The sequence below is a fragment of the Crotalus tigris genome, unplaced genomic scaffold (genome assembly GCF_016545835.1).
Source record: "Crotalus tigris isolate CLP2741 ecotype Arizona unplaced genomic scaffold, ASM1654583v1 scf7180000020745.601501, whole genome shotgun sequence".
In the NCBI taxonomy this organism is placed as follows: Eukaryota; Metazoa; Chordata; class Lepidosauria; order Squamata; family Viperidae; genus Crotalus; species Crotalus tigris.
This window is the reverse complement of record NW_024098162.1, coordinates 146,578-218,666: the sequence shown is the minus strand read 5'-3', so window position 1 is coordinate 218,666 and position 72,089 is coordinate 146,578. Positions and strand designations below refer to the sequence as shown.

The 72,089-nt window shown below is 42.1% G+C and overlaps 1 protein-coding gene and 1 long non-coding RNA gene across 2 annotated transcripts in view; both read right to left on the bottom strand.

The window, feature by feature from the left end:
• LOC120319463 overlaps positions 1–6,494 on the bottom strand; it is a 14,756-nt gene extending 8,262 nt beyond the window's left edge. The window contains exons 1-2 of the long non-coding RNA XR_005559766.1: positions 2,484–6,494; positions 833–949 (exon numbers count right to left, since the gene is read on the bottom strand). This is a non-coding gene — a long non-coding RNA (uncharacterized LOC120319463). The remainder of the gene's footprint in view (positions 1–832; positions 950–2,483) is intronic.
• Positions 6,495–32,855: 26,361 nt separating this feature from the next.
• Positions 32,856–65,652, bottom strand: ZSWIM4 (zinc finger SWIM-type containing 4). The gene is made up of 14 exons (XM_039368339.1): positions 64,958–65,652; positions 57,303–57,504; positions 45,148–45,504; positions 43,682–43,830; positions 42,852–43,002; positions 40,960–41,139; positions 39,946–40,260; positions 39,384–39,521; positions 38,774–39,028; positions 37,944–38,079; positions 37,437–37,594; positions 37,099–37,262; positions 36,148–36,229; positions 32,856–35,949 (listed from the first exon to the last, which is right to left on the bottom strand). The coding sequence occupies exons 1-14, from the start codon at positions 65,126–65,128 to the stop codon at positions 35,063–35,065; spliced, it is 3,345 nt and encodes a 1,114-aa protein (XP_039224273.1). The 5' UTR covers positions 65,129–65,652; the 3' UTR covers positions 32,856–35,062.
• Between the last annotated feature and the right edge of the window lie 6,437 nt (positions 65,653–72,089).

The following is a 72,089-nucleotide window of genomic DNA, read 5'->3' as shown; positions in this document are numbered from 1 at the left end:
TCAAATGCCTTACTGAAATTCAAATAAATTATATCCACAGCATTCCTCTGGTCCACTAATTTTGTCACCTGGTCAAAGAATGCAATAAGATTTGTCTGGCATGATCTGTTTTTGACAAACCCATGTTGGCTTTTAGTAATGACTTTGTTTGACTCTAGGCGTCCGCTGATTCGTTGTTTGTTTATCTTTTCCAGAATCCTCCCAGGTATTGAGGTCAGGCTGATAGGTCTGTAATTTCCTGGATCCATATTAGCCAGAATTCTTTGGGAGGGGTTGATAGATAAAATTTCTTAACCTGGTGCCACCAAAGTTGTAGTGTGGGGTTTATAGGCCAACACACCTAAAAGCTTCAGAATTAGAATTCAGTACCCTCAGAATAGAATTATCACATAGCTTTGCAAGGCAGATTTCACCTGAAAGAAAGTGGCTGGCTTGAAATTCCTACAGGATTGAATCTAAAGCCTTTTAAATATGCTTGTTTGTGTCTTAAATGTGTATCCACTAAATCCGTACATATGCACCTTAGCCTACAATAAAAAAAAATCTATGCACAATTGAAATGCCCAAGAGAAATTAATCACATAATACAAATTTTAAAAATCACAAATAATTGTGACAATTTTGCTTTCAGAGATGACAATCAACCAAAACTTTTCAGAATAACTCTTTACCTGTTTCAAAGATAGCCATCACCCAGGAAGTCAGCCTTACTTCCAAATGGAGGCCAATCCATCATATTCCATTAAGTTCCCATTCACATCTCTACCCACCTCCACTACACTGACTCTCCAGAAACTCCAGACATATTAACAAAAGCAAGGATTTAGCATACCTCCCATAATGAAACGTCTGATGGAAGCTGTAGTACACAACACCTGGAAAGCAGCTGTTTGGAGAAGATGGCAGCCAATTTTTTTGCTTTCCTTTGCAAGCTGATCTCAGGAGCAGTCTGAAGTGTGAAAGAATACTATTTCAATGTGTGGTATATGTAGTCTCCCACCAGTTTCTCCTCTGGTTTCACCTTGACCCGCTGAACAAACAGCAGACAGCCAGTGGCTCAGCTGAACAGTTACTGGGGTATTTCTATGCCACATCTGTCCACATGAAACTTCCAGCTCTTATTCACATGTATCACAAACCATTATTACTCCTGCTGTACACAAAGCTCCCAGAGTTACATCTCAAGACCTCTTCCACTTGAAATCCTCTAAGGCATATCTCTGAGTTGTCCCATTATTCAAGGGTATACAATATTACCTTCTCCATCGCAAATTTTATCCTAGCCAGAAATATAAGGAAAATGTAATAGGCGTGTCCTGGATTTGCACTACTGAAACTGCACCCGAAGCTGGCTGTGCATCAATATTTGAACAACCTTGCAAGTCACCTCCAGCTCCTAGCCACTGGGTGGGGTTTAGGACAGGGGGGACAGTAAAGAAAAATCACTTGTTCTTACTGCAGTTCTTACTGCAGTTCGTAGCCACTGATCATAACAGGTGCAGGTGCCAATTCCTCCCTTAAGGTTTACGTTGTAGTTGACCAAGCTGTCAGAGCCCCACCCAGTGGCAAGATTTATACCTGCAGAGGAGATGGCATTTGTTAAATGCCATGTACTGTAGTTCAATTCGATGTAATCTGTGGAAGGTAAATAAAATCATCCTGAAGTCCAGCTTGACTTCTGGTGACTTTATGGACACTTCTTTATGACAACAGCAATTACAGTCTCCAGGGATGTTTCAATCGAGCCACAACCCTGGAATTTACTGGCGATCTCCCATCCAATATTAACCAGCCCTCACCCTGCTTGGCTTTCCAAGATCAGTCAGGATAAATAATATAAATATGAGGGAAGAGAAGATAATAGGTGAAACTATTGATCTGATCATGAATTTGGAAGAGTCATGTAAACTTATAGACTTATCAGTGTTTTTCCAGGTAGGTTGTCTCATCAAGTGCTTCTTGAACCTTGCAAAAATGCAAAAAACTAACCTGTAACTTGCAATGTTTGGGGCAGAGGCCAGAAGGAAGCCCCTCCCCCCCCCTCTCTCTCTCTCTCTCACACACACATACATACTGAAGTCACCATCTACCAATCTGATCAGCCTAAATGAGTTTTAGCAAAACACTTTTGAGAATGGAGAATGGAAGCCACTTTGAGAAGGCAAGGGTTAACCCGAACAGTGTGTGCAATTAATTAAAAATATACAATATCCCTTCTACTGTTCAAGTCTGTTCCCTTTTTTAAATATGCTAATGAAGGAAGGGCTGCAGGACAATAGCCAGTTTGATGTCATGCTTGATTAGATAGGGCTAAGCCTAGTCCATGTGCCAAGATCTGAAAGAACCCTGAATGTATTTCCTGAGCTGCATGCATGATGCCACCAGCTGCAGCTTATTTTATTCAGACCACTCCATTATCAGCATACAAAAAGTCATAGGCACAAAGGCTCCTATAATCTAAGCAGAGCAGGGCCGTATCTTACCTAGACTTAGCTAAGGCTGCTCTTGAAACTCCATCCAAATAGGTGAAGTTGCCCGATATTGAATCAGATCATGCATACTGACAGGTAACATGTTCTGTAGGATCAGAATCCAGTCTTACTCTTCATTAACCATGTGTGATTTTTAACCTGGACTTTTCCAAACACAATGTGATCCGAGTTTCTCCATATTGCAGACGTAGTAGGCTATTTCCCAGTTTGAACCGACCCTGGAACTGGGACAGTAACCAGACCTCAAAACTATCCTGCCAAAGAAAAACAAGTCTTCTTAATCATTATTTCTGTCAAACATGGGAAGGAAATTGGGTCTAATGCATAATTTCTATTTGGGACACATGAATCCAAGAAATCTTGACACACTGGGAACAGTTTGCTGGCACAAGATCAGAAAAGATGGAGGAGATCATGACCGATGGAAGGGCAGGGAGGGTGAGGATGGGTCTGAAAACCCTACTTAGCTAAGCTTCCATCTCTGGGAATTCCTCTGTTCCCAAGTCTTTGGGAACTCTTGCTAGTTCCCAGGTCCAGAAAGGAAAAATAATGGTTTTCAGGAGCACATTAGAAACTCTTGAAATCTCACAAACTGCCTATCTCGGAGACAGGATCTTGGCCAATACTGTGACTGAGAGCAGGTTCTTTGCTCCAGATTATTAGAATAAAGCATGAAACCTTGGCGACTAGATGACTTGTTGATATCAACTCCCAGAATTCCCCAGCCAATATGGTTGGCTGGGGAATTCTGGGAGTGGAAGTCCACAAGTCTTCAAGTTGCCAACTTTGGATACCCCTGCATCAAAACCAAACTGTGCTGCAGAAGAAAATGTGCCAACTGAATTGGTTGGCAAAGGAAAAGGTCCTTTCAGCATGCTGGAGGCATGATGAAAGAATAATTATTTCTGATTGTGTGCTTTGAATTCTCCAGTTAAACAGGTTTTGCAGGTTTCTGAAGCACAGCAAAAACACTTGCAGTATCACAGTGGGCAAAGTCTCCATAGGCCTAAAAATGGCATCTCCCCTCAGGACCTGGGCATAAAGAAAATGTGCCTCAAGAGTCAGGTTTCCTTCGACGGTTATCCGAGGGGTGGGGTGTTTGCCTTCCCCATCCAGGCTTTCTTTTCTCTAACAATCGCAGTTTTAGCAGGGTTTGGCCGCCTTTGATCTGGCGCACGCCACCCAGCACGGTTTCCTCCGCCTTCCTTCGAACCAGCCCCGCAGAGATGTCAGGAGCAGAGAGGTAAGTCTGCATCTGAGCACCGCTTCTTTAGGCAAGGCCGTAAAGGCTTGTGGCTCGGGCCCAGCATCCTGAATTGAGAAGGCGACGAGACTGGACGGGGAAGGAAGGGGAGGGGAGAAACGAGCCGATTCTTCAAGAGAGAGAGCTAGAAGTCTCTGCTCGCTCAAACCCCCGTCTCTCCCCCCCTTTCTTTCCCGGATGGATGCAGCTTCCCTATTTATCCACAATGACTCAGTCCTCCACCCTCGTGATTCTACTCTCGTCCGTAACCTTCAGCAAACAGAAGCCAAGCGGCCGGAGAAGCTGCCGTTCTGATCTGCCAGCTCTTTGTGTGCGGCCCGGGCAGGTGGCGAGGCAGAGAGCTTCCCTTTCGGCTCCCTGTTGCCGCCTTCGTCGATTCAGTAGACTCTTCGGCCTATCCCGGCGTGGCTGGGCTGGCGATGTGACAGTTTAAAAGTAGAGATGGTGGCCAATCGTGGTTACTTAGTGGGTTGCACCCGTTTCTCACCTTTGCCTTGTCCATAGAGGGCCAGCATTAGTTGATCCCTTCCTTAAAACTACCGGGCCCATGCTATTCTCAAGCATTTCCAAAGGATTTAACCCGTGCAAATTTCTAGGCGTTACTTAAGATTTGCCATTGGCCTTTGCTAGGTAGAAGTAAATGCTGCTCTTTGCTCAGAAAGCAGGATAAAAGCTACCCAAGGAAGTTGAATCAGCCCTCGGTTCTTCTTTTTAGAAAACAGGTCCTGTGCACATTGGAGTTTGTTACAACTGCTTGCAGGTAGCTGTACAGGCTGGGTTTCCCTTTTTTGTTGTTTGTATATACATAACCATTTCAGGCCTATTCAAGGTGGCTTGGCCCATCGTGCTTGTGTGTGTGTGTGTGCACGCGTGCAGGGTGTTGTGCTGATTTTTCAAAAGGGTAAGCAGGTAAGATAACAAATCCTTCCCAATACTATCTTCCCTCTGTCAACTTACCTTGGTGTGGGGGAAAAGGCAATGGGCAAGCAGGGAGACCATCCAGCATAACTGACAAGAATGTATGGTCAGAACTTCCTTCTTGGCAGAGGAAATAAATAGGACCCCAAACCTCAAAATTGGGAACTTGTCTTTTTTGCTAGTAGTGAAGCAGCAGGGGGGAGGGGGTACTTTGGGCTAGAAAAGTAACATCTGATGTTTCCTTCAAATCTGTTTCCCAGGTCACATCTTCTTTTCTCATTCCACATCAGCACTTGTCCTATCAGGCTGCTGAGAGGTCCTGACTTTCTACCTGATAATATCCTGGAACAGTGATAGCCACCAATAGTAGCGCATTGCAATATAAAGTGAATTTGCTGACCTGCTCCATTCAACACTCCAGTTGCCTTGAAGGAGAAAATCACAATGTCTCCATGCTTTCATTGAAGGCAATCTAATTTAGCAGGATCAGTAATCGTAGCATTCTTGTGATATAAAAATACTTGGAGACACCTGGGAATAAATGTCCCATCTCAAGGGAATCCCTGCTTTTGGTCCTTTGTTGTAGGATGTGGAGCAGCACAATAGCTGGAAACCCTGCAGCATCCGAGAGGAGGAAAGGTAGCCTCATTTAACTAAGTCTAAAGCCTCCTCTGAGTCCATTTTAACACTTGTTGACCTTGTAGTTTTTTTGGAAGCAGTTTGGCATTGTCTTTTTTTCAAGTTCCCTCTGTAGCCTACAGGAAGCCTTTTATCTAAGTTATGATCAAGTCTAATTCTGCTTAATTCGTGAGTCACAATACCGAGGGAAAATTGCAGGTCAGCTACTCCTATAATTCCTGATTTTTTTAAAACACACACGCGCACACACACACACACACACAAACCAGAATTAGCAATATTTTTAGACCTTTATTATTTGATTGCTAATTCTGGGCTTTGGGGTTAGATTCTCTCCAGACCTTCTGGTCAGGAGAAAAGATGCTTTCAAGGTGAAAGGGCTATTGTCAAAATATAAAGAGCTCTTGAATTGAACTCAGTTCATGACCAACCAACACCTGTAACAGCCCCCAGGGCCCTGTTAAGGAGACCATTTGCTGTTGTCTTCTGTTAGTCAACAACTATAGAATTCCTACATGGTCCCCATCCAAGTAGTGATCAGGGGCACCCCTGCTTAACTTCTGAAATGTACTAATCAAATACTAAATGCTTTTCCTCCAATGATACTCATTATGAGAGATAATGAGAAGACACTGAAGAGCTTTGCAATGATATTTTGCAGACAATAGAGATAAATTTGAGAGTGCTTTCTATTTATTCTTTTGTCTAAAGGATATTTCTTTAGCAACGCTGCCCTCAATATTGGCTTCAGGCAGTTTTATATTCAGCCCCTTCAGCTATGGAATTTTGGTTGGGATTGAGCGAGATGAAGGGGCAAAAAACAGTATTCCATAGCTGCTCAGAGAAAAATTTAATAGAGTTAGGCTTTCTTCATCTAGAAACTCCCTAGGACACAATGGCCCTGCTTTGAAATGCAACAGGGAATAGCTCCCAGCTACTTTGGTTGTTGTTTTCTGAGTTCCTTTAATCTGCAGAGTTGTCCATGACCTTCCTCATCTTTTGCCATTATTGCAACTCCAAACTAACCAGCATTAGGAAAAGCAAAACTGTATTTTTATCCTTCAAAAGGAGATTTCTAGGACTGAATGCTATTTCTCTGCTGCCTCCCTTAAAATGAAGCCAGGGGACCCACGCTGGCAACTCAGAACTCCATGAGCCTGGCTTGGATATCTTCTGTTGCACATGGGATTATTCCAGCACTTTCAGTCCATCACCAATCGCCTCCTGGCTGCATCTGCACTACTGTGTACTTGGGTTTACAAATCATCATATTTGGGGGGGGGGTTGGTTTCACTTACTACAAAGCATATCTCCAAGCCATTTATGAACTCTTTTATGGCTCAGGATCACATATGAGCCAGCCACTGTGAGTTAATCGGTAACGGTAGTTTGACAAGCCATCTTTTAATTTGTAATTATAAAGTTGCTTATAATAAGAAATGCTATAATAATACATTGCACAAAATAGCTTCTTCATCATAACACATTACATAAAATAGTGTCTATATTTCACAATCCTATAATAAGCTGATTCAGTTTTTTATACATCCTGAATATTCAAAATGAATATTCATTTTGTCATTTATAAAAGAGAAAAAATCTTGCAAATCACAGTTTAATTTTGATTTCTTACTTTTGTTTTTAAACATAATTTTTATCAGAGACTTTTCCAAGCAGCATAATTGGTGAAATCTTACTAAACCATTTTTTAATGCAAAAGATAATAATTTCCAACAAGGGGTATTCCTTCCACCAAATATACGTAATAATTCTAAAGTTGGTGAGATTTCAGTCCTTTCTTTAGTTATTGGTATCATTGACGGGTTCCCTTTATTCCTACCAAAGATAGAAGAAAGTTTTTTTTTTCTTATTACAACCTTTAGCATCTGGTAGAACAGTTATATGGGAGATTCTTACATATAAAATGCCTGTGATGTAACAGCTTAAAATATAATTCTTGATTAGGAATTGCCACATTGCATCATCCCACTGCTTCCCTAAATCTGACTACCTCTGTCTATTTCCTTGCAAAACGTAGCACTGGTTTTTGATGTCATATCTTTGGGTTATACAAAATAATTAATTTCTTGAAATTGGACTGCTTTCTCTCAAATCAACCCTTCCCAGTTTGAATTATCCCAATATGTTGGATATCTAACTCTCATATTTTAGATCAGGATGCCTAGTGGTAATGTTAACTGGAGCTTCTGAAAACTGAATCCAGGAGAGAGAAAGATTGGGGAAGTCTTCCTGGGATCCAGTAGTCGTAAGATTGAGTCAGGATGCCAACAAATCAACTCACTCAACCTTAAAAGGAAAACAATATTTTTCAAGCTATCTAATCCCTGATCCTCAGACTAAGTAGCAGTTTACAGGGACAATTTTAACTGGGGGGAAAAAAGTTTAAAAGAAAAAAACCCTAACCATATGGAATTTTATATTGGATCAGCTATGGCTTTGCATACCGCTTTTGGCAGTATCATTTCAAATTGTGAGAACCAATGTGACTGAAATGAATGTGATTATATTTTACTTTATTGTGATATTCTCAGTTGTCAGTCCTGATTTTCTTATATTTGCTCTGCATAAATCATTCCTCCATCTTGAATTGGCAGAAGACTTGGGGACTGCTTTATTCTTCCCACTTTTGCTACATTCCCGAAGCATGGCTTTTACAAAGAAATTGTACCATATTTAGAAAAAGCATGCATTTTAGTCAATATTCCTCAGGCTTAGCCCTTCCGATGGTATAGAATTTCAGAATTCCTCAGAAAAATATCTGAAAGCCAAGAGAATGTGCAGCTCTTCCAGAAAATAGCAATGCTTATCCTTTAGCAACTGTGTATAAGTTTTTTAAAAATTAAATATGGGGTGGAGGAAAGAGAAATTGAGGTTTCATATTTTGCTCCCTTAGCAGTCCAGATCTGGATTCCACTCCTCCTCCCACTCTGTCTGCTGATTCCTTTTAACAAGCCATTTGCACAAATGCTCTTTGTGAGAAAGGTATTTTATTAGCTTGGTGCAGCTCATTCCCAGGGTCTAGAGCAACATGAAATCAATTCTCAAATAACATAAAATAAAATATATAAGCATTGAAGTATGCACAATTTAAGCCAAGAGGGAGACTGGAACTCCAGATCAAAGTCCTACACATTTATGGCTGCCCTTGTGATTTTTTTGATACTCCCCTCCTCAGCAATCCTCCCATCCTTCTCTATTTTTTTCCCTAAAACTTAGAGATGATACATAATTGTTCAACTAAGAAAACATTCAAATTTATTTGGGGGTGTCTGTAGTCTTATTCACCCAACCTGAACAGCATTTGCTATTCAAAAATGAGCCTTTTATTTTAGAAGTCTTTGGAAAAAGGAATGGCTCGATATCACATTATAATGTTCCAGACTGCCCCACACTTTCAGTGCTTTTCAAACATAAATAATACATTTTAGACGGAGAATGTGCCCTGTGATGGAATAGCTTCCATTGCCGTAGAAAAGGGTGGGGAGAAGAAAAAAAGCACTTGGAAAAGATTGTATTATTTATGGGCAGCTCTTCCTGTCTTCAGACCTATCCCAGAGGCCTTGTCAAAGGCCATTGTGCACAAAAGAAGAATAATCTTTTCCTTTATAGGATATTCCCTCACACAATTAGATGGTGCTACTTTTTCCCCTTGTAATGTTTGAGGTATTCAGATATTTGCCTTGCCTTAGCTACTCATCCTGGCAGTTTTGCAAATTTGAGTGTTGACAGATCACAAAGCTGCAGCGGGCTTTCAGCTTTCTGCATGTTTGGAAGAAACATATAACGCAAGGCCCTGTTAACTAGGATCAGTCCAGTTTGGATTGCAGACCAAAATAGGCAGTCAACAAAAGAATCTTTCATCAACTTGGACCTCTTCCAATTGAGTGGATCCTCCATCCAGCAGATGGGGATAATAGGGCTTGTAGTTCAGTGGATACCTCTTAAGCCTACCATGTGTGGAGAAGGCTGAGCTATCTGGACATTGAATCAAATGCAGGGTGCCCATTCAGTTGTTCACAAGGGATGGAAAATTAAATAGAATTCTGCAGGAGCGCAAGGTATCAGAGAAAGGGACAACACCCACACGTGTGACATTACTCCAACCCATAAAAATGTTTTGAACTCCAGCAAAATTAAGGGGTTGCCCATTTTTGGTTTTGAGTGAAGGACTTTTTGCCTTTCAACTGAATCTGTCCCCTCTGCAAAAGGTGCTTTTGAAAAAGAATCATAGCAATATGAAATACTTGAGATGGAAACCGTATAGCTGTAGGACTGCCAGGCCTGAAGGTCCATGTTTTGCTCTTTTAAAATATCCATGAAAAAGATGGAAAGCAGCTTCTGCTTCTGTCTATATTTCCCCCCAGACTTGAGGTCTGACTGCTACATGGCATGTCTGCACTTGACTGAGGTGAGTTGGAGAAGTTGTTCACGCTGCAAGGGGTTATTTAAAATACAACAAGCTACAACACAGACTATAGCACTTTTTGATGTTAAGACTCCTTGCAGAGGCTCTGAGAAGGGCTTAGGTAAGCCTGCATCCTAAGTCTGTGCCAGGCGTATCCTAAATTAGCAGCCATTATGTCATAGCATTGTAGTCCTCACTCTAAAATCTGGTGCATTGGGTTGTGTTTGCAGATCTGCCTTTATGAACAGCCATTATTTACCTGAGCATCAATTGATCTCTGTGCTAGCATTCTCCAAACTGGTGTCTTTCAGATGTATCAGTCATGCTAGTTCAACATATTTGGAGGGCAATAATTGAAAATGGTGATCTAGTGCTTGTTGCTGTAGTTACTACTCTCATAAAGTAGATTCTAATTAAAAACTTTGGAAGAAGACACTGCATCAGAATGCTCCCCCCCCCTCCACACACACATACACATTCCATCTGCCCACAGCAGGATGCAATCCTAATATCTGCAGACCGGATTAGAGATTGAGGTCCTAACTATGGAATTCTCTTGACGCAAAGCCAAAATGCCCGAGAACTGGAAAATAAATTATGAGTGTGATCCTGGGCTCCATTAGAGGCAAGCAGCTCTGCTTCGGAAGTGGGGGCAGCAGGCACTGCCTGCTCATTCCATAGAGTGCACCGTGTATTTTCAGTTGATTGTGCCCTGTCTTAAATCAGAGGGTGCAATTGGTAATAGAATCAATAAAGAGGAAGTCACAGGCAGGGATATGATGGGAAATTATACTGGAACGAGAACATTGTGTAACTTTGAAGAGGCTGTGGTTTTGCAACCTTCTTTGCGCTCCTGGCCTCATCTAGCTCAAATATCACAGAGGTTTTGGTTCAGAAAGTTTCTAGTTTAGCTGAATCAGTGAAAGCAAACCCAGTGCCTGCTCCAGCATTGCTCCCATTGATAGCCACACCTGGAGCACTTCAGAAATAGTGACATTCCCACAATGCATGGCACCCTGTTCAACAGACTGCTATCCCGGTATACACAATCTTTGCTTAACCCAGTTGGGGAGGCAGTTGAGAAAACATTTTTCTCTCTCGGGTCGGCCAGGCCTGGGCTGATGCTACAGGAGGACGCACCTCTGTACAGACCGAACTAGAAGCAAGCAGCAGCTGCAGGGAGAGAGAAAGAGGCCTTGGAGGAAACATTCAAGCTGGTGAATGCGCTGAACCCTCAGCCCCACCCAGCTAGGAAGCGAGTTTCCGGAGCTGCCACACAGTCTTGGTGCTTTTGAAGCCTCTATTTTTAGGGTTGCTTTTAACTGATCAGGAATATGCTGCTTGCCCTTGACCCACTATCCGGTTAGGCTGGAGTGGTGGGTCCAGAGAGAGAGAGAGAGAGAGAGAGAGAGAGGCAGGGCCACCTCCCCAATTCCTGTGCTAGCCTCCCACAGCCTTGGAGACAAATTCGCAAGGGAAGAAGGGACGGAGCAAATGCTCACCTTCCCTCTTCTGTGGAGGAACTGGGCATAGGAGCAATACTGGGCACAATATCTCAAAGCCTGAACCTGTCCCACTTTGGGTGAGTCTCATTTCACTTGTTAACCTCTCCTGCTGTGTTAATTAGCATTACTGCTAAGGAACAAGGAGGGTTGAGGAAGCCCTCTGGGAGACCTTCCCCCCCTCATCTTTTTTGATGGTTCTCTCCTGCGGACCACCACCCCCCTCTGCTACTTTCTGTATTTCCGAGGGGGCTTTACTGCAGGCAGTTGGCTCAGCAGTGATGCTCCCCCGAGAACAGCAAGGAGACATTAATTTCCTTGCAGTTGTTCCCTCCCGCAGTGTTGAACTGCATCAGGAGTTTTGTGGAACATGACAATGTGGACCATCTTATCTTAAGTGCATGGATATAACAATGATGTCAAGCTTGCTAAAATATTTGTATGTCCCATTGAATTCATCAGGATTTACAACACTGTATTTAGAGAGAGGTGCAGGATGTGCTAGGTGCAAAACTTTCCTCCCTCGAAGTTTGGGAATTAGAAAAAAAAAGTAATTTCCAAACTATGCTGCACACAGATGAAGTGGTCTTTCTAATACTTAAAATTGTCATGTTGCAGTTGATATTACCCTTCTTAAATATCATGCTGAAGTATCGTGAAGAGGGTGGTCTTGTGTCATTCATTCATCCATCCATCCATCCATCCATCCATCCATCCATTCATTCATTCTCTCTTTCTCTCCCACCTGTATGTTAGCATTTTAATATTAATCAGCGAGCAGAAAAGGGGACAGATATGCAGAAAATGCTAAAGATTTACATTTAGAAATTATCAGAAGTGGAATTGTGTGGGTTTGATCCTAGTGTGCAGATAACATTATCTACATGAGCTGGGTGCCTACACAGCCTGGTGCTTTCACTTTAAATATTTCTGTAAAAGCAGGCAAGCTTTATATAATACCAGGTAATCTTCAACTTACAATAGTTTGTTTAGTGACCATTCAAAGTTACAGCGGCAGTGAAAAAAAGGACTCATGAACATTGTTCACACTTATGACTGTTGCAGCTTTCCCATGGTCACGTGATCAAAATTCAAACGCTTGGCAATTGGTTCCTATTTATGACAGTCGCAGTGTCCCAGGGTCATGTGATCACCTTTTGCGAACTTCTGACAAGCAAAGTCAACAGGGAAGCCAGATTCACTTCACAACTGCAGTGATTCATTGAACAACGGTGGCAAGAGAGGTCATAAAATGGGGCAAATTTACTTAACTGTCTCACTTAGCAACAGAAATTTTGGGGGTCAACAGTGGTCATCAGTCAAGGACTACCTGTACAGCTCCAGGGCATCTACCTCTCCTTTCCCTATAACAAAGAAATCCATCTTCATATGCATGTCCAAAATAATGGCTGAAAGGATATCCAGATTGAGGATTCACCTAATAGAGACAACTGCCTTCTAGGCTCTGAGAAAGCAGAAAGAGCTTCCGGAGACACAGTGGCCTGGAATTCGGAAGTATCCAGTTAATATTCTTATTTTATAGGTCAGGAATTAGGTCTGTGGAATGCTCCAGATTCAGTTTAGGAAAAGGTGTTTTAGAGAGGCTGAGAAGGTGAGCACCACCTTTGCATGCAGCTTGTTTAAGCAGCCCTCTCTTCTGAAGTACTTCCTCCAAATTGGATTGCACAGGCCTATTAAAAGCACCAAAGCTGAGAGAAAAGCATAAATGTAAATTAATTACCTTACTGTTCCAATCATTGAAATTTCTGGAACTCTACTGCAAGCTATGCCAATAAAGTATAATCTACTTTCTGATTACTCCTGAAATAGAGAACACATAGTTTAATAGGACACATAACCATTCTCATATTTAGAGTGGGCAATATATTGACTGTTCGAATGCAATTCCCATAGACTTAATTGTTGACTATTCTGGAAGGGACAGGTGCTGGCCAAAATAAAGAGGGCTGATTGGAAAATCCTATTTATATTATTTTTTATTAAAAACTGAACTGGTCCCCAATCTAGGAAAAACTACTCTGAGATCAACAGTCTTAGAAATGTTATAACTAAGTTTTAAAAAGACTGCTTACCATCCCTCTTTCCTAGGTGTAAAAGTCTGATGATTCTCTGCTGAAAACATGGACTGCCTCCATCCAAATAATTGTATTTTGAGCTTGCGTCAGGGATAACATAGTTCTCTTTCTGATGGGTTTGTCAGATTGCCTAAACCAATAGCGATTCTTTTCTAAGCAAGAGCCTCAGAGCAAGCAAACCCAGTAGCAAACAAATCTTGTAGCAAGACACATTGAGGTGAAAGGGATGGAGCTAAAAGAATGTCAACAACGGAACCATTTCCATTTTGAACCAGTGCATCCCTCTGTACCTCAGGGTGGAGACCCTTTGATGTTATTTTTAACAGCTGCCCAGGATCCAGGGACAAGGCAGGTCTCCGCACTAATCATGGGGAAGCATGTTTACATAATGGTTGCCAGGACTTTAATCAGGCTGGGAACCAACTCCTGAAGATCTGTCACGCATGCAAATCAAAGAGTTGATCAATTTGAATGTGACTTTCTACTGTTATCATTGTTCCACCTTTTCCTAGAAAGAGATAGAAAACTGGGCCAAGGTGGAGGCTGTTTTGCTGAGAGCACTTCGTTTTCAGGGATGGCCTAAGTCTCCTGAGGAAGCTCTCCTTGCAAGTTTTATGAGCACAACTGCTTTTTCCACAGTTGGCCTGTGGGCTCACTATTGGGCTTTGGGAAACAGAGAACCTATCTCCTCTCTTCTCTTGTTACCCAATATGTAATTTAGTCTCCCTCCAAGAAGTCCATACTGCTCTGACAGTAACTTTCTTAGCCATTCTAAGGTGAATCAGCCCATGTTTACCCACATATGCGTACGCACCTTTTCTCTCTTAGGTTAGTATGACTTCGGGGGGGGGGAGGGTTGTTTCATGAGGTGCGTCCCAGGTCACGGTCTATCAGCGTCTGCTACTAGTATGGCTTGTACCTTTGTGGCCTTCTTGAATTTAGTGCTGTCCAACAGCAACCGATCAGACCAGGATAGGATAGGTAGTTGTTTCTTAAACAAGAACTAGCCCATGTGCATCAGAATCCAAGGAATATGAACAGGAAAGAGACAGAACCCTTTCCTGCTATGTGGTGGTTTGGGTTAAAACTTTCCCATCACATCTCATTAATGGCAGTCCCCGCAGTCCACCCCTCTATTGGTTTAAATAACAGCAGGACATTGTTGTCTAGATTGCTGTATAGAGTGCTGAATTCCCTTCTAACCACCTGATGCTTATCCTGATTCCCTGACCACCAACTGTATTAGCTGTACAAATTTTTGTTTTAAAAGAAAACCCAGCCACAGGAACACTTTTAATGTAATCTGGAAATTAAGTCTATATAGCTGCCTTGTTGTTGTTGTTAATTGCAAAGTCGTGTCCGACCCACCGTGACCCCATGGACAACATTCCTCCAGGTCTTCCTGTCCTCTACCATCTTCTGGAGTCCATTTAAGTTCTCACCTACTGCTTCAGTGACTCCATCCAGCCATCTCATTCTCTGTCGTCCCCATATAGCTGCCTAAAAGGACCCAAATTTCTTGCAGGAGACTGGTAGATGTAAAGCGATTTTCAAATGTGTATCCTGATAGGAATGTTGTTGAAGAAACCTTGGGGGTCTGCAAAATGGTCTTTCCTGTTTGTTGGTGCCCCAGACTGGACTGGATTGGTGGATTCTTTTGAATGACAGATAGCCAGTCAGTCTGGGCATCTAAGATCCCTTTCCTTTTTACAGGTGGCAGACTGTTTTGCAACAGACATCCATCCTACCTTAATCTCCTTTTCTTTTTTCTTTCTACAGTGGTGCCAATGGGGTTCCCCAGCTTCTCCTTCCTCCTCCTGCTGCTGCCTGCTGGGGTTCCTGGTGATGTGATTTTACCTTGATGTTCAGAATCACATTGCCAGGGATTTCCAACTGTTGGCAAGCTCCTCCGCCTGGATGGAAATTCCATAAACTGAGGCTCTGGAAGTCACTTGCCGAGGGGAGTCTGCTGGAGAGGGCAAGGAGACTCGGCAAGCCATCAGCTGCAGAGACAAGCCTACGTGTGTACAGGAGAATTATTGGGCAGGGAGGAGGGAATTCCTCAGACTGCATAGGGTAGGGCTTAGCTCACTTGTGAACAGCGTTTGGTTCAGCCATGTTCACAGTGGCTAAGTTCCGCCACTTGGAGTCCATTCTCTCCTCTGCTCATTCAGTCCTACCTCAATAAGAGAGGATCCCAGGAGAACCAACTGAGCAGAAAGGAAAACACAGATATAGTCCTTCTAAGAAGATTCAAAATGGCCCAGAGTTCCTGCTTGATAATAACAAAGAGAGAGACTGGGCCCAGGACCTCTAGGTCCTGCTTCCTCCATAGGGCCCAAGCCTCCCGTGCCTACTGAGCTGATACTCAGTTGTTTTAGAAAAACTGGCTCAGTTCAGCAGGAACAGGAGTCCTGCCCAAGTTTCGCCAGGAGCCCAACACTGGGCCCAGCACAGGTCTTTCTCCCCCTCTGCCCTTCAGGCCTTTCCATGCAACTGGGACTGGCAGGGGGGTTTCTCCACACTTAACAATTCAAGAGACGGCCCTGTCTTCCACAGCCTATATTGGACTGGATTGCCTGTGTTTTTCCTCTACTACAGCCTGGCAAGAGGGGCGGGGAGGGGAGGGGGCAGAGAATGGAGGCTTTTCTCCAAACCTCTAGAAGAAAGTTGGGGGGGGGGGAAATACGGAGCTGGAAAAATTCCACACCTTCCCTTGCACATCCTGACTTCTGTGCTTTCTTCAGGTAATTCAAAACTTATGTAAAGTATTGTAAATAAAGAATAGTGGACAAATCTTGCTGTGAGCTTTTCACTTCTATCTGTGAAATAAAAAGAAGAGGTTTGCCTGGAGATGAAAGCAGAGGATCCAGAAAGTGTGAACCTGATGTTTTAATATAATTTGTAAGGGGTGGATTTGATTCGAATCTAAACTCATGCAATGGTTCTGCTGGGCATATCTATACAGCAGTCTGCCACAGCTGTGGTGTCTTGAAGGTTTGGCTGCAAGAAAGGAATGCATAGTTGCTTTCCAGCATATGGAATGATAAATAGTTGGAAATCATGTTTGAGTGGGAGCTTTGGAGAAAAAGTTAAATTTAGAAAATTCAGAGTCCACTGGGAATTTTTCTGCTGTGTTAAATGCACAGGAACAAAACAAGTAAAAAGTGGGCATCTGTAAATGTTGCCACGTTTAGGTTTGCTGTGCCATTTAAACAGAGCTGTCGATAATGGCTGTGATCCCTTTTCTGTGAAAAGTATCACCTGTCACTTTCTCCAAGCTAGACTACAGTTCATAGCAGGCAACAGCTGACCTTTACTGGATTTCCACAAAGTTAAGCAGGGCTGGACCTTCTTGGGTCTTGGTTGGGACACCACCAAGACATCCTAAAAGAACTGCTTTTTTGTTGCCAAGAAAAGAAGACACAGATGTCCATGGAGTTAACATTAAGTTCCACCCAACTCAAAGGTTTCAGCTTTTTATAGGAGGTGACCGGGCTCCTTTATTTTCTCACTGGGGAAGCAAAAGCCATTATTCAGGAGAAAGCAAAATCTCCTTCCCAGACACCCAGAGTGATCTGCAGGGCCCAGGGCGAAAAATCCCCTTTCCACCCCACAGCCACCCCCTACTCTTCCACTGCAAGTCCAGGCTTCTTCGGCAATTAAAGGATTAGCAGGGAGGAGTCATGCCAAAGATCCCACCCCTCTGAGTCATATCAGAGTCAGCACTCTACCCATGAGGCCCTGGATCCACACCCCTGCCTGTAGGTGTGAATGGCAGCGATGCTGGAATGGGAATGCAGAAATGGATCTGCTGGGAAGCCAAGTGCCCTTTCCTCCTCCACTCACGCACATACATTTAGTCCAAAGCATTAAGTAGCAGGCCAGCACCGAAAGGTGGTGGGCTGGGGGACTTTAAAAATAAAAACACAGTGGGAGGAGGTTGGCCTGCTATTGAGATCAAGGACAGGCACTTCAGCTTTCAGCCAGCCCAAACATTGACAAGAAAAGTGATCTTTCCTGCCCTGTGGGTCAAGTCCACTCCTGGGGGTGAAGCTCAGAAACTCCACTCCCTCTGCCTTTTCCTCCACCCAGGAATTCAGGCAAGAGGCCTGACACAAGGTGGGAGATGATGAGGAGTTATTTTTCTTGTTGAAATCACAAGGCAAGGGAATCTTCTGTTTTATTCAACTATCATGATTCTTTACCCCCGTTCCCTCCTATCATGCCTTCTGGTATTTTGGGAATGAATGAAAACTGGCTATTTCCTGCTCACAAGGGGGATCCCAGGGAAACAGATTGGGAGAAGTTTTAAATCCGTGTAGGTGGGTGGGTGTGGGGGGAGTCCATGTGCGCTCATGTGTGTGCACAGACATGCTTTCAAATCAGGCTTGACTGCTGGTGACTGTCTGGGCCAGTCCCTGCAGCAGTATTCTTGACAAGATTTCGTTAAGTGGCTTGCCATTGCCTCCTTCCCAGGGCTGAGAGAAAGTGAAAGGCCCAAGTCACCCAGTTGGCTTAGAATGCAGGGTTTCCCAGTTTCTAGCCTGGTGCCTTCCCCACTACTCCAAACTGGCTCTCCCAATTCAGAAATCAGAGGCTCCCAGACCATCTCCCTGGAATTTTGCAGGAGTTTCAGACAAAACTTCTTTTACTTGGAATGCTCCTGTGCCGTCCTTTGTTGTTCACCCAACCAAAAAAAAAAAAAAATCTGCTGAAGTGGAAAAGAAACCCAAGCACATCAGGATGACTTCCATGGCATATTAACCCCTTGATCCTGAAAAGGGGTGTGTGAAAAATTTCTCTGCAGGAGAAACCAGGGTGGAAACGTTTTAAGATGCCTTGCCCCTAGGGTCCAACTTTAAGATGGCCTTTCCTCACCAGAGGTGTTGTGAATACAAACTCCCAGACCTTTTATCAATGCATCCTGGGCTCCCGGCCACATACTTGTCTCTCATGATGTGGACAGCAGGCTGACCGTGTTTAGCAGTTGTAATTCCATGGGGGGGGGAAGGTGGGGAAGGACAGGCATCCGCCCAGCAGCTGATACAATAGCCCCCCCTCCAGAATTCTTGTCTGTTCTGGAGTCCTTTGATGTATGCCTTGTCTATAAATAGGCCTGCAGAAAATGGAGCTATCCTGTAAGCAGTTCCCCCTCCCCTCCAAACTGAATCTATCTGCTCTCACTACAGCAACCCGAGCAGAAATCTAGCAGAACGTGGGGAGGTGGGGGGAAGAAAAAATGAGGCTTTTGACAGAAGCGGCTGAAGATCAGGGCAGAACAACAGGATCTGGAACCTTGAGGAATTTCACAGCTTCAGGAAGGAAATCTCTCCTCGAAAGGCTGTCCTTTCTTCAGGACGGATGACTGTAATGAAGTCCATCGAGATACAGGGGTCCTCAACCTTGGCAACTTTAAGACTTGTGGACTTCAACTCCCAGAATTCCTCAGCCAGCTGGCTGAGGAATTCTGGGAGTTGAAGTCCACAAGTCTTAAAGTTGCCAAGGTTGAGGACCCCTGATCCAGAAGTATTACATTAAACTCCTAATGATACTGTACTGCCAAACAGCCAGAGGGAAACCAGGCACTTTGCATACTGCTTGGAGCACTCTTTCCTTCCATGCAAATTTTTAGGCTAACCCAAACACCTCATGATCAAAATAGGTCCTGGGATGATGCCCGGCATTCAAATAAAATGCTGGCTTGGACAGTTCAGCCATACGTCAAGGGCCTGGTCCAGGAAGACAGGCCAGAAAAGAGCAAGTTTGTGGGCATGCAGCTTTGAAGACAGATATTCAGGGGGCTTCCAGAGCGACCCCATATATTGTGCAGCAATTCTGCCCTTTCTCTTAGCCAGCTGTTGTTAACAAAAGGGAAAGATGAAAAAGGAGGTTAACAATTGGAAGATAAGGTCATCTAGAGTAGTAGCACCAGGAGCCCGTTCCATGGAGAGAGGTTTTTCGGAGGCGTGGTTTTGCTTACTATCTGCATCCCACGGATGGGGCTTCTTGTTTGCATGGCCCGGTTTCTGGCATGCCATGCTGCAGACCGGGGCCAGTCCATTGACCAGGGGTTAAGGACCCTGCTCTAGAGACCTGATAGAATTCCATGAACAAGGAAGGGTAATTTCACAATAAAAACTTGGATGAGTATACATTTTTCTGGGAAATGTGAAACACTGGGGAACACAGACAGACTTGGAGAATCTTTCAGCACCCTCTTCCCCACTATTAATCCTTCTGTAGAATCTGTATTTATCAATCAGTGATCAGGTTATTAATCAATTGCTTACAAGGTCTCCAGGGTGGTATACATGAGGCTACGCTATTTTAACCTACTTTGCTGACACTGCTGAGCAAGAATTGACTCCAGGTCCATTCCATTCCAACATACAAAGCTCAATACTTCTCCATACGTTAAAAATAGTTAACAAAACTGATCAGATGATTAGCTTGACCCTTTTCTCATCAACAATGTATAAACTGTGTACATTCGTGTTGACTTCATACCAAGTGAATCCTCCTGGTTTTCTCCCAGGATGGTGGAAACTGTCTTTGGTCAGGAATGATGGAAATGATTTCTTAGGAAATTCCCTCTCCCCATGCAAATACAATTGCCGAGAATGATATTTTGCAGAGATGGATTGAGAGCAAAATTTTAGAGCTCAAAGGGCAAGACAGGCTTCAAAGATAAACAGCGGGCCTTTTTAGGAATGATTAGTTCCCTGCTAACACCTACACAGATTTATCCCAATATGGGCAACTCACTTGATAGGTCAATGCCTCCTACACAAAGGCCAAGCTAGCCAGCGGACCCTTTGTTGCAGAAAATCTGAGAGGCATTTTTATTATTTATTTAAAATATGCTTATCTCATTTTTCGACTTGCAAGTCCCATTATAAAGAGGGGGTTGCTTACATCTTTCCATGCAACTTCCCCTTCTGCCTCTTGCTTTCAGGTCATCTATAAAGTGAACAGCTCTGGAAAGCAGTTCACTTATAGCAATTAAGCCCCACACTGCATGTTCTCTACTACAAACCACTTCCTACCACAAGTGGAGGGCAATGGGAAGAGGACCTTACTGACTCTACACAACAGCTGTGCAGCATGGCCTTCTCAGGCACACAACCTGTATCCACCGCAGTGACACACTGGACAGAGAGGCCCTGCGCTCACCAAGGTTGAGACACTTCTGCAAAAGGTGGTTTGAGACAACGCTGTCCCACCTGCAGAGGAAAGGCAGAACGAAGCATTGCCCTCTACAGGGAGGCCCAGAGCCCGGGAGCATCGAGAAAGCCGAGGCAACCATCAGCCAGCTCAGGCCGATAGAGAAAAATAGGCCTTGTATGGGGAGGCGGCCGCACTTGTGCTCTAACGGGAAATATCTAAGGCAAGAGGAAGAAGAGCCCAGCCTTGTCTGCATCTCTTGCAACAGGAAGGAGCAGCTGCAAAGACGTTGTAACCCCTCCACCGCCTTCTCTGCTCCGGGGCAAAAATGAAGGAAGTCGCCAGCTGGGGGCTAAGAAGGAAAGCGGCCTCCGGAAGCCAAGGTGTTTTCTCCTATCCATCCGGCTGCTCTGAACCGAAAAGACTTTTTCCTGCCGGACAGAGATCAAGGCCAAGTTGGAATAAAGAGCTGAGCCTCCCTATGGTCGCAGCCGCCCACAGCCCGGGGAATCCGTACTCCTAGACCCAGCGCCGGAGTCACTTCGGTATCCATAACAATTCACCCGCCGCCGCCGCCGCCGCCGCCGCCCTTGCGTGCAACTCCGGCTGCCCCGCCCCAGCGGCGGATGAGACGAGCCCAAAGCGTGGGCTGCGGAAGAGCAAAGCGGCTGCTCTGGGACAGCTGCAGGCGAAAGCAGCGCCAGCCGCACGTAGCGCACGGGCTGGGAATTTGTGTGGGAGAGGCGCTCTCTGGCGGACGATCCCCGCCACTTCTGCTAAGACACAAAGAGACGCTCTGGCGTCGCCCGGCATCTGGCGTTGTGCGGTCTGGGGAGATTGGGGGGGAAGAGGGGGGGGGAGGGATTTAACAAGAGGGCTCTGGTTGTTGTTGTTGTTTTTAAAAAAAAAAGGAGGGGGAAAGGCTCCTTCTCGCGAGGACTCCGTGCCCTGTCTAGCGTGGGACCTTCGGTTCGCTTGGTGAAGTTGAGGCGAACTAAGGAAGCGCAGAACTGCGGTTCCACGTCGCCTGCGCTGCCTCGCGAGAAAGAAGCAAAGACCATTGGTCTGAAACGCTCGTGGCTGTGACAGACCCTTCCTCCCCCCTCCTCCCCCTCCTCCTCCGCTTTCTCTGTCGCCCTCACAGCACCGGAGCGGGCCCGGGGGGGGGGGTTGACCGAGTGAAGACGCTTAATTGGAAGCGGCGAGGATGACAGGAGCCCAGCCGAGACTCCTTCTTGTCTCCAATCGGAGGAAACGATTGCACAGCGTGTGCGGGGAGGATTCGGGAAACCTCCGCCACCCTTTCCTCAGCTTGTTGAGGATGGTCACAACTAGTCGGCTTTAAGGGAGATCGAGCCCTGTCTGAACAGAAAGTTCCTGGCTAATCCCCGGCCGTTTGGACCTGGGTTTGAGACCGAGCCCCCCGCAATTAAATAGCCCGGGGGGGGATGTCATAAATGCCCGGACTATCTCTTCTAAACCCACATGCAATTAATTGCTCTTAGAGCCCCCAATATGCAGCGAATGGGTAGGCAGATCACTGGCACAACTACCCTCTCCACCATGCGTAGACTTTGATGCTGCCCCTGAAGCCCTAATCTGCCCCCGTTTTGTATGATTTGCTGCTGAATTTCAAGACAAACCATTTGGAACAGTCACTGGTTTCCTCCCAAAATTTTGGCTTCTGTTCAAGTGGCCCAGTTAAAAAGACAAAATGATCCAGGATCCTCAACTTTAGATAGATAAATACATGGACCTGACCCCTCCACCCATTCTAATTTAACAATCATGAAGGGAGTGTGGCTTTATGTGTTTGATGAAGCTAATGAAAGCTTACTCTAATAAAATTGTTTAATTGGAAAAGATGCTACTAGAATTAATTTTTAATTGGGTGGAAGATTGGCTTCGTTCATCTTTTTAAGAGTGCACTACTCTTCAGTATATCCTTTAACCATGAAGAAGGAAGAGCACCCTTAACATGGTTAACTTTAGCACCACATCCAACATATTCATACATGCCTTTGACTGAATACGCTTCCTGAATACATTCTGGGTTTGCATAGCTCATACTAAGGTGAGTTTAAGCATAGGCAGTTGAATTCATTTGCAGCCTAGAAATCTGAATGTATCCCCATAACAATTCTACCAACTTACAAGGAGGTTACTACTACAATTTACGACCACAATTGAGCCCAAAATTTATGTTGCTAAGTGAGAGATTTGTTAAGTGAGTGTTGCCCCATTTTACGGCCTTGCCACAGTTGCTAAGTAAATCACTGTACTTGTTAATTTAGTAAAACAGTTTTTAAGTGAATCTGGCTTCCCCATTGATTTTGTTTGTCAGAAGATTGCAAAAGGAGATCATATGACCCCAGGACACTACAACCATCATAAATGTGAACCAGTTTACAAGCATCTGAACTTTGATCATGTGACCATGGGGATGTTGCAATGGTCGTAAGTGTGGGAAACGATGTCATTTTTTCAGTGCTGTTGTAACTTTGAACGGTCACTGAAAGAACTGTTGTAAGTTGAAGACTACCGTGTTTCCCCAAAATAAGAACCAACTGAAAAATAAGCGCTAGCATGATTTTTCAGGACACTCTTAATGTAAGCCTCATCCCCAAAATAAGCCCAGTTAAGATAGTCAGCCAGATGGACACATTTAGTACCGTATTTCCCCAAATATAAGCCTAACCGGAAAATAAGCCGTAATGTAACTTTGGAGCATAGCATAGTAATATAAGTCTTATTTTTAGGGAAACACGGTATCTTTATAAATTCCTAGAGAAATTGGTGCTTTCCTACATGACATGTCCCTCAAAAATGGCTGGTCCTGAAACATTTTATGTATCAGCAGGACTGGCACTTAGAAGGGAAAAGGCACCACAATATTCAGCGCTGATGATCCCAAGATCAGCAAGAGAAAGTATCATAATTTTGAACAAGATGAATTGAGTTCCAGGAGATAACTCATGATTTAATGAATTGAATGTAAGAGTTTAAAGTGAATTGGTCTGTTAAAAAAATTGCCAAACCATCTTAATTTATTAGATTAAAAATATCAAAACATTAACAGGAAAACAAATACCAAACAGTATAGATTTGTTTTTCAGAGAAGATTACATGTTAAACAAAAATAGAATGAAAATCTGTGAGTATTTTGGTCATAGCAGTAATTTCAGAAATTTCACTGTGGGCCATGATGTAATTTTGGAAACGTAGAAAATATAATTTCAGCTTTAGAATAGAAAAATGCCTTCATGACTCATGAAACTGGATGTAGAGGATGAAAACACAGTCCGTGTGTAGGACAGGAATATTTTAAAAGATTAAAAATACTATGTTTCAGGCAGTTCAAGAGATAGGACAAATGAGATTTGGAAATGTTTCTTTAGATATTGTTTTTTAAAAAGTATTTGTTGGGCAGCTTCAAAATGCTATTAGTTAAATTAGGCCTGAAACATGAAAATGCCCTTTATGTTTTCCTTTGTCAGACATTCTGTTTTCAAAGTTGTTAGAAAAGACAGGAACATAAGATCTTTCATCAAACAGATGGGAAAGATCTGAAATGAAAGTAAAACTGCCTTTGCCAGAATGGAATTATGCTTTTCCATAAGCTGGGAACTGGAGTACACTGGGATCCAGGTCCTATAGTGGACCACATTTGGGGAAACAATATTTTACTTTACCTACCTGGTCAAGGATCAATCTGTGCTGGGCAATTGAGGGGGTGTTTTCAGGGAGAAAGTGAAGGCAAGGCTTTGTGGTATGGCAGTCTCAAGCCCTTTAGAAGGTTTCTAGCACTGTGCAGGTTTTGCCCAATTGTATAAGGTATAACAGTGAAAAAAGGATGTGAGCTGTCCCTGTCAGATGGGTTCCATGTGCTCCTTGCAACCCTACAAAAAAAATGTTGAGACTTAGGAAAAAGTTCAGAGAAGAGCAACTAAGATGATTAAAGGCCTGGAGACTAAAACAAACATATGAAGAACGGCTGCAGGACTTGGGTTTGGCTAGTCTAAAGAAAAGAAGAAACGGGCGACATGATAGCAGTATTCCAGTATTTGAGGGGCTGTCACAAAAAACTGGGGTCACGTTATTCTCCAAAGCACCAGAGGGCAGGACAAGAAACAATGGTTGGAAACTGACCAAAGAGAGAAGCAACCTGGAATTGAGGAGAAACTTCCTGACAGTGAGGACAATTAACCAGTGGAACAGCTTGTCTCCAGAAATCGTGGGTGCTCCATCCCTGGAGATTTTTTTTTTTTTTTTATTGAAATTTTTCAAAATTTTACAAATAAACATCCCCCCCCTCCCAAACCACCCCACCCTCCCCCCCCGACTTCCCAGAACTGAATATAGGATTATTTAACAAATTTTAAAAAATAACGTTTACAATTTATAAGATAATTAATAAAAATAATAAAGATCATAATAATAATATATATAATAATATATATAATAATAATATGCATAACATAAGCTTTAAAATGAATAATATGTACTAAGAAAAAGAGAAAAAAAAAGGAAAAAGAAAAGAGAGAGAGAGAAAAAAAAATAGACGAAAAATAGAACATATATATATAAAAAAAATATATAAGTAATAATACGTAAAGAAAAAAGGAAGAAAGAAAGAAGGAAAAAACAATCATTACAAGTTATAAAAAAGCTAAATGATATTTTTCCATATCCAAATTATATTGTATGAAATTTATCCATTTTTCCCATACTGCAAAGAATTTCTCTTGAGATTGCTCCTTTAAAAAAGCCGAAATCTTTGCCATTTCTGCCAGATACGAAACTTTGTGAAACCACTCTTGCAAAGTAGGCAAGGATTCCTTCTTCCAATATTGCCCTATTAACAGCCTAGCGGCTGTAATCAAATTTAACATCAATATAACCTCCTTAGCATCACAATCAGTAACAATACCTAGTAAAAATAATTGCGGAGTAAATTTTACCCTCCGTTTAAAAATTCTTTGGATATTCCACCATATCTTAATCCAAAAAGCTTTTATATGCTTACACGTCCACCAAGTATGATAATAAGTAGCATCCAAATGTCCACATCTCCAGCATTTCGGCTGCAGATTAGGGTACATAATGGACATTTTCTTTGGATCAAGGTGCCATCTATAAAACATCTTATAAAAATTCTCTCTTAAATTTTGCGCTTGTGTGAATTTAACATTTCTTATCCAAATAAGTTCCCAGGTATCCATTGAAATCGTTTCACCAATATTCTGTGCCCATTTAATCATACAATCTTTAACTAATTCAGGTTCTGAGTCCAATTCCACTAAAACCCCATAAACTCTCTTAATATGGGTTGGCCTTTGATCTCTTACTTGTTTTAAAAGAGCTTCATCTTCTCTAAGCCAGCCCATTTTACAATCCATCTTCCATCTGTCCACTATTTGTCTGTATTGGAACCATGAATAAGTTAAATTTTCATGCGTTAATTCTTCCAAAGATTTTAACTGCCAATCTTGGCCATCCCATCTAAGTAACTGTGCATAAGAGACCATATCCATATTAACCCCTTTCCTTATGCCTTCTATGGCATGCCGAGGTATAGCCCATAATGGTATTTTGAAGTCACTTTTATAATACTTTCTCCACACTCTAAGCAAAGAGATTCTTATAATATGAGACTTAAAAACCCAATCCACTTTTTTATTAAATATTAAATAGGCATGCCATCCAAAAAGTAAGTCCCAACCTTCCAAATGAAGTATTTCTATATTTGTTAAATTCACCCAGTCGCTGATCAATGTTAATACTACAGCATCATAATACAATTTCATATTTGGTACCTTGAGTCCTCCTCTCTCACGAAAATCTTGCATTATTTTAAGTTTCACCCTTGGTTTTTTCCCTGCCCAAACAAATTTATTAATACCTTTTTGCCATTCATCTAAATTACGTTCATTCTTTAAAATAGGTAACATTTGAAACAAAAAAATAAACTTTGGCAGGACATTCATTTTGATAACTGCAATTCTACCCATAAGGGATAACTGTAGATTGTTCCAGTTTTTTAAATCCTTCTGTACCTCCATCCACAGCTTTTCATAATTATTTTTATACAGTTTTGCATTAGAAGCAGATAATGTGACCCCCAAATATTTTACCTTATCAACAATTTCAAAATCTGTTAAGTTAACTAAAACCTGTTTATCACCATTAGTCATATTTTTAGCTAATATTTTGGTCTTATTATTATTAATTTTAAAACCAGAAACACATCCATATTGTTGAATCAATTGTAATAATTTTACCACCGAACAGGTAGGTTGAGACAAAGTAACAACCAAGTCATCTGCGAAGGCTCTTAATTTATATTCTTTTTTATTAATTTCTATTCCTTTTATTTCTTGAGACTCCCGAATTTTAATCAACAAAATTTCCAATGTTAAAACAAACAATAACGGAGATAACGGGCATCCCTGTCTTGTTCCTTTTTCTATTACAAAAGCCTCTGACAAACCCCCATTTACAATAAGTTGAGCAGTCTGTTTTTGATATATATTAGATAATACTTGTAATATATTTTGTCCAAAATTCATCTCCTTAATTAAACATAACATAAACTGCCAATTCACTTGGTCAAAGGCTTTTTCAGCATCCAAAAATATCAGGCCTGCAGAGACTTGGTTATTCTTTTCTAGATACTCTAATAAGTTAATAATTTGTCTAACATTATTTTTCATATACCTTCCAGTTATAAAACCCGATTGATCCTTATGTATAAACTCTGCAAGATCCCCATAAACCTATTAGCTAAAATTTTTGCAAAGATTTTATAATCCACGTTTAAAAGAGATATAGGCCTATAATTTTTAGGCAATGTAAGATCTTGATTATCTTTTGGAATCAATGATATAAATGCATTACGCCAAGATGGAGGGATCTCTAAACCCTGTAATAAGTTATTAAACAATTCACACAATGGTTGAGTCATCTCTTCTACTAAAGTTTTGTAATAGATAGATGTCAACCCATCCGTACCCGGCGCTTTGCCCAATTTCAATTGTTTAATAGCTGTAACAATTTCTTCTTTAGTAATTAAGCCATTAATCTCTTTTTCCTGATCTTCTGTTAATTTAGGAAAGTTAACTTTACCTAAATAATTGTTTATATCTGTAGTTTGAACATCCCTGGAGATTTTTAAGAAGAGACTAGACAATCACTTGTCTGAAATGGTAAAGTTTCTCCTGCTTGAGCAGGGGGCTGGACTAGAAGACCTCCAAGGTCCCTTCTAGATTCTATTCTATTCTATTCTATTCTATTCTATTCTATTCTATTCTATTCTATTCTATGCCTGCAGGTAATTGTGCAGCCTTCAAAATGGGAATTAGAAGGATGAATTGAATTTCCAGCCCAGCAGAAAATTTGAACCCAAGACATTTTCTTTCCCACATCTGTTAAAACCATGCTCAGCCTTCTTCAGCAGTGTTGCAAGGAATTGAACAACCTATTTCCCAAGTGGCTTCATGCTTCTGCCTTAAGGCCAGCCTGTAGAGGATCCTCACAGCCACATCATTTGGTAGTCGGAGTGGGGAATCTTTTTTTTTTTTTTTTCATTACTTACCTATTTTTTTTTAATTGAAAATTTTTACATTTTACAGAAACAAATCCCCTTCCCATACCCCCCCCACCTCACCCCCCCTTCCCAACCTCCCAAACCCTCCCCTGGACTTCCCAGAGCCGGAGTGGGGAATCTTGATCTTGCTCACTGCAGGAAGATTTATCAGATCACACTATGTGAAGGTTTTCATTGGAATAGGAAGACTTGTAGAAATACCACTTTTTTAAAAAAAAAATCCTGATGGGAAATGGTAGTTTTTCCTTTCTACATGGCCTGATCTTACCAGACAAACCATTTTTTCCCCCAACCAAGTTCAGGGAATTGTATGTATCACCCAAACAGAACTGCCTTTGGTGAAGATACGGCCATGCAGACACTTCCAAATGGAACCACAAGCTAGAATCAAGCCTGAGTTGGCCAATCAGGGCATGAATCCTGTGGTGTCACAGAGCATCTAGAAAAGTATATGGCATCCAGACTCACCTGCTGACTTCACTTCTTCATATCTAGCCAACTTCCTAGTATAGATGCAACCATGCCAGGAAGTTGGCTAGGTATAAATCTCAGAAGGAAACAGCAAAAGAGAACAAGTTTTGCCTAAAAGGTACGTATTGTTCTAAAAATTTAGAAATAATTTGGAATGGAAATGCACGTACTATGGAGGAGAGATGAACTAACTAACATGGGATTTCAATTAACTTTTCCAGCTCTCAAATGTATAATTGTATGCAAATGTTTATCCCTCACCCCACCTCACCCCAGTCAAATTGTGTCTTTCAGTGATTCTGTAAATGAATAGAACCAAACTTCTCTATAATTCAGCATTAATCCCCTTACTTTTCATCAAACTTGAACAGATATCCAGTCTATGTGCAATTGGTTGCAGATTCAAAATAAAAAATAAACAGCGAATATGAAGAAAATTCAGCTGCATGGAGGAATGGGGAAAAAATCCACAAACAGAACCAGTTTTTAAGCAGGACTACAGGAAATGTTGGATATCCTTACTTTTTGCCAGAAGAGGTATTACAAGATACTGAGTAAAAGGGTGTCCTAACATCAGCACTTGCCATATTCAGTGATGTCATATTTGAACTTGTAAACGGTACAAAAATAGTAAGTAGTGAAACTTGCAGGAAGTTCTTGTATTTAATTTTCATCGTGTAGAGGGTGTGTCAGTTTCTGTTGACTAGGCATTCATTGTTGATTTTGCTCCTCTACCATCAATAACCTTTCCTATATACACATCATCACTCAAAAAACTGTCATAGAGACAGCGCAATATGGCATATTTAATGGGAGCTTTGTCAACTGTACCATTTTTATTTTCTCTGTTTTAAACTTTAAAATACTTTAATCATCCAGGTATGTTTTTGAAAACAGACCTGCTGAAAGAGATATACTGACACTGGATTAAGTTGCGCTGGATCCACCTGCCTGATTGGTCAAAGCCTCTTGCCAAAACATGGAAGAGTCATATTAATAGCAATTGTAAATATTGTCTAAGTTGTGTAACCTTCTCCAGAAATGGTGCTTTTAAATCAATTAATTTACTATTAACTATGGCTTCCATAGGTAAAAGAAAATAGAATAGTTTCATAATTATGATCACAATTGAGTCCAAAATTTCAGAAACAGTAACATCATGGAATCATGAAGCCTTCAGGAACCTGATACTTCATTTGGGCTGGAGACAACAGCATATAGGAGAAGAACTTGGACTGAAGAATTCATTAGTCTAAGACTCTCAAGTGTTCAGCCGTAAGAGATACTTGACAGGTTTGGTTCAAAGGAAGGAAACACCAAGACATTGTCTCGTTTTCCTTCAACCTGTTTTCCAGGAACGGCCATATATAGTAAGTCTTTGGAATGAAATCAACACTGGATTTCTGTTTGCAAACTAAGCTGGGATGGTAAATTTTGGTGGATAAATCCCAGAAAAGGAACAAGAAATGTAGGCAGATCTGCTTGTTCTAAACATCTCACTTTTATAGATTGGCTTTCACTACTGTTCCATTTCCCCCACATAAACACTTTGTGCATGCTGTAAGAACAAAAGAAGCCACGGGAACTTTGGGAACTTGATAAGGGAATTCTCTTCCCCATTCTCACTCCAGGTCCATTTTTTGAGTTTAAGATTTATATATTTAATAAATAAAACAAGCCAATCAATAGAAGCTGTTGTGAGATGTTGAAAATGGTAGTTGGTAAAATTAGATGGTGGTACTGTTTGATTACAAGCCTTACTTGTTAGTTGGTAGAGATTCCAAATTTATAGATTTAAGTGTTGATTTTACTCTGACCATGAATACAATATCCTCTTGTATATTGACATCACTGCTTTTATTTAATTTTAACTGTTTCTAGTTTTTGCTTGTTTTTATTGTGGTTGGATCATACTCTGGGGATGTTATTATTTTTTCTTTGATTTAAATTAGTAAATTTATTTTTTTTCAATTGATAGTATATTGGGTATAGTAGCCATCACATAAAAATGGATGCACATTACTGTTTAGGAAATTATAATTATTAGATACTACCAAAGCATTTAGGCAGCATTTGAAGCATCCTAAAAACCATTTTAAATGATTTTAAAGTAATGTTTTAAGTAATTTAAAATAGCTGATTCACTCTTGTCCAACTGCTTGTTTTCTCTGCCCAGGCAGCTCCCGGTCCACCTAATAATTAAACTTGGGTGCTAATCATTACCTGCTATATCACTGTGACTAAGGTCCATGTAACTTGGAAGCAAATACCCAAACTGGAATTATTGAGTTTCGCTCAAGAGTATTATTAGAAACAAAGAGTTTGTAGTTTCAGGACATCATTGCAGAATTGACAGAGACCTCACCCCAACCCATTTCCAAAGGAGCCAAAATCTTGAGGTAGGCAGTTACCTAGCTGATGAAACCAGTCTGGGCCAGGTCTGGTGGGTAGACTTAACAGAGAAGACATCGTGGTACAACCAACCCATGATCCAATCCACAGGGGCAGTTGTAAGTGACCCTTCACAAAGTAGCTTCTGCTTGGCTTCTCCTATGCTGATCTGTCCCAGGTGGGCTTCCTGGATGGTGATTGGAAACTATCTTCTAATTTTTTCAACGACCTGAACCAATATTTTCAGGGCCATTGTGATAAACAAAAATGGCAGTAGCCTTCTGTGGGGTGCCCCTGACCTTGCTGCTGCCCAAGAGCCTCAAATGCAGGTTCCCACCTCTACAATCACACCAGTGATCCACTGAGAGCAGTTATAATGCATTTCTTAAGGGAATTCCCTACTTTAACCTATTTAGCTTCATGGCTGCCAGATCCTTCAAGATATAGGTTTCAGAGCAGACTTCAAGTTACAGGTTTGAGAACAGAGCATGCGAGAGACAGAACTCTGCCTCATAGGTCAAGAGAGGAGGCAAATTGTGAGAACTATCCTATAACAACCTCAAATGAGGGAATCCCGTTCAGTTTAACTTGGCACAGCTCTCCAGCCCAGCAGAATATAGAATCTCAGCCATAAATCTATCCCTTCACTTGGAATTCGAAGCATCTCTTCTTAAAGAAGACTTGAGCACTGTAGATTTAAGCTGCCTACGATGCAAAGGTTGACACTCAAAATTGTGGAAGCCAAAGTTTAAATTAGAAGATCCTTTTGTTTGCATTCACACAAGCCTTACCATTTTAACCACCTCCTTAAAAAAAACTTTTTCTTGATTATATTACGGTAGGCTGTGATGGGCTGATGCAAACTGAGCATTTAAACAAGTAATGAAATATTTCACTATTGCAAACCCAGCAAATGGAAAGTAGGCAGGATCTTTTCTGCTGAGGTTATGGAACATCTTCCTAAGGGATGTCCACTTGGCTTAGTAGGTTCTGGAAGGAGATGACTCTTTTAAAAATCTCCCTTTGGGGGTGCACCATTATACTGATGCTAGGTTTCTGCCAATTGAGATGGGCAACACATAGAGTTAATAAATAAATAAAAATAAAAGAACTGCTGCTGTTGCTTTTAGCATTCTACAACTTTGTTTTTCCATGTGCTGTAAGGATAACATTGTCACTTTGGGGTATATATCCTTAATGAAATGGTTAACATTTCTGGCAGGTAGAAGTGTGCATTCAGGGGAAATTCAGAACAGAAGGCAAGTAATCCTATATCTAATCTAAAAAAGAAGCGCAGAGGACTTTCTCCTCTGAAAAGCTCTATGGAAAGCAGCAAAAGCCGTGCAGGTTTTTTCAGCAGGTCCCATTCAATTGGTGGCAGCCTGTGGAGGAGAAATTACCTCAGCAGAAGACTGCATGAACCCAGAAGCATTTCACCTGGACTTTGTGCCACACAAAGCACCTTTGTCAGCCTAGTCTCCCTTGCCCTTTGTCCCTGTCTCTCAAGAATTTTCTTATGACTAGGGTGTGTAGCAGTAGTCCCAATGTGCAAGAAGTTATTAAAACTTACTCTGTTCCAGTGGTTCCACATTAAATCTACAGTACCTTTAAGAAGAAAAGGCTGCATGGTATTTAGATACTGTAAATATTTCTCTGGCAGGAAAAAAGCTACTTTATCTCGAATACATAGTGCATGATCTTGGATTTTCAATTGAGAGTTAATGCATAACCCCATGGTGTATCCAGCCTGTGTTTTCCCTGCCCATTTGCTAGGTTGAAGAAATTACACATGGCCTGACTTAGAAAAGCAGACTTTCCTGTGACCTCTGAAAAGAAAGAAACAGAAACAAAGACCACACTGTATGTCCAAAAGAGAAGCCAAAAGAAAAAAAAAGTTGCAGTTTATGTTAAACCTTTACAAAATAATACAATAAATGATTCAATAAATAGAAAAAAATTACAAAATTACAGGATTTTTTTTTTTAATACAGGAAAACAAAGAAATAACCTCCCCCCACCCCTTTTCAACTAACTGACTAGCTGGCTCCAAAGTGGAGCTGTGCAACACACCAACATCTCCACCAACACTAAGGACTGAGAGGTGCCGAGCACAGGACGCAGCCCCACGCGCACAGAAAGGAGAGCCGCCTGGACCCCTTGCCTCTTCATATAAGATATATATATAGAGAGAGATATATATATATTAACTTTTTAAACATAATCTTGTCTTCACAATAATCTAATTAGTAGCATGAGTTTGTTGTGGTTTGTTCCTGAGTAGGTTTTATCCAGCAGAAAACAAGTGGGATTTTGGAGCAGGATGTTTGTGGAAGTACGGAGCACCCTGCTAGTGGCCACTTAGAACTCTACTACCACCACCACCACCACTCCACGGGGTACATCAGTCATTTGTGAAGAGGCAGGCCAACTGCATTGGCAGCCCAACCAGTTACCTAAAGCAGCAACATTGCAAGGGTACCAATAGGCAGATAACAATCCAAAAGATGCATCCAAAAGATCCTCAGCACTTCCAAGGAATATGGAAGATGCACTTCTTGGATTGCCTGGTAGAGTTACTAGAGTGGCAAAATGTCTCGTGTCCCATTGTCTTGGCCCAAAAGAAGGGAGAGGTTTTGAGGTATGAACTGCCTATCTACTAGCAACTCCGGAGGAACTGGTTGCTGGAGAAGACAGAATAGGAATCCTTCAGTTGTAGGAGTCTGAGGGGCATTAACTGGAAACAAAGCTAAAGAGGGACAGCTACAGAATAGGACACTAGCCCCTTTGAATGTCCTGGGTCCCCCTCCCCCCAGTGCAAGCCAGGGTCTGGAGCCAGTCTGTGACCCCTGAGCACAGTTGAGAGAAAGCTGAAATACTGACAGATTTGTGAGAGGAACGAACAGTGTTCAGGAGACATGTCTGGCATAATTTGGGAGAGTGGAATGGTTTCTGTCTGTACAGTCAAAACAAAAGTGAGTGACTGAGTCACTCGTCTGCCATTATGCGATATTAACATGACGGTTTGGAGGAAGGGGAGGAATGTAATGTGCAACTGAGTCCATGCTGAAGACTGGGTGCTCTTCTGGTCTCATCCAAAGCTACCTTCCATGAAAAACAAGGAAAGTCCCTGGCTGAGGACATCTAGTCTATCTACCTCCTTCGTAGAATCCAACCAGATGAATCTTAGAACGTATCCCATTTGTGCGAACAAATATTAACTCGGCTGCTGATTCTTCCAGCAGGAAATAATGTCAGCTCACTAGTCTTGTCTGAGGAATTCTTAGACATGAGGGATTTGGTACCAGCTGCTCGAATGCTAGGGATGCAAAAAGGCAATGGGGCCTTAGGTAACATCCCAGTTCTGTAAAGATATTCTAGGCTCCCAGCTTCTTCTATACAAGCAGAGGTTGTTCCTTCAGGTGCACAGAGGTGTGGGACCATAGAGAAAAGAGAGAGAATAGAGAAAGCTTTTGGAATTTTAACTAGAAAACAGGAGGTATGATCCTACCTATCTCCCTCTAACTTGCACACCTAAGTCAGACCTCCGCCATTACTGCATTTGAAATATAAGATCAGAACAGCAGCTGTGAAATTTCACGGGTTTTTCATGCCCACCATCTGCAAGACCATACTAAGTCCAGAGCCTTCAACCAAGGTGGGGAATTACTCCTACCATCCTACAAGTTAATACTGAAATCGGCAATCTTATAACAAGTTCAGGCTCAGATCCTTCCTGCATTACTGACAGGGCCAGTGAAAGAACTAGAGAGACCTTTTCACAAGAGTCTGTGCCCAGCACCAGAGATGCAGGCCCACCCTCCCTCACTTCTGAGGCTCCTGCCTGAAGCCCAGCCCCATCTGCTCAGGTCTTCATCTGGGGATGGGAGGAGAATGCTCATAGATAAAGAGTTCCTGAATGTAGGCAGCAAACTCAGGCTCTGCCTGGCCACAGATTCAGATTTTCCTTGTGCCCCAAGGAAAACTGATCTTTCTGCCCCCCCCCTCCAAGCCAGAGTGCTTCTGATCAAGGGGGAGAAATGTCCCTCTGATTGCTCCCCCTTAGTCAAAGCATGTTTTCCCAAAATACCCCCTAGCCAAAGCGTTCCCGTACAAGCAACATAAGTTTCTTCTTGCCCTTGTAAGTTTGTTTGAGATTGTCAAGGAACTGGCTAAAGCGTAGGTGCCCTTCGTGGGCCATCAGGAAGGTCTCACGGGCTTTTCCCAAGAACTCAATGAATTCACCATAGTGCCGTGGACTGATGTGGGTGAGGCGGGAATGGGTGGTGCTGATGTAAGCAGCCATGGCGGCCTCCAGCAGCTGGCAGAGGGGGGCCTTGTCCATGGCAAAGAGCTTCCCGCCAGTACCTGTGCTGCCTGCCCCACGGCGCCCTCCGCCCATTGAAGCAAGACCTGGGGGAGGAAGGCTCCAACGGTGCAAGATGTCAGAGAGCATGGGGGCACACTGCACACTCTTGATGACAAGTGGGACAATGGCGGCCAACTCGTTCTTCCCCAGGGACTGGCTAAGGGAGCAGGCCCACAGGACATCGTTGAGTGCTGGGTGGGTGTCCTGGTTGAAAGCAATGTTGAGGTGTGAGAAGGCCAGAGTAGCTAGCTTGTAGGCACGAACGGGCAGCCCACGGTGCTCCATATACCGGGCTATGGTGAACAGGTGGGAGTGGCCCATGCCAGCTGAGGCTGCAGAATCTAGCACAATTTGGTAGGCTGCCTCGAAGGCTGCATGGTTCTTCTCACATAGTGTCAGGGCTGGCAAGGCACAGTTTTGTGGGTCCTTCATGGCACACTGCAGCGCCAGTGTCCGGGCACAACTGCACAGCTCATCCCGTTGCCCAGTACTCAGGCTCAGCCTCAGCAGCGTGGCATGTGTGGTCCCGGTCACTGCCACAATAGTTGTAGCCTCGATAGGTGTGAAGAGTGTGTACCAATTCTGCATAATATTCATCAGGGCCTGAACTCCTAAAAGCAGGGAAAGTGGGGGGAAACCTGGGATTAGCCACAAAATCATCAAGTACTCACATTCCAAAGGGAAAACCCAAAACCAGCATGGGACTTACGTGGAGGTAAGCAGAAAAAAAGCCAGACCCATCCTAAATTCTGGGAAACCTCAGAACAATCTAGAAGAGGAGCATATACCCAGTAGTCCCTTTTACTCACCTATCTCAGTGGCACAGCTGACCAACCAGCGCACCATTTCCCTACGACGCCAGGTCATGGTGTTGAGCGTCATGCGCATCACCTAGGGGAGAAGCGGTGGAAAGCGGTAAAGTGATAAAGAAAAAACAAAACGTGCAATCCATTCTGCGCTGGGTCCAAGCAGTTTGCTGCTTCTGCAACCCAGCATCTGTGTCCATGGGTGGCCCTCAGGTAAAACAACTTCCTCAACATTTCTCAACCTTGCAGTTTGTAGATATGTGGACTTCATTCCCAGAATTCCCCAGCCAGCTTGCTGGAGGCGGGGGGGGGCTGATACCGGGAGCTGAACTCTACGTATCTTCAAGCTGCCAAGATTGAAAAGCACTGCTCTAAGGTGCAGTCTGGAAGGAGAAGTGGATGAATAAATAGCTATTGCCTGGTAAGAAATGGCATGTCTGCTCCCAAGAGAAAGACATGCTAAAACGCTGTGCTTCATCTGAATGCCAAGCAAGTACATGAACAAATAAGAACTGGAAATTCCCAGGAAAAACACAGCAAAAAGCAAACTACCAGGGATTTATTTCACTAACCATTATTTATCATAAGGCAGAAGCCAGAATCCATTAAGAACAAAAACTTTAAGAGGCACAGAGTTAACGCACCTCAAAATTCTCATTTATTTCAAAAAGGCATGAACAGAAAAACTTGCTAGAAGATTGTACCCTAGTTTATTGTATGTGTTTGGGAGGGTGATATATTGTTATAGGAAATGGAATCTATTACAGAACCGTGTCAGATCAAAAATGGTTCTAACAAAAGAGCGCCTGTCTAGTTTTTTTGTTACACATCCTCTATTGCAGTTTTTCCCAAATGTGTACCCCAGATGTTTTGGTCTATCATCTTCCTCAGACAACAGCAAAGTAGCCCTAAGGAACCCCTCCCAAAGAATCAGAGGCCCAGATGTACCCTCACCTGCAGGCCAAGCTCCAGGGAGATATTAAGTAAGGTGGTGTCTGGAGGGGTGTTGGCTGGTGTGGCAGTCTTGCAGGCATCTTGGGCCAGTTTGAACAGCAAGGCTGGTGAATGAATATTCTGCTGGATGGAGCCCAGGACCATGCGCAGCCAGTTGGGGTCACCTGCGGGGAGTCATAATAAAAGTCCACAGTATGAGACGCCTGCCTTGGAGCTGAAGACTGGCCCCAATCTTCCAACTGGCTATTCTGAGGAACAAGGCCTTTCTGCTTTCAGAAGGGAAGATGTTATGAGCCCCCAGACCCCTGACTTCTGCTCTCCTCCAGCACTGGATCTACCTTTAGCAGCTGTAAGCATAGCTGAGGCGAGCTCGCACTGTCGAGTCTCTAGGTGACCAAGGGTAAACCAGCGGGGGAAGCGATTGGCCATCATGGAGTCCAGGGGATTCTGGTGCAGGATGTCATTGGCTGGTAACACTGTCTCCAATACAGGAAGCCTGTGGAGAATGGGATGGAGACAAGTTAGGCTGTCACTATCTAGAAAACAACCATCAGATGGAATGAGCAGGCTCCAGAAAGGGAAGATTAGCTCCAAGCAGATCCATGGACAAAATAGTTAATGAGAAGGGAATGGGAATCAGACCCAGGATATAGCCCCACAGAAGAAATTCTTTGCCAGGCAAGTGTGACTTTTAGGACTTTGATCTGCAACATTAAGAAGCTGGAAATAGCAATCTGGAGGAGGAAGGCATACAGTGGGGGAAGGCCTAACGAAGTGGTAAATATGCAGCAAGAAAAACAGAGAAAAAGAAAGCCCAGCAAAAGGGGAGGAGGGGATGTGAGTACCTCATGGCTCTCAATGCCAAACGGTAAGCCAACTCAGGATCATAGGGCAGCATGGCAGTGAAGAGGTAACGGGCAAAAGTATGCATGGGAACGCTCTCTCGGAACACCACCTCACCAAATCCACTGAAAGGCCCTCCTAGGAGGAACAGATATGTAGATAATGAACAGCGACTGTACTACAACCCAACCCAAAGCATTCAACCAGATGCCTACGCCATAGGAGAACAGGAATTTGTCACGGTGAGGAGTAGTTCCAAAAAGCAGATGATGAGCCTGTTGACAGTGGTTGTGACCCACTGATATTCCCAGTCCTTCTGTGAATACGCCCATCCCCACAGAAAAAGCAGCCCAGAAGCCCATTCATGCAGAAGGTTCTTGGAGAAGCCAACTTGTCCTCAATTACCAAACTCTTCTTTCTGCCAGCTTTTCAGAATCTGGCCCTGGCCCACTGACATCAATTATATCTTCCTGCAGTAACCAGGTCCAGGTTTAGGCCTGCAGACAGAAGTTTACTACGAGCACACAGCTTGCCGTTTTAACACTAAGCCAAAGCAAGATGGCTTAGACTCTGCTCTTATTGCATACAGGGAGCAGGAACATGCTGCCTCTAGTGACCCAGGCGCTATTTGTGTGTCCATTTCAGAACATTCTCAAGTTGTCTGCAAAAGGAACACACCTCTGGAAACTTATTTACTGAGTCATTTTATTCAATTCCTTTGAAAAAGAAGGAACTCTTTTTTCCCCCCCAGTGCCTCCTTTCCTGCCTTTAGAGGCAAGGCATTTCATCTCCAGAATATATGAGCAACAGGGTCTCGGCCTACTTCACTAACCATCCAGCAACAAGGCCGCTTGCTTGCGGAGCACAGGAACCAGCCGCTCGTCCAGCTCCATCTCATCTAGAAGTCCAATTAATTGCTCCTCGCTGCGCACCACCTTGTCCTGGGCATAAAGGCCCTCTGGCATGGACCGCTGCTGCCCCAGCCCCAGCAGGGCCACCTCCAAGGCCAGCATATAATACGACTCGCCAGGACTCGAGGGCACTGGGATGTGCTGATAGAGGGCCTTCTTGGGCTCTGCTGGAGAATCTGGAGGGGGATAACAGAGAGGACACTTGAAGAGAGGACAGGAAACAAATAGCAATAGATCCACAGTTTCCCTTACATGTGGACATCCTCTTCTCTGGAACCCAAACTTACTCAAGTGAGAAGCTCCTGCACAGATGCAGCTTAATATGCACAATGACACTTTCCCATACAACAATCACCCTTCCGCACTCTAGCAACCATTTTCCATGAGCGAAAGCAGTCCTTAATAAGAAAACCATTGTTGTCTCTGGAAATGCAGCTATAGTCTAGGACTGTGATACAATCAGAGCACAGCTCTAGGAAAGAATTGGCTATTTCAACCCCACACTTTGTCTCCTTGTTCCCCCCACAATACCTGGAAACAGGACGAGCCCCTCATCATCCATTCGACAGGCCTCCAGAAAGGTCCGACAGAGACAACCAATGGGGTCCAGAGGGTGCCCAACCCATCCTTCCAAATTGGTAATGCTTGTTGTGCCTTTGTGCAGGAGCTCTGAGGAGGAAAAAAGGGGGAAATGATTCTTCAGAAGTCAATCCACATGCTGTGACTTCACCAACCCCAGTTCTGGCATCTGAAAACAATTCTCTACGCTGGAAAGCCAATGGGGGAAAAAAACCCCACAAATGCATCCATGATCACTAGAGGAATATGAAACTAAAGTAGAAAAACCCATCACCCGTCACTCTGAACTACTAGGAGCCACTCTTTCTTCCCAGTGTTTAAAGAACTCATGCCCATACAACCCCGGTGCTCTCCTTTGAAGCCTGACCTTGGAATGAGATACCCACATGTGCCCAAGGATGGCTCTAGGATTCCCCAGGCTCCTGGGGCTTTTATCCAAAAACCTTTTCCCCTGGAGATGCTGTTAAACTGACCTCCCTACCCACCCACCCATCTCTTTGCCTGCCGGTCTTGCCTTTCTTCTGCTGCTTGTAGCTGTCCAGCTGATGACGTCGCTGCAAGCGCATGGCGTTGACAACGGCCACTGCCAGGCGCAAGGCCTCGCGGGGGTACCCGTGGGAGCGCAAGGCATCAACCCGTGCGCAGGCCATGGGAAAGGCATCGCCCAGCCAGAGTGGATGGCCTTGGGGATCAAAGCCCAGCTTGTCACCCCCGGTCTTCAAAGAGACACCGTAGCAGTCACTGCTCAAGATCTTCTGCAGGTGGCAGTCCCCCCAGCGAAGCTCAGCAGCCTTGATAGCACGCCCAAAGACTGTCTGTCGAGCAGCGGCTGCCAGGGAAGAAACCAGTCACAGCAGAGGTTGGAATACCTTCATTCATTGACCCAGTGTTCAAATACATGTATGTAAAATAATATAAAATAAAAATAAGCAATTTACTGTACATGGAAACAAAAAATAAAATAAAAAATACACAAACATGCACACACACAAAAACAAGTAAGTAAAAGTATAATTAATAGATATACATATTTTAATAAGTGCATGAATATAATAAATAATAAAAAATAAATGTTATTGTTAATTAAATTTATGTGCTGCCCACCCCACTGTCAAGCAACTCTTATTAAATAAGAAATAAGTAAGTCAAATTTTTATTAAAATGTATATGCCACCCGACTCTCATTAACTCTGGGTGGTTGTATAATTACAACTATATTCCAAGTTCATCTGATTTCATAAACCTTTGAAAAGAAAAAACTAAAACTCAATTTTCAATATTAAAAAAAATATATGGAATCTTGCCCTCAGAAAAACATTAGTTTTTTTATTCCTCTTTCTTCAAGTTTACTGATTAGATAACAACTGTATAACATTCTACGTACATGAAGAATCCGAGCAACATTCTTATAAGGTAGGCCACTGCAAACTTCATCTCCCTATTACCGATAATGGCCCTGACTGAGCAACCCATTGAGTGTGTTGGAGCTGGTGTTGAAGGCTTAGGAACTCTAGTGTGAGCTTCCTACCTGGGCTGCGATTTAGATTAGATGACAAACTGCTGTTGGTTCCAACACTGTCGCAGGAGTAGTTACCCTCCTCCAATGGACAAATGTCCAGTTTATTCCACTTCTTAAGAAGCTGTAGCCAAACTGCCCGCTCTTCCAGCTTACAATGTGGGCTCAGAACCACACATACCCACAATGCACCTAAGACATAAAGAGGAAGTAACATATAACAAGGTAAGCAGAAGCACAAAGTCAAATGCAGAGCCAAGGTTACTTTCTGAAGTCTACTGAAATAACAGTGGTGTGAAAACTCAGATCATTGATAGCCAATTTCTGGGAGTGGGGGAAAGCCCATTCAGGAACTCCAGCATGGAAGAAAAGCATACATGCAAGAAGTAGCATACTATTTAGTAAACAAGTTGCAGCAGGGCTCAGAAGACTGGTCATCAGAACAAAGATGCAAAAAGCTAACAAAAAAGAGAGAACAGTGTGGTGTAATGGTTAAGCTATTGGATTAGGACAGGCAAATTTAGTTCAGGTCCACCTGTGGATCTAATGGCTCAATGGATGACTCCTGCCACTCTCACTCGGCCCAGCCTGTCTTATAGAATTGTTATGGGGTAAATAGGAAGAAGGAGAATTATATTATACCACCTTTAATTCCTGGAGGAAAAGCAAATATAAATCTCTCTCTCTCTCTCTCTCTCTCTCTCTCTCTCTCTCTCTCTCTCTCTCTCTCTCTCTCTCTGTGTGTGTGTGTGTGTGTGTGTGTGTGTGTGTGTGTGTACACACTTTCTTTCTCTAAATAAAGACAAGTTAGAATTCAGCCTCTTGGATAGGGCAAAATTCTGTCCACGGAATGGTGGCTTAGAACTAGTGCAGCTATGAAATGACATGCTTTTTCTTCTCCATCCCACATAATGATATAGAAAAATAGGCTTTGGGTTTCATGACATAAGACCCACTGGAATAGAATTTTGTTTTTAAAAATATGGCTATAAAGCTTCCATTTTACTATGGACTAGTTTTTAACACTTGATAAGACAACCATTAATAATCGTGTGATGAAAACCATCACCCTCATGTTACTGCTCCTGAAGGTTATCCAATTTGACATTTGTCTCCAGTTTTCTTGTCTGGTAAGGCAATTTCTCAGGTCAAGAGCTTAAGTGTCATACAATCATTCCCTGAAACTTTCCTACAAATGTAAAATTAAGGGGAAAAAATTATTCCCAGTGAGTGACTGAAGGAAGAAGTAGGATTTTTTCCAACTGGAAAGCTTAAATGGATTGTAGAATTAATCAATAATGTTCTTTAAAAAAAAGAACAAGAAAAGAAAAACATGTGGTATCAGGTGAATTAAACATCATCTATTTAGAGCAGTGGTTCTCAACCTGTATGTCGGGACCCCATTTGGGGTCAAACGACCATTTCACGGGGGTCTCCAAACAACACAGTCCACCATTTTTTTCCCCTTTTCCTTAGCTGTGCTACTCCCTTTTATTCTATTGGCTTTTGAAAGCCAATAGAATAGTCTCTCTTGAATAGAGTCTAATTCTATTGGCTTTCAAAAGCCAATAGGAATTGTCCAGGCTGTCTCTGCCCTGCTGAGCCCACCAAAAGTCCCATTCTGCAAATGGTGCTGCACCAGTTGAGTAGTCCTCAACTTACGACCGGTTGAGTAGTCCTCGACTTACGACTGGTTGGGGGTTGCGGCATTAAAAAGGTTGAGAACCACTGATTTAGAGGCAACAAGCTTTTTTTGTTTTCAGGCTCTGGACTTGTATTTGCAAACTTCACCTGAGAACTTGCATTTTAAAACAAAAATCTCAAGTCTGTATCAGCTTACCGAATTCACCTAATGTCATGAAAAGCCTTGGTCATCCTCTCTTTTGGGCAAGCCCTTCACTTACCAAGTTCATCCCAGAGTTGCCGGCACTTGTCAGTCATGCCTGCTCCCTGCTGCCGCCAGAGTGCCAGGCGTGGATCCTGCAGAAACTGCTCTGTCATCAGGATGAGCATCCGTGCCCCATTGGAATCCCGCATTCGTAGCATTTCCCGTACCTGGGGAAAGACAGAAGTGACAATTGTAGAGGAGAGGGACACCCCACCTCCCAAAAAACCCTAACCAAACTTTGCGGTCTATCGAAACAGCAAACCAATTTCCCCTACTTTGCTGCCTTCCAGATGTGAAGTTCCTAGCATCTCCAGAGAACAGTAATGTCGCCAAAGGTGACAGGAATTATAATCTGACACATCTGGAGGAAGCACATTGGAAAAGGTCACCATAAAGTCATGATGAAACACTGTGGAAATCTCACCTTCCATCTACAAATGGAGCTTGACTTCTCCATTCTGATTGCACTGATGGTAAGATACTTTAGTATTTAAAAAAACTTACATTTTAAACCACCTAGTAATATGCATATGGACAACTTTCAGATTATTTCCTAGTGCAGGCTGCCTTTTCATTCCAAGTCTACAAGCACCTTCAACCCAGCGTCTACAGGCAGCCCTACCATAGCTCAAACATGGAAGAGAGATTTCCCCATCACCCTTAAAAGATAAAGCCCCAATTTACACAAATTATTTCTAGGGGAAATATTTTCCTCCTGACAGGATGGTTGTTATCTCCACAATGAGACACAAAGATCCTTGTTTCATGGTAGCAGAAAAGAAAAGTGACATAGCTCCACTAATAGAAGCGTGATGGGCTGGGCAACAAATGAATGTCCGTTTTTACCTTATTGAACATGGACTGAAGCTGCTTGCTTGCTCCATAATAACCCCCATTGGACAGTAGCTGCTTCACTTGTTCTTGGATCTGCTCCTCATCCAAGTGCCAACAGTTTGCATCTTCAATGCCAGCACCAGCTGTGGGATCTGGAGCACCTGGGAGGAGATGGCCAAACATTAGATGCTATATACTACTAATCTTCTAATGCTCCCTAACTCTGAAGGCATTGTATTTTTGTAGAAATTAACTAGGTCTAACTTTCTGCTTAGATATTACACACAGCAAGTATTTTCAAAATGATTCAGAAGAACTGCTTCAGGTATCTGTTATTCATTAAGTACACATTTTTCAGGCATCTATGGAAAAGTGACAAAAAGATGCTACTGTTTCACGGAATCAATTTGTTAAGATTAAGGCAGCAGCATGGTTTTTATATATGCCTGAAAAAGGACAAGTTCTAATAAATGACAAAAAGGTATTTTGTTCACATGAGTTCTTATGAACATATATTACTATTCCATAATAATAATGGATGGTTATTATGCCTCTACAGAGAAGGGGAGGCATAGTAATCTATCTTTAAATTTTCATTATTAAGAGAAGATATTTGCAATACCAGTACATGATTATCTCAAAGGACAGTTATATAAATTTTAAGAAGTTTATTAAGGGTGAAATGGAATCAATCAAAGATACACAACCTGTACGTAAAATTTGCTTATCATAAAAAGCTGGAACTTCTAAAAGCTCTAAGAGGGAATGATAAGAGCTACTGGAGTCAGTTTGGTTTAGTGGTTAAGGCACCAGACTAGAAACCAGGAGACTGTGAATTCTAATCCCACCTTAAACATGAAAGCCATCTAGGTGACTTTAGGCCAGTCACTCACTCTCAGCCCAATCCCCTCACAGGACTCTTGAGGGAAAAATAGGAGGGGGAAGGAATAGCATTATATATTTGCTACCTTGAGTTATTTATAAAAACAATAAAGGTGGAATATTAATAAATAAGTGAAGCCATATAAGAAGCTATCTGCATACCTTTTTTGAAGGACATCTGATTAATGACCTGAGGGTATTAGAATGTGATGGCATGCTGATTTTATATCTTACTATTCTACTAATGGTAGTATGGTATTGTTATACAATGAAAGATTTGTTTCTGTTTGTAATTAAGACACTTTACCCATTTGTTTATTGCTTCCGCAACCTGGTGCCCTCCCAGTATACTGACACATTCTGGAATTTCCAGCTGGCTCTGGCTAGGATTGATTGGAATTACGAATGAAACTTGGGGCTTTTTTTCAGTTGTCAATTAGGAAGCCTGGCAATCAGTTCTCGGTTTCCTCCTCTGTTTTTTCATGTAGTCTGATAAAACAGGGCTGGGGACACGTAACCAAGGCTGGCTGCTAGAGCCCCAACCTACAGCCATTCCCTGCCTCTCCCCAGGATCCAAGGCCAGCCCAACTTCATACCATGCACTCGGTTGATCTCAGAGCCCAGCAGCAGAATCTCATCAGCCAGCCTTTGAGCTGTCGGCAGCACTTCAGTGTGGTGGGCGCTGATCAGGTACTGCACAAACTTCTGTAGCTGATCCCGGTTCATTTGGGACAAGGTCTCCGAGATAGGCAGGCGCAGCTCCACCTGGTGGGCATGCCGGATGCGATGCAGGGACAGAGCCACCACGTGAGCACAATAGAAGATGTCTCGGTTGTCACAGGCACAGCTAACCGATGTGATTTTGCAGCGGTCAAAACTGATGGAGACATGATAACTGTGCTCTGGCTCACTGGGGCCGGGCGGTTCTGTCACAATGCCACTCAGGTGGAAACCTGTGCATTCAAGAAGGAAGATAAACACCAACAGTGAGTCTACAGCTTTGGAGCAAAAGTCCAAACAAATCTAGAAGACTGACATGAAAGAACAGTAGGCATAATTAGTTTTACCCGTAAAGTGGGCATGGACGGATTGGATTCTGAGGTGTAGTTAGGATGTCAAATCTTAGGATCTTGAAGCAATAACACAAAAGCTGACCTAATGCCCATGCTGGGAGAGTCATTCACAGAAGCATTAGCACCAACTCTGCAGTGAACAGAAACTGAAAGACCGACCAGGAATCTGACCCACAAGGGACTCAGACTGCTTTAGAAATAGCTCAATCATAATACAAGTCTTACTGAGACAGTACTGCCAATCCAGCGGGTTATCTGGATAGGAGCGTTAGAGTGAAGAAGATGAAATCGTATCCCTCCTAAACTGGAAGCTTTTTCAAAGCTCCTCTCCAATGTGTCTCCAACCCAGTACTTCTGGAAAGGGTATGGGATAAGAGTCACAGACCGAAATAACAGGGGTGGAGGCAGAGGCTTCAGAATAGGGCCATAGGAGGGGTTGCTGGATTACACTGACCAAGCAGATGAGTCATATGTGATGAAAGTGGGCATCCTCACCAAACCAGTTGGGCACAAGGCCACACCCCCAACTCTGCTGTGTCACTCCAAAGAAAGGATCCTCTGCTACTACTGCCAGCTTGATATGGGTGACTCACATTAACTGCCTGATCTGGACCTACACCCAGGTAAGCCTTGCCCACACCTCTAGGATAAGAGAGTCATTGGCTATATTTGGAATAACTATAAATAGAAAAGGGAACTATCAGAGGTAAAGATGCACCTGAGGTAGTCAAGTGTAACCAACCCCCCTCATGATGGAAATGAAAAACAAAGATCCAAGGCTTTGCAAAATTACTTTCATCCTAGCACAGTCCGGGCATAATTCATTATAATACACCAGACTGGGAGGAAAAAACAAAATCTAGATTGTACTTAAATGTTCCAAATAAGTTGGGGCAGATAGGACAGATCTGAAATATCGGAGATCACTTGTACTGAACTGGTAATTATAGACACAATGGCTAAAATAGATGATCTTGTGCTAAAAATATGTAAATCTTTGATGCAATAACATGACAGGTATTGGGTATCTTCATGTAAAAGATCTTTTGACATTTTACTGCTATTTTAAAATATGTTGTTGTTGTTAATTGCCAAGTCGTGTCCGACCCATCGCGATCCCTTGGACAATGTTCCTCCAGGTGTTCCTGTCCTCTACCATCTTCTGGAGTCCATTTAAGTTCACACCTACTGCTTCAGTGACTCCATCCAGCCATCTCATTCTCTGTCATCCCCTTCTTCTATTGCCCTCAATCTTTCCCAGCATTAGGCCCTTCTCCAGTGAGTCCTTCCTTCTCATTAGGTGGCCAAAGTATTTGAGTTTCAACTTCAGGATCTGGCCTTCTAAAGAGCAGTCGGGGTTGATCTCTTCTAGGACTGACCGGTTTGAACGCCTTGCAGTCCCAAGGGACTCGCAGGAGTCTTCTCCAGCACCATAGTTCAAAGGCCTCAATTCTTTTGCGCTCAGCCTTTCTTATGGTCCAACTTTCACAGCCATACATTGCAACTGGGAAAACCATGGCCTGGACTATACGCACTTTTGTTGGCAGGGTGATGTCTCTGCTTTTTAGTATGCTGTCTAGATTTGCCATAGCTTTCCTCCCCAGGAGCAAGCGTCTTTTAATTTCTTGGCTGCAGTCCCCATCTGAGGTGATCTTTGAGCCCAGAAAAATAAAATCTGTCACTACCTCCATTTCTTCCCCATCTATTTGCCAGGAATTGAGAGGGCCGGATGCCATGATGGTTTTCTTAATGTTGAGTTTCAAGCCAACTTTTGCACTCTCCTTCTTCACCCGCATCAAGAGGCTCTTTAGTTCCTCTTCACTTTCTGCCATTAGAGTGGTATCATCTGCATATCTTAGGTTGTTGATATTTCTCCCGGCAATCTTAATTCCAACTTTTGATTCATCTAGCCCTGCCCTTCTCATGATGTGCTCTGCATATAAGTTTTATATTTTAAAATATAAAGATAGCATATTCCTAAACGATTCTTGCATTTAAACTGCAAAATTATATGCCATTACAATTTCTACTAACCTTATTTGAGTATATGAACCCTAGCATATTTTCTGCTGAATAATACTTTTTTCAAGATGGATATGCTGAGGAATACTCATTTACACCAATAAAAAGTTTGTACATTAGTTTATATTTCCAAATGTATCTCCAAAATATGTCTTGAAATACAATTTCCAACATTCTTAACTAACATACCATTACGTCTATCACATCAGAAAGACATCAGGTCAACATGAATAAAAAACAACTTAAAGTAGCAACGCAGAAGCTGCATAGTACAGTACAAGAAAAGTCCAGCTGAAGATATATATCCCCCAAAGGAGTTCCCAAAGGACCAATCTTGGGGCCATTTGACTAATATTTCATTGATGAAATATAATAAAACCTGGAGAATAAGAAATTATAGGTTTTTATTTTCTTCTGGATTTAGGATAAGGAAGGTGAATGAATGATTTCATCAAGCAGAATGAAAGAAATGGAACGAAATCCACATATTCTGGAAATATCGCATTTTAAATGATTAGTAAAGAACTGGTCATATGAAAATAATAGATGAAGAAAGAACTGAAACTTGCTCAGTCACACAGCGTCATGTAGTTGCAAAGTATGGAGATGTCATTCTTGGTTACCCAAGGTGGAGTGATTTCAGGAAGCTTTGAGAAGCATTCATATTTTTTGTATAGGTTCTCACAAGAGCCCATCAGGAATGCAGTTCTGGTCACCCATTTTCAAAGAAAAAGAATTTCAGCTGAAGCAGATACAAAGAGGAGCCAACTAGTGTACTTAAGACTAAAGAACAATGATTCAAAGAAAGCTGAGACAATGATGATGCAAACAGATAACATAACAAGATAATGCAAAAAAGCATTAACTAAAATGTACGGTAATTAATAAATTTATACCAAAAACTTGGAGTTGTGAACATGAACATAAGATTGAAATACTTATTTCATAAAACTGAATATCACATTTATAAAAATGTTCGGTTTTATGAAATAATTATTTCCACGTTTTGGCCTCCCTTTTATACCTGGCTCTGTCTTTTTAGCTATCATTTTGTACTTCTCTGTATGAGGGATACCAGATTATATAGTTAAAAACAATCAACAAGTAGATGGCACATGACTAAGTCTGCATATCTAACACTGTGACACAGAACTAGAAACAGGAATAGATTTGAAAATTTATAGAGATACATGACTGTTCAATTGCTCATAAAATAGGGCAATATCCATAATGCAGTTCTTATTATTTACTGAGCACATTACTAAAGGAAACAAGATTTTAAGATTTTGTAGTAACTTACTCTGCTGCCAAACAAATAGGAGCTGAGCATTGTAGGTTCACACTAATTAAGAGAGTGATTATATTATTTGGTATAGGAGAAACATATTATAGAGATATTTGGAGAATTATGTATTTTAATTACCAAGAGTACAAACCTTTTAAAGCTTGGTTATATTTTAAAAGGGCGATTAAATCTGCAAATTCAAATTCTTAACAATTGTACCAACAACTAAAAGTCCAAATAATGAGGGTTCCTCTGCCTTAAAAATCGCTGCCCCAAAGTTGCATGGTTTTACTGTTGCTTTTATAGACAATGGAATGTTTAAGACGAAAGGGCATATCCCACTGGCAGTGGGGCCTTTAATAAGATTATATCCAAGTATGAAAAACTGATGCAATAAGCTGTGACAAGAGGCTTATTATCTGAGCTTATACCATATCCACATTGGGGAGGGCAGTTATAAGCCCATGGACTCCTCCATCTCTCTCTCTCTTCTTACAGTTATTCTTTGGGGATGGGGAAGCTACAAATTAATCAAAATAATGGATCTAAAATCAGATTATGTAATTATTTAGTACAAGAATCTGGGACTCTGTCATTTCAATTTTTGTTTCCCGGTGCTTCCCCCAAATAAGACCCTGTCTTATGGGGTGGGATTTTGCCTCCAAAAAGCTAAAGAGGCATTATTTTGGGGGGATGTCTTATTTTTTCCACTGTCTTACCTCGTGGCAGTGGCACCAATGGCCCTGTCCAGCAGGAGCTTGTGTGGCTGCCATTGGCCCACCTCTTCTGCAGCCGCTTGCCAACATTCGCAGGTCTTCAGGTTGAGCACACGTCAACCCGGGGCTCCATTCTCAGCTGCAGAGGCCTTTCCTGAAGGCCTCTGCTGGCAAAACAGAGATCGGGGGCAACACGTGCAAGCATCGATGAGCAGCTGCAGAAGAAGTGGGCTGGCGGCAGCCACATGGGTTCCTGTTGGACAGGGTTGTTGGTGCCGCAGCCATGAGGCAAGGCAGGTGTCAGGGTGTGGGAAGCCTGGCTGCGAGGGCCCTGAGGTAAGCAGGTGCAGGATGTGTGGGGCAGCTCCAACCCCCTCCCCCACCTTCCTTGCCTCACCTTCTGGTGGCAGCACCACGAACAACCAGACGGAATGGGTGGTCAGCCAGCTGCGCAGGTTCTTAAATAGGGCTTATTTTGGGGGTAAGACTTATATTAAGCACACCCCTAAAAATCAAGCTAGGGTTTATTTTCGGGGAGATACGGTATTCATGTTCTAGGATTTCAGTTTAAAAAAAGATATAGTATAATAATTTGAGGAAACATTTTGTGAAATGGTCAAATGTAGAATGGTCTCTGTGAGCTGTGTATATTGTAGATTAAATAAATCTAACTTTCTATAATTAGAGACAAAAAATATATAACTTTCCTGAAATCAAACCACCATTTTCAATTGCATATTAACAACCAGTAGTTTCTCAAGTATAGTCAACAGCTGTCAAGGTTTGGTACCAGAGCAAAGTAGTATCTTTTTTTCCTTTTCCTTTTTCAAGCAGCAACATTTACAGTATCATAATATGTTAGTGTGATTCATTTTTTTTCTGTGTCACTGGAGTATCAGTAACCATGTTTGGATGATATGTTTCCAGCTTGTTTCAATGAACTGCATTAAGAATCCCCTGGGCATATTTGAAGCTAACCCTATGCAAGTCCTGGTGTGAAAAAACAGGCCCAATAAAAATTTCTTACATTCACTGTAAAGTAGGCAGTATCAGTCTTTAATATTTTAACTTTATTTTAGGGTTCCCCCCCCAAAGACGTTTTTTGATCTGTTTCAAAAGCACAGCAGATTCAAAACATTCAACATGCAAACAGCCTTGCAAAACTAGTTTTCCCCTCATTTAGAGTACCTGTATCATTAAGCTAAAGCTTGAATCATTTGAATGCATAATGCAAAAAGACTAGAGTTGGAGTGTGTGTGTGTCTGTGTGTGTGTGTGTGTGAGTGTGTGTGTGTGAGTGTATTTCCAGTTTAGGCTTCAGAAAGTTCCAAATTTTAAGAGAAATGTAGTAGAGTAAATTATATGAAGAAACCATGATGGACCTGATGCAAAATATTTTAAACCTTATTTTTTCCATGTTTTGCCTAAGAATAGCTTTTGCAGCTGACAAGATCTTGTCTTTCATTAGACACGCACCATACATCACAGTTCATAATGGGTAAAAGGACAATTGATAATCTGCTCTTCTTTCACTCCTACTAGTGTCAAATTCATGGCAGCTTACTTTGTTGAACATACTCCTACTTTTTTTCATAGAATAAATTTCTTTTAAGAAATTCTTTTGGCAATTGTAAAAAAGGTTCTGTTTGGAGTGCTAGCTTGGGTGATTTAGAATTTCAGGTGCAAAATATTTTGTAAAATGCACTTGCTTTTAAATGGGATTGTGTGACGGGTCCAGCAATTTCATTGGAGAAATAAAAATCTGTCTCCTATCAGCTAAAGTAAAAGAATCCAAACTCTATTTGAAAGATACACCAAAGTCTTTTCCAAGCACCCCAACCTTATGGTCTCCAGGTTGGTTGTCAACTTCTCTCATTACTAGTCAGCATGTTCATAATTTTAAATGCTGAATTTCTTTTCCACCACTTCCCTAGTCAGACAAGATAGATATTGGTTAATGTTCTATATTTACATCTAGCTTAGAATTTAACATTTTATTTTTTTAACTGGATCTAGTGGTAATGGATAAACTCTTTGAATAACTAGTTACTTTAATTTACTAAATCCTTCAGTTCATGGCCTGGCTATAATCAGCACTAAGTAGGAGAGATGGTCAAATGTGTTTTACACAAGTCTTACATAACAGTGTAAACTTCAAATATGTTGAGTCTCCAATTCTCATAATTCCTAAATTGTATAGGCCATCATATGGTCTCAAGATAAAACTAGACAAATGGATGGAGGCTAGAGCTATCAAGAGAAACTAATCTTGAATCAAATGCTGAACTGTATAAGTCTCTTTTCTTACACAGCAAGTCTTTATTTTTTTCTTCTAACTATGTTGTATAGAAAATAGAAAGTGTCCTGCTATGGAAAAATTCCTTAGCCTTTACAGAGCCATAGCTATCTACTGAACCTCCTAGTCGAACTACCTAAATTAATACTAACATAGTTATTTCAAAACAACTAATTGCCAAGGTTTCTCATGAGGCATATGGAGCTAACGTCTGAGTAAACTCATTCAGACTGCACCATAGAAAGAACACCAAGATCATAGGGCATAGGATGAGTCTTTAAACAATCTACCTGCTAATTTCGATATAATATATCTTATTTATGAAGCACATTTCAAGTATTCAATATGCTGGATGCATTAAGTCAGTAATTCTTACAATCACTTTAAAGTAGGCAGTAGCAGCTTCATGTTATAAGAGGGTGGGTGAGCACAAGAGAAAAATGGATTGCTTAAAGCCACTAAACAAGTTTATGGCTGCAATGCAAGAGGAACTGGGGATTTCCTGCTATGCTGTACGGCTCCCATTCTAAGCCACTTCATCAGCTTTTCACAAAATACTCTTTGTTAAACAAGTTTTGAACATTTATGACTGTACTAAAATATGGCCTTGGATTTCATGATACAATGCTATCTGTTAGCCCCTAGGAGTTTTCCAGAGCTCTGAATAATTTATGGAGTGTTGAAGTGAAGACAACAATGTTGGCCTTTCTTATTACTAGTGGAAAAAGTGTCAGCTTCAAATTGAGGAGGGGACAAGAAAGAAAGAGCAATGTGACTCTACTATTGGGTGCTAGCCATCCTGGACTAGAAACCTATGCCCTTACCCCACAGAGCAATCTGTTGATTGCAGTTGGTTCTGTATCTCATGGATAGATGGATGACTAGAATTTGGGATGCTAACTCTCCATTGGATGCTTAAAAATCTGCTTGCTTGTTTATGTAGGAAGAAAAGATAAGTGCTGGAACTTGAGGAGGTAGAATATAATGAGTTCAAACTGAAGCAAAAAGAATCAGTAACATGAAACAGCTATACAGGAAATCTACAGAGAGCATGTTTGCTGTTAACATGTTTTATGGGAAAAACTGAGCCAATCCTAACGTTATATTAACTATAGGATTATCCTTGCCCATTTTGTTACACAGCATCATAACATTCAGCTATAAAAGTACATGCAATTTTAATAGTTATTAATTTAAACAGAGACCCAGTTTGGTATAATGGTTAAGGCACCAAGCTAGAAACCAGAAGACCATGAGTTCTAATCCTGAATTAGATACAAAGCCAGCTGGGTGATCTTGGGCCAGCCATTTTCTCGTAGCCCTAGAAAGAAAGAAAGAAAGAAAGAAGAGAGAGAGAGAGAGAGAGAGAGAGAGAGAGAGAGAGAGAGAGAGAGAGAGAGAAAGAAAGAAAGAAAGAAAGAAAGAAAGAAAGAAAGAAAGAAAGAAAGAAAGAAAGAAAGAAAGAAAGAAAAAACTGCAGGGACTTCTCCAGACCAGGAGTCAAGTTTGAGTCAAAGGTACCAAAGAAAACAACAAAACAGTGCAGGTTTTGAAGCATTTGCTAGCACTTCATCCACCATAAAGCATCTTCATACAAGGCATCTCTTAGTGAAATGTTTACAGCACTTCCAAGCACTTCTGGAAAAGCAGACAGAGGTTTTTATACTCTCGGAGCAAGATATATAGAATAAGTCTAATCTCCAAAGAAGTATTTTGGGGACTAGTTCATACCCAATCTGGGAATTCCAGGGAATAGTTCAAGCGTGTACTGGAGAATAAGAAATTATAGGCCAAAATGTCCAAGCTGACACAACAGAAATCAATATGAATATTGATATTAATCTCACCTCTGTGTGGCCTAGAGTTGTTAGACAATCAGCAGAGAAGGGCTACTTCCATATTTCTTCCTATATTCATGCAATGAACATACAGACAAAAACTAGCAGCTGCTTTGCAGTACTTCGCAATGGAAAGACAACTCATGACCCACAGATTCTACCTCCGTCAGCATTTAGAGGGCCACAGAAAAGCAGCTGAATAACACGTTCTCAAGAAATGTATGTGGGCTGGAGGGGATACCAGATACCACATACCAGAACCACTACCTTGCTGTAAAAGGAAACACTCTTTAGTACACCGAGCCTGATTTACTTACTATATGCTTCTCAAAGACATTTTTTAAAATAAAACCAGATTGCATTTTTAGATCTGTTTTCTTGGGAACAAACTTTTTTGAACTCAGTGGGAGTTTTGAATAGGCATGCATCGGAGTGAATTACAACCCATTTTAAGATCAACTATGATATTTGAAACAACAAATAAATGTCCAGCTAACTATTTTTTAGAGAGGGACATGACATCTCTGAGCTAAAATGTGTAACTTTCTAGATGAACACTACATTTTGTTTTTGAGTGACATAGCAGGACCTGCACTCTAAAAAGTAATGGAAAGGGCCAAGGCAAACACTAGATTTGATTTCACTGACAGGTAATTAAAGTTGTAGTTAATTTAAGTACTCTCCAATGAGTATGGTATTTCATCATGTACCTTCACATTCAAATTTTAATTTAATAACAACTTTAGGGAACCTTGAGCAGCTTTGCCTAAAGCTTTCAGGGCAGACATGTGGCTCTGCATCCTCAGGTTGTACATTTCTGCTTTAAATTCTTGGCTCCAAAATCAGAGGTCAGCTGAGGGAGTTGTAAGAAATTCCCAAATGAACTCCCATCATTATAGCAGTAGGCAAACTCAGCAACATTTGTGCTCCAACCTGCTTTAATATATAGAAAAACTATGGAGGAGAGCAAAGACTCTTTGTTCTACAGCAGACATATCAAACTCGTGACGTCATGTGACAACAATGGGGTGAGTGTGGTTTCATCGTGACATGTCTGGCCCGCGGGCTGGCAATTTGACACCCGTTTTACAGCGTAGGTGGATATTTTGGCCATTTATAGGAGCTCAGCCCAAAGAGCTCAGTTAGAGAAGTTCATAAACAGGAGGGTAGCTGAGAGATATGCAGAAACAACTCTATTTATTGTTAATACCAATGGAGCTATAGTCATCTGCAGTTAAAACACTAGAAATCGCTTAAAAGAAACCTTTGTAAAATGAGAGAACAAAAACCCTTTTCTCAATGGACAAGAGATCTCTTGCCCTCCCTTCAGCAGAAGACCAATTAACTGAGTCAAATAATCATTCGCCCTTTAACCTTTAACCTCTTTCATAACAGGTCCAATAAACAGCAACAATTCTAAAAGATCTTAGCCATTAATAATGTAAGTAAAGGCACTTATTTGCCAAACTAAATGAGTGTCTTGCCTGACAAAACCTCTGTATGTAATTATACATGTTACCTGTACATGGATAAAATCTGGAATCTGGTAATATAAGGACTTCTGTTCTCGTTCAAAGCTGACTAAATGGTTCCTAAGACTGGGCGGGGGAGGAGGGGAGAAGGCAAACTTCCATGTTGTTTAGTTTTCCAAGTTTAGGAGCAAGAGTTGACTCTTTCCATGAACCATTATGCGTATTAACTGGGGCACAAGTGAGACTTATTACCTCCTCAGTGTTTCATCATAATTTTCCAGAACAATTATTCACTGCACATGGCTATGTAAAGGATACAGTCAGGGCTCTCCAGTTCAGAAAACTCAAATGCTACGTTCACACATACCATTAAGCTATGATTTGTTTAATCTGAATTTGTTGAATAAGCAGCAACTGGCTGCCTGCAATTTAATTAATCTCTCTCAAATTCATATTTAACATACATAACCAGATTGATTACTTGGTAACAGAATGAAAAGTGGTTTCCACTGTATTCTTACAGGATACTTTGTGGCTTCCCAGGATTGTCTACTGCTATCAGATTTCCTAGTGGTCTCCCATCCAAGGCAACTCTGCTTAGCTTTTTCAAGGTCAACCAAAATTAGTCAAGAACCCCCAGCATGTACAATAAATCAGCATTTACATTGGCTCTATATCAGGGGTGTAAAACTCAATTTCATTGAGGGCCGCATCAGCATTGCGGTTGCCCTCAGGGGGCTGGGTGGGTGTGGCCACGGTGGGTGTGGCCTACTGGGTGGGTGTGGATGGAGTGGGTGTGGCCTACTGGCTGGGCATGGCCAGCTCTACATTGTTCGCATCAAGGGTGCCTGTGGGGGCCTGGGCAGGAGTGGGATAGATCTGAGGGTCTCTGCCAAGGCATGGTCCACTAGAGGAGCCTCACTGTTCATCTCAGGCCATGCTGGGGGGTGACTTACGGAGCTAAGACTGAATGCGTTTCAGCATAGATGGCCACCACAAAATTGGCTCCCAGCTGGCCTGGGCCAGGGCCAAGGCAGAGGGGGCTGTTTCCTCACTGTTTCCAGGATGGCTTCAATATATGGTTCCACATGAAACCACTTTGTGGGCCGCATCCGGCCCCCGGCCTTGTGTTTGACATGTCTGATCTACTGTATATACATGTATGCCCATCCTTTTTTTTCAGCTATCAAAGAGTTCTGATATATGGGAATAAATATCTACCAAGGCACATGTATGCATTACAAGGGGCAGCCCTTGCACAACTAACGCAAAAAGCAGCAGCTAGACCATCATCTTAGAGTTACTGGAAATGTAGCAGCAGCCAGGTTGAATGATTCCTTCATTCAGTTAATAACATTAATTTTCCAATTTTCAGCCTTTAAAAGATACTTTGTTCTTCTAAACTTTCAATGATGTTTTCTGATTGCTTTTTTATTATTTTTGAGGCTTTTCCATCTAACTGCCAAGAGACATACAAGTTGTAAGGAATTTTTTTTAATTGCATGTAAAGTATTTTGACCTCGGTGAATTAAAGAACAGTCAAAAAAACATTCAATAAAAAAGATTATTTTCAGCATAGTATTCAAGGGTTTGCAATGTGCAATCTCTATAGCTTTAGTGATTATCTCTATATATAATACTTCAAGAACGATAGTATGACAGCAATACAGCAAACTGCTGATCTCACAAAAGCAAATATAGTGTTATTTTGGACACATCATATATTGAGTTCTCATTTAAAAAATATAATTTTATACCTAGGTACATGCAATTAAAAATCTAAGGTCATTTAGGTATGAATGAAAGTTAGAACTACAAAACACTTCCATTTATTTTTATTTCTTTATTCCAATTATATACCTAAGAAAAAATTCAGATGCATAATGGTTTACAAAACAATCAATAAAAACATGGATATCCTTAAAAAAAATCATTGCGGATTAGACTGACTCCTCTTATTCAAATGTGTGGAAACTTACTCATTGCTTTAGCACAGCCATAATCTAGTGTGTAAATGTGATTTTCTTTTTTAAAAAATGAAGTTACTTACCTACTTGGAGGACACGGTCAACAGCACCTGACTGTAGCAAATTCAAGCCACGGTTAAAGGGCACACGAGAGTCTCGCTCCCCCTCTGGGGGATGATAGCCAAGGGAAGAGTACATGCATATTTCCCGTTCACTCCGTGGGAAGGACCAGAACACTATGCGCTTCTGTACAGGTTCTGGGACACGGGAAAAACGTTCTTCAACCTACACAAGAAGGTGAAGAAGGAAGAGAGACCATTAGAAGTTCTAAACCAGGGCTTTTCAATCAGTGGTACGGGTACTACCTATGGTACATTGGCACCTGGCAGGTGATACGCGACCATCCTAGAAAAGTGGTAGCGGGGGAGGGGAATGAGCTGAACCGGTGGCAGCACCGCACAAGCCTGAGCGAGAGATGGCTGGAGCTGCAGGGCTGTCAGAGCTCAGCGGAAACGCCAGGATCAGTGCCGCTTTCCAGCTGATCAGCACTTCTTCGGGGCTGTCAGGGCTCAGTGGAAGCACCAGAATCAGCACCAGGCTCCAGCTGGAGCTCGGTGCTGATCCTGGCACTTCTGCTGAGCCCAGAAGAAGCGCCGATCAGCTGGAATGTTGCAGCATCTCCAGGGTCTTGTGATTTACATTCAGATGCTTGGCAACTGATTCATATTTATGATGGTCACAGTGTCCCAGGCTTGTGAAGTGACCAAAACCTGCTGAAACCACCCAGCAGACGGGGGGAATAAAAACCAAACACCCCCTAACCCCACCCCCGCTACCAATTCTCAACAGAAATTCTCACAACAATTAAAACCTCGGACAGGAGGAAGAGCGCCGCCGCGTGGGCAGGCAGGCGTCTTGCTCGGTTGTCGCTTGGGAGGCACTTTTTTTAGGGCCATTGTAACCTCGAACAGTCACTAAGTGAACTGTTGTAAGTCGAGGACTACCTGTATTTTATCACTTTTTTCCTTTTTTTTTGATCATCACGTTTTTGACACTTTGCTAGGCGACTGGTGGTGCTCGGATAGTGCCATATCCTAAAAGTGGTACAATGGGTGAAAAGGTTGAAAAGCCCTGTTCTAAACTACTTGGAGCAGGGATCTGAGGTTCAGTCTTACCCTGAATCCAAGGTAAACAATCTTTGAGCCATATACAATTCCACAACCTTATATTAAATAGCAACAGAGCACTCCCAGACATCCTTGCCAAGTTTGGAAGCAAAACCATTACTTCGTTTCATAAAACTGAGGGACAAAACAAATTCCCCAAACTCATAAAACAATTGAACACAGGCTTAACTATTTCTCTTGTCAACTCTGGTTCTATCTACATTATGCGTTTAGAGAGTTAAAAAGTGCACTAGTAGGCAGGTTGTCATCCCGTCCTACATGATGAACTTGTCAGCTGTTCACAGCACACACCAGATGCATCAACTGGGATCCAACTTTTTCTTTAAGTTTACTTGAATTATGGTGTTTCCGTCAACAGATCTTCAAAAGAGTAGCTTTCAAGTGTCAAGTTATAGCACTGCTTCCCCATCCCAAAGCTTTTTATGATGGATTTCTTTGCTATAATAATTTTGATTTTTTTCCCCCCACTTAACTTTGATCAGTCCTGCTGTGACTGTCATCATGATCAAGAATACTCCGGAGAAAACATACAAGCATGAGATAGAAGAACAATGAACAGCATTTCCCGGGTCTGTCCTTATGGGGATAGGCCAACCAAGTGTTCTTGTAAGGCATCCTAGGACTGGAGATAAATACTTCAGTTCCAAGATAAACTTGCTCTCCCTTTCCACAGAAGCCTCCAAAATGACTAAAATATCAGATTTCTATAAGATAAGGTCAAAGCAGGCTTTTTTCTGTGCATTATGGCATATTTTGCCACTCTGGCATATGATTAACAAACCACGCTGAATTGCTAGATTTAGCATCCAATCAAGCATGCAGCCAAGCAGGGATCTGCAATTCAACCCTTCCTTCCCTTCCGCTCTTCTGAGAAGAAGGGCCAAATATTGAGCTACTTTTACTTCAGGTTGCGTGGGAAGAAAGAGAGAATATGACGGGAAATGGGGAGGGATACTGGAAACCACAGGCCTGTCACAGGGCTGAAAGAGGAATGCAAACAGCCAAGTGTCCTTCACTGTAGGCAAGAAACATAAAACCCACACAGTGGCTAGAGAACAGCTGGTTGCTCAGGAGGTAAAAAGGGAGCCATGCTGAGGTCTGGACTAAGCCTGTCTCCTTTAACAGCAGTAGCACTCCTACCTCTCCAAAGCATTGTGGTTGCAGGGACAGAGAGGGAGAAGCTGAAGAATTAAGCCCGGGGAGTGCTACTTTCCCTGTCTGGGAAATCAAGGCTCCTGTTAGGTTCAGCTTCTCCTTATGGTGATAGCTCTGTTTGGTTTAGACATTTTGATTTTAAAGAAGCTTAAATATTATAGGAAATTGATCTCCCACTCCTTGATCCCTGAACTGTTTCCTGCATTAGGTCCAGCCACCACTCTTTGGAAAGTGATACCATTCTCTGGGGGTAGAAGAATGCCCACGTGGTTCCTGTACTGCTCTTCCATTCCCTCAATTTACAAGTTGAGGTAGAGTTGACATCTTTCTTCAGCAAGGGCTCTGGATATGAATTGCTGGAGGAATGCTGTCCTTAGACCTAAACAGGGGTTATTGGTGTCGCAAAGGTATTTACAAAAAGGGCAACAAAAGGGAGGGCAGAGGGAGAAAAATAGTAGACACTGAGAAGAGTGCAGAGGATTAAGAACCCAAGGATGGGAAAATGGTCTTTTTGTAGACAGATCTAGAACATTTGAATATTTACTCAGTTTTACCCCATTTTCCAATATTCCCTACAACTTCCTTCTACATATAATTTCATTCTGCCGTGTTGGTTTCAAGTTACTCATAGGCCCAAAGTGCAACTCATTGTTGCACTTTGGGCCTATGAGAGTCTTTGACTACTGTCTCTCCAGCACACTTTTCTCAATTGTTGTCTCGTTTCTTCAGGCTTTCATTTCTCATTCAGCCATATTCATATCCAACGGGTTCATATCCAACAGATAACCATCAGACTCTGGAGACTTCTGGCATTGCTCCTTATAAGAATCTGAAAGAAGATTCTACCACTTGAAGCAAGCTGGAAAACAAAAGAATGTGCAGCTTTTATTTGCTTTGCTTCAAGGACAGCCATGCACACAGGGCTACAAGGGGGTGACTGCAACAAGGAGAGAAGCTTACCCAGAACATCTTAGTTCTTACCATAGCATTGCTGGCTGGAAGATATTATGGGAGTTGCAGACCAGGCTGCAGAAGGATGATTTGAACAATCACAGACTTATTCAGACCATAAGTTCTGCTAAGTCATGAATTGGTTAAGTACTGTTTGTTGAATAAACCAGATTGGCTGGCTTCACATAACAATAGGCCATAGCCCCCAGTTTACAAACTGCAATGGCTGGATTCATACAACACAAACACCAAAAGCATGAAGAGGCAAAGGAAATAGCCTTGAAGAAAGCAGGAAGAGCTGCTACCAAGGCAATGATCAGGTAAGTGGGCTAGAGTCCATCCAATAAACCTATTTGAGAAAAGGTCTTGGTCTGGTCTACCTAAACATATAGAGCTGATATCATACTCAGACCCACATTAGAATATTGAAAAAACAGATTCTGTATGCAAAAATGCTAAATTGTTTGCTTATTTTATCACTTGATCCAATTCAGGTGTTTGAAAGCTCTGGTAGGCTTACAGGTTCAACACAGGAGGAAGGGAATTATGGATGAGGGTCATTGTTCTTGTCACCCTTAATAGAGGAAGGGTGGCCATATGTCTACCAGCAAAAAAACCTCCATTTAATTTCAAATCACAGTTCTCTGCAGGTTTCTGTCGCATTTCTATAAACTGAATCTTTGATTCAGGGAATGCCCCTAGAAGCCAAAACTCTGCCAAGTCTCTTAGGTTTTACTTGATGAATTCAATCTGTGTAAAACTGGATTCTCTGGTATATCACGTCACCCATAAGGCACACATCCAGTCTCAATATGTCACTGTCTTTCAGTTACCTCCTCCATGTAATCACCTGGACTTGCTGAAGTTCCTTCCTTTTCAATCAGCTCAGATATCTTAACTGAACCCTCACATCTTATCCTTGTGCTGAAATATTCTGCTATGACTCTGTGCTTCTAAAATCAGGCTTTGCCACCAGCCTTCTTTCATTTTTCTACATGCAGCTTCCTCAGCTAATACTCTGTTCTCCCAGCGCTATCCTCATCCTCTGTGCTAATACTGGAAACAAACAACTTGCCCACCAAAGCTAAGAAAAAAAATAATTTTCTTCCATGCTTCTGTAGAACTATATTTTACATATTTCTCTAAGAATAATGTACAAGTTAAACTAGCTTTAGATTTCCCAATATTTGATCAATACTTCTGTCATCCTTTAATTATGTTCTGCTCTTATAGAAGGCCCAGGTTCTATGTCTTCTAAGAAGAAAAGGGAGCATATTCTTTCCACAAAGAGCACTGATAGATTGACGTAATGGTGTCACATACTTAATATTAATGGCAAGAAGGACAGAGAGTAGGAAATCTAAATTTTAACTACAAATTCTTCTCTCATTTGGAAAAGGGACATGGAATTAAATCTGACTAATCTGAAGGTACAATCAATACTACCAAATTAGGAGAGCTTCTGCACAAACTTCAATGAAACAAACATGAGTGTTATGAAAGCGGTGGCCATATCTTTCATTGGATCTGAATAAGAGAACATCCCTGTTGATTTCAACTCATGATTTATCAAGGTCACATTCTGTATTCTAAACAGCATCTCAGCCAATATAACTTCATTTCTTATTACAATCAGATTACTTCCCTTTTGCTAGCACAAGAATAGATTCAAAGAAAGAATATCATAAAAGAAACATTGCAGAGATTTTGTGGTTTTATAGAGATGGATACAAATAATCATATACCAGGGCTGACTTTTCACTGAACCAGGGTGCAAATGAGTTCACCTAGCTCTTTAGACAGCAAGTAAGTCCTCTTAGGACATTTTTTTTTTTTTTTTGCTAGAAATGTCAGGAGGGTATTACAAGAAGCTTGCTTCTAAAATGTATAATGTTCTTTAAATGAGGAATGCTCTTAAATTGAAGAGTCTTCCATCGTATAAGCTGAATATCTGCAGCAGATAAAGCCAGACCCAGACACACCATTGATTGAGGATCCAGACAAAGGTAATGGCTATTACTTTGCTAAATTCAAGTCAAAGTTGTTGCAATTATAATGACAATTCTCCTAACTAACTCAGGATGAGGCCTCAGGTTAAAAAGGGTGATTTCTTGAAAGAGTTTCTGATTCAATAATATATTCAAGCATCCTACTCAAAAAAAATTGCATTTCCAAATTGAAAAAATTATACAGAAGTCACGGGTTTCATCAGCTTTCTAATTCTGTTCCCCAACCCAATTTATTCTATGTCATAAAGTTGTTCTGTCTGGTGGAAAAAAACGATGGTGCAATGAGAGGCAAAAAGAAAAACAGTCATGCTTCTATTCTTATTATAAACACCTACATTGCTGGATATGTAAAGTTATGCCAACTGCTTAAGAACAATCATGCAATTTGGATCCCTCAGAACTGTTGAACTATCTACCTTACTATCAGAAGTATCAAGGGCTTTTTAAAACAAAGTGTGAAACTTTGCCCCGTGAAACTTCTTTTTAAATCACTGTGATGGAATCTTTCCCAGGCTAAATAATAGTAACAACACTTTCCAAACCAGATATCATCTGCATTCTCTCCCATTTCAGGTGTGCACATGCTTGGACTTGGGAAGTTTCACCTGCTGATGTCAGTGACAAGCGACTCTTGTTGGACTAGTTTCTCAGCCCAACACGGAAATTATGCTCTGGTGTCTCCTTGTATGAACTGTAACTGTTTACAAGGAATGTTCTGTTTGATGGAAAGAAATAACTAAATTTTGATATCCAAGAATAATGGATAAGTGCGATTCTACTCAATTTCAAAAAGGGGGCAGAGAGGGATGGAGAAACAAATGCACATGGAGCAAGCCAAACCTCTCCCCACCCAACTGTAAGAGTATCGAGATTTCACTTTCACTTGGGTTTTGCCCAGACTAGCCCCAGATCTCCCAGCTACACCATGTCTGCTTAGTTTCAGCTATCTCCTCATTCTCATGCTTTGTTCCAGAAAAGGCCTTGGGAAAAAAAAAACTAGTTACCATAACCACTTCCTATAATAGACTGAACCAGCATCAACTTGTGAAGGGACAGCCTGGTACAGGAAAAGCAAAATTAAGAAAACTTATGGAGGAGCACAGAGGGAAAAACTACACATAAAAGTTGAACTGAACACATAGGCAAGTTAGTAAAACCAAAAAATATTCATTTAAAGCATTTTCTCCCACTGTAGTCCAATCCATCAAGAGACCACCAGAACTTACATTTAGTAAAGAATCAGACCAAAAACTGTGGCAGAACAGGAATGGCCCTTCATATTGTCAAACAGCAAGTAAGCCATTAAAGAAGAGGGGTTCCAAGGAAAAAGTTATCAATTGGGAAATAAATGGAGAAATCAAGCATTTGTCACTTGACAAATACCAGACTTACCATAGTCTGGATAAACCACCTGCTCCCTTCCCTTGCAAAAGTGGTTTTATAAGGAAGTCTCCACCAAAAAAGAAAGAAAGAAAGAAAGAAAGAAAGAAAGAAAGAAAGAAAGAAAGAAAGAAAGAAAGAAAGAAAGAAAGAAAGAAAGAAAGAAAGAAAGAAAGAAAGAAAGAAAGAAAGAAAGAAAAGATCCCAAACACAATTAGAACCGGACCCCAAGAAGAGGATGCTCTAAGTTTACAAAGAATGTAAAATGAACTATGAATAGCCAGCTGATAGTTTGGCAGGAGGAAAAAAAAGAGAAGGTAGTTTTGCCTACAGCTAACGAAGAAAAAGGACAGTCCTTGGGAGGAAATTTGGGGGAGGAGGAGGAAGAGGAATGGAAGGAAAACTAGTGAAAAAGTGGTAGATTGCGCTAGGCTTTGTTCAAGTTACCAACCAACCAACCAACCAACCAACCAGGGAAAGAAAGAAACCCGGCTTTTCCTGCTCCCATGCTGCTAACAGCATCTTGGATGTGCCCAAGTCAGCAGGTGAAGAAGCCTTTTTTCCACATTGTGCGCGACCGCTCTCGCCACCGACTAACGTTGTGCACGTCGGCCTATTGTCAGAGGGGCTGCTCCGGGAGCGATTCTAGAAGCTGGCATTTCTAGCTTAGCCCTGGAGGAAGCAATCTTCCAACGCCAGCGCCCGGCGGATGGGAAGAAAAGAAAAGAGACGCCTTTGAAAAGGAGTTCAAACGCAGGTCGAGAACCCTCTCCTGAGGGTGCGCGGAGTGGCTCCTCTCCCTCACCCTCCAGCAGCCCCACTGGCACTTCGGGGGAGGTGGGGGGGGAGAGACTTGCAGGCAGCTTTGCGCCCCGGCGGCTCCCTCGGAAAGAGGAGGCGGCGACGGAGCAGGCGATTTAAAGAGACTCTCCGGGGCTCTCGCTCCTTCGCGAGGTCCAGCCGGCATCTCAGCCGCGGAACGTCAAAGGCTGCTGGCCAAGAGGGAAAAGCCAAGAGTGGCGCGCTTGCCCCGTGGGGATCTGTCCTTCCTCTCACCTGCTCGAAGGCCCAAGTTTCGGCCACCCGCCGGGCGCTCAGGTCCAGAAGCGTCTCGACGGCAGAAGAGGTGGAAGCGGAAAGGGGGGAGGAGGAGGCGGCGGCGCTTGGTCCGGGATCCGGCTGCTCCCCAGGGGCGCCGCACCTGCGCTTAGCGGGCGGAAGCTCCATAGGCCCGGCCGATCCCCGGCCTCTCCTGAGCACCTTCCCGAAAACCCACCAGTGGCGGCCCGGGCCCAGCCCGGTCAGTTGGTCGTTTCTCTTTCTGTGGGCGGCGGATACGGCCCCTTTAAGGAGCTCCCACAACAATGAGCTCGACGGCCGCTGGTTCCCTGGACCTCCCTTTTCTCTTCACCCGCTTTCTATTGGGCAGTGTGCAAGACAGAGGCTTGTATAGATTGGCCGAGCTCGGTTGCCAATCAAGAAGGAACAATGCACGCCCCCATGTTGTGGGGCTTTAAAAAAAAAGAGAATAGGAGCTGTCTGGAAAAAAGGATGTCAATCAAAGGCCGGGAAGCCCCCCCAGCCAATCAGCCAAGACAGGAGACCAAGGCCCTTAAGATAGGGTTCTACGTGGGCGTGGTCTACGCCGTGATCCTTCCATTCACAACATTCTGATGCCGGCTGGGAATGGCAACAATGTCGCGAGCTGGGGGTTGAGCCGCATTCCGGCTCAGGCTATCTCTCTGCCCCGCCCGTCACTTCCCCGGGGTTCATCTTTGCCGGCCCCTCTTCGATCTTCTTCATCGGAACCTAGAAAACGAGGTCGTGGGGCTGAGTTGATGTGGTTATTGTAGTTAAATATTTTTCGGAGAAAACAAAATAAAGACTTATACTGAATGTAAGAAAACAAAAAAATGTCACTTGAGTTGTTACAGAGAGTAAAATTATGCTGAAATGCCCGAGAGAGAGAAAATGTAAAAGCGCAGTGGAAATGTGTTCATTCCTCAGAAGTAAAGTCCTCTGAAGATAGTAGTCTCTGAACAAAGTTTGTGTAGGATACACTGAGTTGTCCTCTGCATAGTCCGTGAAGCATTGCTATCAATCCCTTCTCACCCCAGTCCAATAAATGCTTGTTCAGATATCCCTTTGGTTTTAATAAGCCAGAAGAATAGACTGGGCTGCAATATCGGGAATTTGGCATTAGTCATAATGCCTTTTCTGCAATGATCTATTCTACACATTGAAATAAAAAACGCACTGTGGGTCCTTGAAAAAAGAAATCTCAATCATAATTCCACATTCATTAATTTCCTTTATTTATGAACTGCCAGACTCCATGTGAACTCAAACATCTAGGTCACCTGCCAAGCTTTTAGATTTTTTTAAAAAAGGAAATACTTTGTGATTCCTTTGTTTAATGTGGGAACTTTCTTGTCAAAAAATGGTTTTAATTTTATTTTGTAAAATGCCTTAGGCAGGACCTGAATGACTTACATAAAAAATGATAAGTCAATCTTATGTCAAAAAAAAAAAGACACAAACCTGACTTGAGGAAGAGCAAAAAACACAAAATACACACATCAAAAGGAAATCATTATAACCTTCCAAACTGTAATTGGCCTTAAAAGTGGCCACTGCTGGAAAAGGGACTTCAAAAGGAGACATCAACATGAAACTGATGAATTTCAATACACCAAGAGGCTCAGTGTGGTATGGTATCCAGCTAAAGGTGTTAATTAGCTTACCAATGCCAGGAAGTTTACAATATCTTCAAAATTGTTTTGTGAGTGGTCCCTGAAATTTTTTACACCCGCCCCTTCACTACTTAATATCTTTTCTTTGTATATGTGGTTACAGACACATACCTGCTAACTTAGGCTAACACCCTAATGTATGTAATGATTTTGATTTCTCTCCAGAAAATTCATTCATATTTAAGGTGTTGGAAATATTTCTTGTTTTTTGCAGCAACACATCATTATGGCTAGAAATATTTATCATTTTTGTAACACCTCACATGTCTAATAATTCCTTAGAACAGCTATGCAAGGTGGACCAGTATTTTACTGCCGATGGAAACAGGGTGAGACAGAGGGTGGATTCATGGTGCATGTTAAGACAGAATGTGGCTTGTTTGGGTTTGGCTTTGTGTGCTGCCAATAAATCGTGTGACTCCTGTAAGAGAGTGTGGTTTACCCCAGGATGCTTCTAAGTTAATAGCAATGATGACATCTCAAGCAGAGATTACCTTTTTTCACAACTCAGATGGATGACCCTAGGACTCATAAACTGAACCATCTAGAGTTCCCAGTTTTGTGCAAATTAAAGAGTAGAACTTCAAAATTTAGTGCTTCAGCTAAAGATCCTGTGAGCAATCATCTGACTGTTCCTAATATTGTGTGTTAATCAGTCAAGTGATCACAGTGTTCCAACCCAGTCGCCAGATCACTCTTCAGGATTCATTTGATTACTGCCCTAGATAGAGAGCCCTTATTCAAATCTGTTGCTACTAATGGGGGGTGGGTGGGAAGTGTATGCTCTGCATATCCTTTAACTGCAGTTTACATCCAGCTTCACCACTGGTGTTGCTGGTAAAGGAGAGATGGGTCAACTGCAGCTGAAGTTTAGTGTTATTTCAGGGGATGCCCACTGTCCATTTTTGCCATACATTCATCAACTGTTAATGCCCTGCAGAAATTGTCCATATGTGAGAGGATTTTTTTCCTGCTGTCTTTGGACAAAAGGTGCTATTTTATTATGATGGATGGGATAGAAAGAAGGACATCATTTATACTGTTAAATGCCTTCAGATGCAGAATTCCAAAGATTGAAACAGAGACTAGCCTGGAAGCTGACCTACTTACCCAAAGAATGAAGTAGTCAGATTCCAATCATTTCAGATGCTAACAGAGTTCATTATTTTATACTTTGACATGTTGTCCTATGTTGAATAAAAACACCCTATTGTATTAGAGAATTTCCTTATTGTGCAGTTTATTACAACCATTTACCTGCAGCAACATTCAAATAAATGATATCTACCTAGACACAACCATTCAGATTTATTTATGTAAAAAAGAAGCAATTAGCTTCTTTTAAAATAATTGGGATGCCGTTTCTGTATCCCATTCTGCATAACAAGATAGTTAGATTTTCATTCCTTGGAAAAGAAATGGAACCTAATGCAATTCTAGAAAGTCAATGGCTGTGAGTCAAGCTGGAGGGACGAGTCAAGTAAGATGCCACTCTGGGCCCAGTAATGCTCTTCCGTACCCAATGGGACTTTTGGAGCCCAGAACAGGAACAACGGTTTGCAAAACACTGTAAGTTAGGAATTTCTCTGCCTTCCTTCATTATCATCAGGCAGACAGGGAGCAACATCTCCCCTTGCATCCAGAGGAAGTTAGAAAGAGGATTAGTGGAATCAGGACCTTCACCTTAATGTGCTTACTGATAAATGGGTTGCTAAAATACACATGCCTATTTTCCATGATTCTGTGACCTAATCCAGTTATTGTAGTTGTGCCTTCAAATCAGTTTTGATTCCTGGCAAATGGCCTGACCTTGTCCCTCCAGTTGTCTTGGCAAGATTGTCAGAAGTGGCTTTGCCATTGCCTCCTTCTTCCTAGGGCTGAGAAGAAGTGACTGGCCCAAGGTCACCCAGCTGGCTGGGTGCCTGAAGTGGGATTAGAACTCATGGTTTCTAACCTGAGGCCTTAACCACTATGCCAAACTGGCTCCTCTAATTTAATCCCTTTTTCTTTTTTAAATCTGACTAATAAGATCCTGAGGGGCTTGTCAGCAACTTATTTTTAAATAACGGAGGAGCAGATAGGAATTCACCAGGGGAAGTCAATGGAGAAGGACTTTTAGCCTTTTTCTGCTTTTTTTGCACTTTATCTCTCTCTCCCCCCCCCCCATCTTCTTCCAACCCAGACCAGCCATCACTCAGAGAAGCGGTTTCTAGGCATCCACAAAGCAAGCAAACAAGGACTAGCTAGGAAAGTTGGCAGGAGAGACTACAAACCATCTAGAAAGCTAGGGAACGATTATGGTGACCTGCAAGATGTGCGCACTATTTGTCTCCCTGCCCAAAAAGGAACCAAACTTCTCCCCTTGCAAGTGCAAGCTTGTTCCTTTATTGGAAGAAAATGTGAAGGAACTTGAGAGGAGAGATGCTACAATGAAATGCATCAGGAAAAATAAGTGGTTCTGGACCCCCAAGGAAGAGCAGAGAAATGAAGAGAACTCTGGAGAATGTGGAGGAAAGCACTTTGGCAGAGGCAAATATGTGGAAGCATGTGACCCAAAGAAGCAGGATCAGGAGGCCTTTGATGCAGGTGTAACTTACACACCAGTGCCAGGCTTTCTTAGGGGATGTTTGACAGTCACCTGAGCAAACAGTGTTATAGAACATCGCTTGGGCCCTCATAGATCAAAAAAATCCAAGAGCCACCCTGAGAAAGAAGACCTGGGTAAAGGTGATAGGTGCGTCCCACTTAAGGGGACCCAAGGCAGAATTACAGACTTAGTATGATGTTGCAGAAGGTATGTTGTGAATATGTACCAGATGCCTGCAATAGGATGTGATAGAAAAGTTATTATTGAAACCTATCAAGATCTATCATTTTCTCTTGATCCTTGTGGAGACAAAGAATTTGGTCAGAAGAAATAATGAAAGAATCTCTGAAAATGCAGGAGGAAAGGATAGATAGATAGATAGACAGACAGACAGACAGATAGATAGATAACCTTTATTGTCGGTTTTTACTGTGGACACAATGAAACACATTACAAATGAAATTTAGTTGCTTGCTCTCAAAGTGTACACATACATAACACACATTTAAACATGTTATATACAGCATATGTATAGACCTACACCTTTACATAAAAGTAGCATATAAATATTAATCACTGTCCATCTTGAATACATAACAGAAGGAGGAAGCTTTAGAGTTCACAAGGTTAATACTGTATGGAACAAAGCTGTGACTGAATCTGGATGTTCTGCTTCGGATACCACGAAGCCTCTTCCCAGAAAGTAACAAGGAAAACAGGTTGTGAAGAGGATGTGTGGTGTCCCAGACAATCTTAGGGACTCTGCTCAAGCAATGCTTCTGTGCTATGTCCTGGATGGAAAGGAGGGAACTGCCAATAACCTTTTCAGCCATCCTCACCACTCTCTGCACCGCCTTCCTGTCTGAAGTAGTGATGCTTCTAAACCAGACTGTGATCATGGCATCGGAAGAGAAAACAGAACTCAACAATTTGCTATATAAATGGGGATGCTGACTAGAAAAAAAGAGATTAGCAGAAGCCCAGAACCAAATGGTATGTGGCCAAGGACTGTTCCAAGAAAACGAAAGACAAAGATCAAACTCCAACCCTCAAATGTTTCTACACACATACACAGAATACAGGAAAGAAAAAGGGGAAATTAGAACTCCTTACTCAGGAAGACAAAGAGGATGTGACAGGGAAGCTGATGGGATGATACATAAGATTGGGACACAGCACAGGAAGCCTACAATTTATTAAAAAAAAGCAGGTCAAATAGAACAGATAAAGAAAAAATACACTTGCACAGAAATTCAGGAATGGAAATGGAAATCCTGTTGAAAGAATTTGGGTAAGAATAAAAGCACACAGAAACAAACCATAATGAGAGTTACCATTGTGAGACTGTCTGGGTAGCAGAAGACACACAGTACTGTAGATGTAGTCTTTCAAAGAGGCATGCAATGATAATAATCAGAGATTTCAATTATTTTACCATCTGCTGGGAATTTTACTGTCAACAGTCAACAGTCGGATAAATTCTTGTCCTCTTTTGCTGACTTCATTCGCGAGAATGGGGAAGGAGGAAACAGTCTCCTATCCTTAGTGACAGAAAAGAATTGGTAAAGAATGGAAGGTGTCTGACATCTTGGAGAAAATTAATAATATTATCCTTGAATTAGTGATAGCCAAAGAGGAAGAATTGAGGCGAATCAGATCTGCATACTGGACCTTAGAAGAATTGATTTTGGTAAACTCCAAGAAAAGCTAAGTCAGAGCTGATGGCTTCAAATCCTTAAGGAGAAAAATGCCCTGGAAGGATGGGAAATTCTATGAAATGAGATATTGAAGGTACAGTTGCAAACAATTCTCACAGGAAGAAAAAATAGGAGAAATCAAAAGAGGCCAGTAAAATGATACATGGAGAGTTCTCTAAAATGTGGAAATGGGACATTCATAGGAAATGGAAGGAACAGATCGTCATCAAAGATGAATACAAGGTAGTTTCCAGAATCTCTAGAAATTATAAGAAAAGCTACAACTCAGAATGAGGAGTACAAGAACTACTAAAAATAAAAAATAACCATGTAAGCCAGAAATAATAATAACAGAAAAAAAGACGTCAAAGGAAGCATAGGTCCATCCAGGAAAGAAATGGTGATGGGTGATGATAAGAAAGCAGAATGTCTTAACTCCTACTGTATTTTGTGTCTGTCTTTTGTAAGAAGGGAAATAGATCCCTAATTGGTCATAGTTTTGCCACTGGGGGAAGGAGGAAACAGCAGCTTAGGACTGACAAAGAGACTGTAAGGAGTAATTTAAATGAATTCAAGTCTCTAGATCCAGATGGATTACATGCTAGTGAAGAAACAAGTAAAAGTGGTCGCAGGGCCACTCTAAATTATTTTTGAGATTCCTGGAGGATAGGTGAGGACCCAGAACATTAGAATAGAGTGAATGTCATACCCATCTTCAAAAAGCAGGAGGAGGAAGATCTTGAAATTACAACCTGTCAGCTTGATATCTATACTAGGCAAGGTCTTTGAACAGATGACGAAACATGTATGTGAGCACTTGGATAGACATGCTACAGTTAACAGAGCTAGTAAGGGTTGTTCCAAATGAATCATGCTAGATTAATCTCCTACTCCCTCTTTAATAGTTATTTGTCTTGTAAATCAATTGGGGGAATGCTGTAGTCATAGTGTATGTAGACCTCAGCAATGCTTTTGTTGGAGTGTCCCATGATTTCTTCCCTCATAAAATGTAAACCATGGTCTAGATCAGAGGTCCCCAACCTTTTGGGCACCAGGGACCAGTTATGTGGAGAGAGGGGGCGTGGTTTCATGTGCTGCCTGCATCCTGCACATGGGGCTTTGCTTGTTTGTGCAGCCTGGTTGCTGCCATG

What these genes read in the sequence shown, in the direction of transcription:
- ZSWIM4 (XM_039368339.1), bottom strand. Translation starts at nt 65,128, where the DNA reads ATGGAGCTTCCGCCCGCTAAGCGCAGGTGCGGCGCCCCTGGGGAGCAG. An exon ending in TAATCTAAATCGCAGCCCAG is followed by an intron (nt 40,261 to 40,959) that starts GTAGGAAGCTCA and finishes CTTCCCTGGCAG; the next exon opens with CCGCTGCTCGACAGACAGTC. An exon ending in CTACAAGCAGCAGAAGAAAG is followed by an intron (nt 39,522 to 39,945) that starts GCAAGACCGGCA and finishes TTTCCTCCTCAG; the next exon opens with AGCTCCTGCACAAAGGCACA.